The sequence below is a fragment of the Cololabis saira genome, chromosome 14, assembly GCF_033807715.1.
Source record: "Cololabis saira isolate AMF1-May2022 chromosome 14, fColSai1.1, whole genome shotgun sequence".
Classification (NCBI taxonomy): domain Eukaryota; kingdom Metazoa; phylum Chordata; class Actinopteri; order Beloniformes; family Belonidae; genus Cololabis; species Cololabis saira.
Genome location: NC_084600.1, coordinates 39872702 through 39944790, shown reverse-complemented (window position 1 = coordinate 39944790; position 72089 = coordinate 39872702). Strand labels below are relative to the sequence as shown.

Below are 72089 nucleotides of genomic sequence, written 5' to 3'. Positions count from 1 at the left end.
AGTTTTGTTCTTACATCCGTTCCCTCAGATTCCTGCAACTAAACTTGGATGTACATTCCAATAAAGGTTAGGATAAATGATAACATGCCTCTGAAGTTTGACTTTTTGCACCATTACAATACTTATAGGCAACTAGTCATCATATCTCCTGCTCTCTGAAACATGTTAATGCTCAATAGTACACATATATGCTTCTTTAATATATTTGCATTATACTAAGATGCATTCATTTTCAATGGCTTTTGTCCTTAAGGGCTTTGTTCCCCCTTACATTACTTTTATACTTTAAGTAGTTTTGAAACCAGTACTTTTATACTTTTACTTGAGTTAAAAACTTGAGTTGATACTTCAACTTCTACAGGAGTATTTTTAAACTCTAGTATCTATACTTTTACCGGAGTAATGAATGTGAATACTTTTGACACCTCTGGGGAGAAACACTTACAGTACATCTTTAAAAGGCAAAGTAACTCACTTGAACCCCCCACCGAGTCCCCGTTGTGTCTGCCGCCAGCCTGCCTCCAGGAGAAATCTGTTTTTTGTCCTCTCCTTCTGAGAATGAGGGATGAGCAGCAGTAGGAGAACAGAGAGGTGAAGGTGTTGGTGACGCCGGCGTGGCTCTGTACAGACCCTGAGCTGTGCCCACCGTTCATGTTCCTTCACGGGAAAGGTGGTCGGCTCCCACCGAGAATCAGGCCGAGCACGAGGACGGCCCCACGCCAGACCCTAAGTCCTGTCGTTCAAATATCGGATGGAGGATTCAACAATTCACATCTTTGTGGTTTCCTCGCTAACCACGCAGCTGGCGGGCTGCTGAAGTCACTCTGACGTCTGAGTACACAATTTCCTCTTCTGCATCACCTGAAAGAAATATAATTAGACACTTTATCTTAATTTGCTTTCAGATTCACTGAGAAATGTTGACCTCTATTAATGTAGTTCTCATGAAAAGTTGTCAAATCAGCCATTTCCAAGCTTGAAAATTATAATTATCACATTCAGATTGGCACAAAATTGAAAAGTAATGCCATAGTCATTAAGAATATGTTTATATTACAGAGCAGGGGTGTCAAATGTGCGGCCCGTGGGCCGCATGCGGCCCTAGAGAGATTTTCATGCGGCCCGCAAGAAGTTTCCAACGCAAAAAAACGAAATTTACTAAAAAGGAAGGCATAAATAATTGCCATGAATCGCAGCATATTCGATAATATATTTCTTCTACAAATCCATCGTTATTCCACAAAGAGAGCAGTTTTCGACATTTTTTTTGTTTTCTAGAATGCGTTTGCCGATTTTATTTCTTTGTAGATGGAAATAAATACACTTAATTGTACTGGAAAAATCTCTAAATCACAAAGAAACACTCTCGGATGTAATAAGAAAGATTTTGCTTTTAATTTAATTTCCTATAAAAAAGCGAAATATAAAAAAATATACTTGTTTCTGTTTATCTTTGTAAAATGATATTAAAAGTATCTTACATAATTTGAAAAAAAACCCAAGAAATTTCAAGAAAAGATCCTGAAGAAATATATTTTACATAATTAGAGTGTAAACAAAGTGCATATTTCCTTTAAAATTAAATAAACTGATATTGGATTAGATAACAATAGTAAAAAAAAGAATTAGAAAAAAAAATCTTCGCACCGTTTTTGTTATTTTGAGCGTGCCGCCCGCGAGAAAATAATTGGTCAAATCCGGCCCGCCAAGCAAAATGAGTTTGACACCCCTGTTACAGAGTAAATGAAAAATCTTTTTTAGCATGGGCTTATGTGAGGCAAAGGGAAGGTTGAACTTGCCATCTTTCAGGCTTCTTGGTTTGTTTATTGTCTGAAGTGCTTGATACCAAGAAAAAGAACTGAAACCAGAAGCAGAGAAACCACACCTGCTACCACGGCCCTGGTCACAAAACCGAAGGTGGAACTTCCATCTACGAAATGAATTTATCACAAATTACAGATGGGAAAAGATACCTTGTCAGTCAAAGAAAGAACTATAGTCATATCATCAAACATAAAAAACAATACTGACCAATAAAATTAAATCAAATATGTAAATAAGTTCATTTTATTTGATATGAAGGACGTACCTTTACAGCCGGTGAGCTGGACGAACGTCTCTTCACTGCTGACATCGTTCTGAACCCGACACACCAGCTTTCCTACCAGTTGACCGTGTAAGATGAAGCTAACGTTTGAAACATTTAGTTTTCCTTTACTCCCTGCTCTGGTCTGCATCAGTTCGTTGTTGTCTAGAGATAAAGTGAACTTCACTCCATCTCCTTCAGCTGAACAGCTGATGTTCATCTCTTCTGGTGACAAACACGTCTGAGACACATTTGGATCTGAAACTGGTTCTGGAAGAAAAAACAAAGTTGCATGCGATCGCAGAGATGAATGCAACACTCTCTGTCTGTCAGTTGTGTTTCTTTCATGATAAATGTAACAAAAACTGTATTTTTTTTTCCAAAATCTACCAGGAATTCCACATTTTGGCAACTATAAACAATTATGCTAACAGGTATTCGACATATTTTCAAAGTAGTATCAATAGTATCAATACTCAGCTGAGAATTATTTAATAATAACATTTATTGGTATTATGTTTTTCTTTTTCAAAGTAAAATGTAACAATTTTAGTTCCTACCTATTATTTGTAGATGTATGTCGAGTGTCTGTAAACGTTCACCACGGGCAGATAAATATATTTCCAACTCGTAATCTCCAGAGTCTTCCCTTGTTGCAAAGTCAATCTTAAATGTTCCTTTCTTAAGAAATGTAAAGATATTCTTGTACTTTTCACTCACAATATTATTAGCAGAGTTTACAATTATGTCATTATTCTTTTTCAAACTTGTCTTTATAGTTGTATTAATTGGCAGGTGGAAAAAAAGTGGCTTCCCAAGTTCTCCAAAACACTGCTGGGATGCAGCAGGTCTAGTCACGTTACATTCCGAAGCTCCTGATTGGGGAAAAGAATAAAATAATAATAATTTAAACACATAACTGAAATTAAAACATATTTTATTTTATAGGCAGATAACCCTGAGATACATGATCCTTTAATGCTGGGTGTGTCATGTTTGATACATGAGTTTCTGAAATATTGCCCTCATGCTCAAAAGAAAAATAAATAAATAGATAAAATTGATTCCTAAAAATGAAAAACTAAAGAAAAAAGAAATGAATAAATATGTTGAAATACATCAAATTAACTAATTTATTCATAATATTAAATCAAATCATTATTTAGAAACGTATAAAAGCAAAATAGGGTATTTTTATTCAATGTATAAAGAACACTTCAAATTGAAAAAAAGATTGTCTCTGTATTATTTCACTTCAGTCATCATTACAGAGATATTTAGTCATTAAAGGGATATTTAGTCTTGTTTTTGACCTGCATATTTACCATATATGATCTTGTGTTGTTATTGATGTACAGTAACAGCTTTTGCTCAAACAGGAACAGATTTAATGAAATTGATAATAGTTTTACATCTAACAATTGAAATTCAAGAAAAGACTCAAAGATCAAAATAGTAAAACATTGGAGGCGCACCTTTTGTAAGAGTTGTTCCCAGAATTGTGATGATGATGATGATCAGGATCATTGTCTGTAATCAAAATATTAAGATGAAATAAAAAGGTACTTTCCTTACATTTAAACTGTATTGTATAATTTAAGATTATTACAAAAAATAGCTTTACGATTCACTCATGTGAATTCATACCACAAGTATGAAATCAGGATCACATTACAAATAAAAGCAAAATGTGAAATAATGATGAATAATGAATAAACTTTTAGATGATTAAAATGAGTCTTAATTCTTTTTCTCAATGTGTAATTTGTCTATATTTTTTTTATTTTTTATTTCTATTGTTGTTAGTTTTTTTTTTATTGTAAAAGAACTTCATCCAGTCTGTCCTTCTGCAGTTCTCTTAAGAACAATCCGGACAAGTTGCTAATGCAAAAATACAGGCCCGTCTCAAATCTTCGGTTTTAGGATGGACCACAGTACAGAGACAGCACTTTTAAATATTTTGAATGACATCAGGTGTAATTTAGATCAGTGGTTCCCAACTTTTTTCCTTGTTCCCCCCCTACTTGTGTCTAAGACCAGCCGGGCCCCCCGACCCATACGTACTAGCACCAAAAAGTGATTTGTTACAAATCTTTAATTGAAAAAATGAACATTAATTATGTTTTTGTGATACATTTCTCTATGGTTTACCCTGTATACATATGACTTTGTCTTTCTCACCTTCATTTTGTGTCACCAATGTATAAAATACGCACAAAAGGACATAAAAGGACATAAAAATATTTCTGAAAAAAGTCTCTTTTAATATGAGAGCAACATTTTTTTAACATTTTTCCTTTAACAACCTGTTGGAGTAGATTAAATGTTGAGTAATGATTACATTTTCAATTCAATTCAATTAAATGTTATTGATATAGCGTCTAATACAACAGATGTTGTCTCTAGACGCTTTCCAGAGACCCAGAACATAAACCCCCGAGCAATTATTACATAAACAATGGCAGGTAAAAACTCCCCTAGTGGGAGAAAAGCCTTAAGCCAAACATTGGCAAGAAAAAAAACACTGTTTGGTATAATAATAAGTAATGAAATAATTTGCTGTGTTTGTCACCAGTGTATAAAAAACACAAAAAATATTCAAATACATTAATAAATTATTCCTAACAATGTCTTATGAATGACACATGCGCAAATATCATTTTTACAACTGCATAATTTCAAAGCAGACAAAGATTCGCGCCCCCCCCAGAGATCTCTAGTGCCCCCCCAGGGGGGGCCCAGACCCCAGGTTGGGACACACTGATGTAAAGAACCTTGAATTGCTTTGTTGCTTAAATGCAGAGCTGGGTATAGGAGCCAAAAATTGTACTCAAGTAAAAGTACTGTTACTTCAGAATAATATGACTCAAGTACAAGTAAAAATTTGTCATCCAAATAATTACTTGAGTAAAAGTAAAAAAGTACTTGGTGAAAAAACTACTCAAGTACTGAGTAACTGTTGAGTAAAGTCTGATTTATTTTTTTAACACGACCATTCAAACAGACAAAAGTACAAAATAATCATCTTCAGGCAAATTAAATCAATAAAATAATAAAATAAATGAAAATGAATAAAAAATAGCTTAAATTAAAATAATCTTAAAGTAAATTCAAATACTTTAATAAATAATACAATAAATAAAATAATAACAGAATAAAAAATAAATTAAGCACAAGTAGCACAAAATTTCAAGCCTTTGTACTTTTCTTTTTTAACCAGAACTAGAACAACATGAACTCATAGAAACTCTGTGTGTGTTTGAGTCTGTGTAAATGTGACAAAACATGCAAAAACAAACATTTTTCCCAAAGAATCACTCAGTGATGTCATGAGATTGACGCGTACGCGGATAAAAGGGATAAAAGAAAAGTAACAGCTCAACGTAGCCTAATGTAGCGGAGTAAGAGGAACAGTTTCTCCTTCACAAATCTACTCAAGTTAAAGTAAAAAATATAGTGATTCAAAACTACTCCTAAAAGTACAAAATTTCCCAAAACTTACTCAAGTAAATGTAACAGAGTAAATGTAACTCGTTACTACCCACCTCTGCTTAAATGTGCTAATAAATAAACTTGCCTTGTCTTAAAATCACTACTTAGTTGGAACTTGGTGCAGATAATTTGCATAATTATGGTTAGCTATCAACTATGTTGTTTTTTTGGTTTGTTTGTTTAAATAATTCATGTTGATTATTACTGAAATCTTGAACTCACCTCAAGGAGATCTTCAGTTAGAGTGACTGACAGTTGTGGTTTATGTAGCAGCTCGATGTGGCTGTGAGGTGAACAGAAATCAGGAAGCAATTCAACTAGCTGTTTATCAGTGCACTGTCAGTTACAGAGCTTCATCAGGTATTTTGAGAAATTTTATGTGTTAATTTCATGTGGCGATACGATGTAATTTCACGTATTTTTGAAAATATTTGTAAATATTTTGTAAATATTATCCGTTTTTTTGGTGTTTACTATTTTTTTTCTCTCTTGTACTACTCTATTTCTACTTTTTATATTGCTCTTTTTTATTATTTAACTATTTATTGGTTATTTCTATTTAAAATTTGTTGTATAAAGCGTGTTTGTGTTTTGGCTGCTGCACGACTGAATTTCTCCTCTGGGAGATCAATAAAGTCTTCTATTCTATTCTATTCTATTCTATTTATTGATGGCAACTGAAAGCTTAGGAAATGTTATTACATAGTTCTTCAAAATGATGACAAATGTCTATACGTAAGTATGTATATACGTAGGTATGAATGTATGCAAATATATATATATATATATATATATACATATATATATATATATATATATATATATATATATATAGTAACGGCAGGCTCAAACACACGATTAAATTATAATTGACACAACAACATGCAGATGAATTCAATCGATTTTAATTGTGAATGCCACAAAGATGACAAACTAATGTCTACTGTGTAAGAATAATGAAATGTCAGGCATTAATGGATGCAGTGAGTGTTAGATACAAGAAAAAGGGTCACAAATGCTGGTGAGGGAAGAGAAAAACACATCCTGTTAAGAAACAGAAATTTCAGCATGGTGCCTACAAAAAAAAAGTCCCCCTTGGGGAGAGGTGGCCAGAATTTTAACAGCTCCACCCCATCAAGTGCAAGTGTTTCAAAGCTTGTTCTCAGCCCGTGCAACAAAATGCTGAGCCTACAAGGGTTACTGTGGGACACAGGTGGGCGTTAGATAGATAGGTAAAGCACTTTGAATCACCATTTTCTTAAATTGTGCTGTAGAAACGTTGTTTCAGTTTAAATGATAACACGAGGGACAAGGCTGTAAAAACTACTTTAATAGCTGAAACTTCAAAATGGTACCTGTTTACTGTTAAAACTCATGACATGAGCTCAGGAAAGTAATTTTTGCCATTATTGATTTGCAAAAGAAATGTCTAGGAGGTTGGAGAGGATGGTTGATTAAAGGTATGAGGAGCCTTTAGGACAAAAGGCATTTTTAACTCACACACACGTCTAAAGTCACCCATATACTACTATAATCACTTGCACATACACATAAAATCAACTCTCACATACACACACGAGCAACATCTTGCATATAAACTAGTGAAAATTGACACATACGTCCTACTAAAACCACACACACATACACACAAGACGCTCTATATGCATCTGAATCAGTATCAGCAACAGTATTGCCTGTCAGAGGGTTTACATGTGTATGTGTGAGCCGATCAGGTTATATATTTTGTCTTATACGGCCTCTCATATAAGAGCAATCAGCTGACTATTGTGCAAAATTTGAGCCTCATCCATCCACCAATTTCTGTCATTTTTCAGCTTCACCATAATTTGTGATTGGTTAAGGTTCATATATTACAAATATGTAATAAGGATTACATTATGACAAATGCATATCACAGTTTTTCTTTAAAATTTCCACCTAATTTGTTGAAAATGGTTTTCAAAGACAGGCTTTTGCATCTTGTTTAAATGAATCAGTCGTAGCTGCTTGTTTCCTGCTGTCTTGGGTGCGTGTGTAGTTTCAAGTTCAGTCCGTTCTGCTGATGTTGGTGTGAGAGATGAGGTTTGATGCCGCTTCAAAGCTAAAAAATGCTTCCTGAGTGAAAAAAAACTGTTTGTTTGCATTCATGCAAGTGTTGACCCGCTGTGGTTTTTAGATTGAGCTAAAGCAGCAACAGGACAAGCGAGCGTTATATAGTTGATGGTTGAATGTGCTGTTTTTCTTTGTTGTGTGAAACATGTTCCCCGAACCTTTTTGTTTGCCATGCTGTCTGTTGATTTCTTCATTGTAATATCAATCTTAAAATCAAAACTGTTAAATTCTCTTAGTTTTTTCTACACATCATCATTATCTTGGTTTTCATGGTTCAAAAGGTTTATTGTCATGTACACAGCAGTAACACGGGGTGATACTGAGTAGGGCTGGGCGATATGGACCAAAAGTCATATCTCGAGATTTTCTAGCTGAATGGCGATACTCGATATATATCGATATTTTTTCTGTGCCATAATTTGGGTTTCCCCCAAAGCATTATAGCATAGCATCTCTGTTAGCATCTCTCTTAGCTTCATTTTTTTCTGAGGCAAATCCTTAAAAAAACAGTCCGTTTTAATACAAAGCCTTGTGCCAAATGTCACACAGGTTCCTTTATTAACAGAGGTCTGCACAATATCAAAATGTATAAAACAAATGAAATAAAAATAAGCTGCCTGCATATATAGAATAAAAATGCTTCTTGAATAAAATAAAACAAATATCCCTTTCCTGCATAACAATTAAATTCAAATACACTGTGCAATTAATACAATGTAGACAGTAAAAGGCAGACTTTTCATCTGAGGTTGACAGTTGTGCAAATAACAAAACATTTGTGCAAATCTCAAGTAAAACATTCAAGTCAATTTGTCACAAAATAAGCTATATCAAAATCATAAAAAAAAAATATATATACCGTATTTTCGCGACCATTCGGCGCACCGTGTGGAAAGGCGCACCCTCATTTTTGTGTGTCATTTTTAGATTTAAAACATACATATGGCGCACCGACCCAAAAGGCGCAGTCTACAGAGCAGAGCTGCACACACGCGTGCCGCAAAACACGCCGGCCGGAAAACACACACACCCGCTGCAGAACGCACACACATGCAGAACGCACATACAAGCACACAAGCGCTTATTTAAAAAATAGAGCGGGAGCAAAACCTCTGTTTCTGCATTAAAGAGCTCCGCTAATTCAGCTGCGCCAGTCCGAATTTCCTCGGTGTCAGTCACTTTCTGCACAACAGTAAATAAACTTTTCATACCCCGTTGTGCGGATCCTCCACCGCGCAGAGCCCGTCTCTCCCCAGCGGGGTGGAGCAGCGCGCGTCACAGCGGCTTTAACCGGGAATGTGACCTGTTCGGACCGGCTGGGACCGAAGCCACCCACCTGTATGGGAGCAGGGGCTCCCGGGGAAAGACCAGCGGCATTTCGGCCGGATCTGCCCCGGGGATGGTGCGCCCTGGCCCGGCAAACCCGCGGCGGGAGCCTGGCGGCTCCTGAGCGCATCCTCTGCATCTTGGTTAGGCTACCAGAGATCAAACCGACAGATTTGCCTGAAAATCTCGCAGGGTGAAGTTGTTCCGACCTGGGACAGACCCCTGAATAAATAAAGGTAAGAAAATAAACGTTTCATACCCCGTTGTGATCCGGATCCCGACCGCGGCGGGATCCGCAGCACAACGGCGGAGGGACGCGGCGTCCCGCGTCCCGCGTCCCGCGTCCCGGGTCCCGCTCCGCGCTGGTCCCGGGTCCGCTCCCCGTCTGCTCCCCCGCGCTGGACCCGCTCACACACGCGCTGTCGGGGAGCCGGTACCGGGGTTTGTATCCGACAGGAGCTCCAGTCCGAATTTCCAGACCTGTCTCAGCCACCTGATCATCATCATCCCTTCATCCAGCCCCCCCTTTCCATTCGTCCTTATAATGACTCCGGCTGGAAACGTCTTATGCAAAGTTTTTCTTTTAAAAATCACCATAGGTTTCTGTCCATCAGCTGCGCCAGTCAAGCGCTACATAAATGAGAATCTATGTGTGTCGCCGCGAATACACACCCGCGCATGTCGGGGTCCGGTACCGGGTTTGTAACCGACAGATTTGGCTGCAAATTTCGGAGGGTGAAGCTGATCAGACCTGAGACAGACCCCAGAAATCTCTGCTCGCAAAGCGGCCGGGAACCAGGTCGATTGGACCGCTTGGGGAACCAGGAAGTCGGGTTGCAGCAGCGCCCATCACCGCGCTGCTCCAGCCGCTGCTTTAACCGGGGAAAGTCACCGGTTCCGACATGCAAAACACACGCGCGCTGCAGAACAAGTGTGCTTATTTAAATAGAGCGGGAGCAAAACTTAGTTTGATTGTATTTTATTTCACTTTACACATCAAGCAAATCCTTAAAAGTTTTCATCTTCTGTTTCGCATTAAACAGCTCAGTGGATGGTCTCATTCAGCTTCACCCGCCCCCTTCTCCCTTTACCGTTCTCATGGCCGGCCTTACATTACCGTAATTCAGGTAATAGACACGGCGCACCGTTTCTTAAGGCGCCCGGCACATTTAAAAAAAAAAAAAAAAAAAAAAAGTTGCGCCTTATGGTCGCGAAAATACGGTATATACATTTTTTATTTTTTTTTTAAATCGATATAAACGATATTGTCTCGTACCATATCGTGTTTGAAAATATATCGATATATTTTAAAATCTCGATATATCGCCCAGCCCTAATACTGAGCAATGAAAACAGTGTGTCAATCCATGCTTTAAATAATAGTAGCAATAGTCCTAGCAAATGAAAACCAAAAGCTCTAAAAATAGATCAATAGAAATAAATCAAATCTTTATAAATAAGGGCATTTACAACATGTCACTATCAATGCCGTGTGATAAGTGATCTCGTTCTGACGGCACACAACAAGATCGCTGACCTGTTGGAGGACATCGTACAGCTTTCTGAGGATACAATACAGGATATATGCTGAAATACTCATTTATTGAGAAACAGTTTTATATATTTAAGAAAACATTGTTGTAATTTGAGTTTAGAAATAGATATTTTGAAATTTATTAAAATAGAGATACTCTTAAATCACAATTAAATTCAAATAAAAATGACATGCGGCAGAAGTCCTTCCTCTCAAACGCTAAACTGAGGATTCATTGCAGTCGACAATCATGTCTGTGGTTTTCTTGCTAATCGTGCAGCTGACGGGCTGCTGGAGTCACTCTGAGATGTCGGTACACAGGTTCATCTTCTGCTTCATCTGAAGAAGAATCAGACAGAGACACGTTAAATTTACCTAAATTTGATTATCAGATTCACTGCAAAAAATATTGAATGAAACAGATTTTAAAATGTCAAATCAACAATTTGCCAGCTTAAAAATGGGAAAAATCATGCACTAATAAACCCAACTTTTTTATTAGAAAAGGTTATGTCATAGTTATTAAGAATATGGACAAAGCAAGGAACTGAAAAGTTGCACAAGTTTGTATCAGCTTAAGAAAATGTTTAAAAAAGAAAAGATAAGTGCCTACAAAAAAGAAGAAGGAGAAAGAGAAAAAAATAGATAGAAGAGAAGTATTTTTGTTTGTTTTCTTGTTATAAATATGTGTATAGATAGGTTGGTGTTCAATAAATCAACGTAATTGTATTAACAGAGAGGGGCAGGTATCATAAGTTTTCTTCTTCCTGCTCCTTTTCTTTCATGGTGATAATGTGTACTTCATGAAATTTTGTACAACATTATTAAGAATATATACCATGAATGGAATAAATGAAATGAAAAATATTGCTTATGTTACTTACATTACTAAATAATGAATAATTCTTATCATGGTCTTGCGTAATGCATGGGGAAACTTGCCTCCTTTCACAGTTGTGGGTTTCTTTGTTCTCCGTTTGAAGTGTTTGATACCAAGAAAAACAGCCAAAAGCGAAAGCACACAAACCAAACTTGCTTTCACAGCCACGTTCACTAGACTGAGGAGGGAACCTGCCCCTACAAAACAGAAACATCATCACAAAGTAAAGATTGACAAAGATACTTTATCATGCAGTATCTATATTTTAATCAATATTTTGAGAATGAAGTACCTTTACAGCCGGTAAGCTGGATGAACGTCTGTTCACTGCTGACATCGTTCTGAACCCGACACACCAGCTTTCCTACCAGTTGACCGTGTAAGATGAAGCTAACGTTTGAAACATTTAGTTTTCCTGTACTTCCTGCTCTGGTCTGCATCAGTACGTTGTCGTCTAGAGATAATGTGAACTTTACTCCATTTCCTTCAGCTGAACAGCTGATGTTCATCTGTTCTGGTGACAAACACGTCTGAGACACATTTGGATCTGAAACTGGTTCTGGAAGAAAAAACAAAGTTGCGTGTGGTCACAGAATTGATCATTTAATTTCAATTCAATTCAGCCTTTTTAACAAATCATGACAAATATCATCTCAATGCACTTCAACAATACAGTTCAACTCCTTTCCAGAGGTGTCAAAAGTATTCACATTCATTACTCAGGTAGAAGTATAGATACTAGAGTTTAAAAATACTCCTATAGAAGTTGAAGTATCAACTCAAGTTTTTTACTCAAGTAAAAGTATAAAAGTACTGGTTTCAAAACTACTTAAAGTATAAAAGTAAAAGTAATGTAAGGGGGAAAAAGCCATTAAGGACAAAAGCCATTGTAAATGAATGTATCTTAGTATAATGTAAATATATTAAAGAACCATATATGTGTACTATTGAGCATTAACATGTGTTTCAGAGAGCAGCAGATATGATGACTAGTTGTCTATAAGTATTGTAATGGTGCAAAAAGTCAAACTTCAGAGGCATGTTATCATTTATCCTAACCTTTATTGGAATGTACATCCAAGTTTAGTTGCAGGAATCTGAGGGAACGGATGTAAGAACAAAACTGGACAAGAACATCTGAAACAACCACAAACAAATTCACTCTATCCGGATGGAGCAATTTAACTGGATAGTTTTTTTTTAAAGGCCGAAATGAAATAGAGTAACGAGGCTGTTTTTAAAATGTAAGGAGTAAAAAGTACAGATAATTGTGTGAAAATGTAAGGAGTAAAAGTAAAAAGTCGTCTGAAAAAGAATTACTCCAGTGAAGTATAGATAACCAAAATTTCTACTTAAGTAAGGTAACAAAGTATTTGTACTTTGTTAATTGACACATCTGCTCCTTTCTAAATTAATCCAATGAATATAGTAAAATAATAAATATTACGCTTCACTAAGGAAACCAACAGATGCATCAAAACTTTTCTCCCGTCCTGAGCAAGTACCAGACGACTGTGGAGAGAAAAAACTCGCCTTTAACAGGAACAAACCTCTGACAGAACCGGACTCAGGAAATCTCTGACAGTATGTATTCATAAGCTCTTTAAGATATCAACGAGCTTGGTCACTAAGTACGACGGAGTATTAGGGCCAAACTAAGACAAACAAAATTGGAAATTACGAGAATAAAGTCATAATGTTGCGAGAATAAAGTCGTAATAGAATAAAGTCGTAATATTATGAGAATTAAGTCGTAATATTACGAGAATAAAATCGTAATATTACGAGAATAAAGTCGTAACATTACGAGAATAAAGTCGTAATATTACGAGAATAAAGTCGTAATATTACGAGAATAAAGTTGTAATAATTTGAGAATAAAGTCGTAATTTATGAGAATAAAGTTGTAATATTACGAGAATAAAGTCGTAACATTACGAGAATAAAGCCGTAATTTATGAGAATAAAGTCATAACATTACGAGAATAAAGTCGTAACATTACGAGAATAAAGTCGTAATACTATGAGAATATAATTTATTAGAACTCTAACAGGAAAAGCATCTTCTCCCTGTGTTAAAATGAGGAATATTGAGCATCTTGTGAAGTTATATTTATATATTTATAATATATTTAATATTGCAACTTAATTCTCGTAATATTACGACTTTATTCTCAAAATATTACGACTTTATTCTCGTAATATTATGACTTTATTCTCGTAATATTATGACTTTATTCTCGTAATATTATGACTTTATTCTCATATTATTATGACTTTATTCTCGTAATTTCCATTTTTTTTGTCTTAGTTTGGCTCTAATACTCCGTCGTATCTAAGAGCTTTATATGTGAGGAGAATAATTTTAAATTGTGTTTACTTTTTGATAAGTATGATTTAAAAAAACATTCTTTTTAAGAAACCTTGGATTTCAATTTTTTTTCAAAGCTGCTAAAGATAGTTTACCAACATGTTTGCAATATTTACTCTGTACAAGGGTCAATCTTTGAAATTATTTTGATTTTAATTTGTATGCTTGATTCAATTCAACGTTGTTTATAGCGTCTATTACAACACAAATTGATGTGTACCATTAACATTTTTAGTTCCTACCTATTATCTTTAGATGTACGTTGACTCTCTGTTTATGTTCACCACTGACAGTTGAAAATATTTCCAACTCGTAATCTCCAGCGTCGTCCCTTGTCACACAGTTAATCTTAAATGTTCCATTCTTCAGGAGCGTGGAGATATTTCTGTAGTCAGTCACTTCACGTTTGTTATCATTGAGCGTTAAAATTGAGGTTTTATTCTTCAACAGAGTCATCTGTAAAGTTGTATTCGTTGGCAGGTTAAAAATAAGTGGCTTCCCGACTGCTCCAAAACACTGGTGAAATGCAACAGGTCCAGTTAAGTCACATTCCATTGCTCCTGATTGGAGTAAGAAGAAAAAGTAAATGAAAAATTATTAAAATGTTTATTTTTGTAACAGGTATGCAAAACTTACAGCCCTACAATGGATATTCATCATATTTGATAGATTAAATTCTAAGACCTCTGACCCATCCTCAAGCTTACAAAAAATACAGTTGATGTATAAAGTAAAGAATTAAAACAAAAACAACAAATCAACAATATAAAAAAATACATAAAAATAACTGATGTTATTGTAATGATAAAAATACATTTATTATTTACAAACTGTTAAACATATAAAAAAAAAAATCTATTTTAACATCAAAATATAAAATAAATTTTCTGTATATTATTCATTTTTAAGCATTAAAATAATATTTAGTCGAGGTTTGTTTTTCACCTATGGCGTACTGATGTACAGTAACGTCTCATGCCCAAACAGGAACATGTCGGTTCATACGTATTCCTTTTCTTTTTAATTACAATTTTCCAAAAAAACAATTACAATGATAAAATAAAATTACATCTATCAATGGAAATTCAACAAGAAGATAAAATGACAAGTGTAGTTTCTGATGTAACATCTCGGGACGTGTGTATGTATAAATACACAACTATGAATGATTTAAAACTTTAATCATATAAAATTTAAAACAGTACCTTTTGTGAGAGCTGTTGTTCCCAGAATTGTGATGATGATCAGGATCATTGTCTGTAATCAAATTATCATGAAGGTGAAAAATGAATATTCCTTACCTTAAAACTCCATTGTATAAATTCCAGTTGTAATAAAAAATGCTTTTTTAGATTCACTCGTGAATTTGTAAAGTAAGGAATCACCAGCGTACTGCAGAGAAAAACCAATAACGTCAACTTTTAAGTCTATTATTATCTATTATTATTATTATCTAGTATTTTGTTTTTTGTTTTTAAAGAGAAAACTGAATTATGCATGTTTTTTCTTTAATAATGTTGAACACACTCACCTCTAACAGGAGCTCTTCAGTCAGAGTGCATGGCTGGTGAACTTTCCTCTGACAGTTGTGCTGGTGTACGAGCTCTGTGTGGCTGTGGTGTGAACAGCAATCAGGAAACAGTTCAGCAGAAAACTACAGACACATATTTATCATCAACTAAATGCTAAATGGCTAACACTTTTATAGCGCTTTCCAGGTGTACTCCTACAGCCCCAAAGCGCTTTACACCATAGACAAATACGTATATATATGTCTATGCTTTACACTGTAGATGTTCACACACACACACACACACACACACACACACACACACACATTCACACACCGGTTGTCTGCGCAGCATTGGTGTGAGGGAGGAATCTCTGAAATGCTTTTTAGTTTGAGGGATGTGGCTATGACTTTCAAAATAGAATATGTAGATAAGAAACAGTATTGTTACTGCCACTATACTGTTTTACATGTACATGAATGGCCCCATCTTGTGGCCCAAAACTGTCACACTCTTGCAGGTATTTCTTCTCCTCATTGACCGCAGTAAAACTCTGCATCCTTCAGATGTCCCTCACATGTAAAATCATGAATCCCAACCGCAACAAACCAGAGCTGAATATAAAGGCCAGTATAGAGCGTTTCATTCTGCCTAAACATTTTTTTTTTTTAACATGGTTCTTTATTGGGTAGTCCATGTAGATTATATTACACAATAAACAGGACACAAAACTTAACATAACAAACACCCCAAAACACACACATTGCAAAATACGTAATTATAAACAGGTCCCAAAGTAAGTACCAATTACCAATCAAACTCTGACTGAAGAAAATAATAATAGGAAAAATAAAATAATAAAATAAAATACAGGACACTCAAAACAACAACAACAACAACAAAAAACAAAAATAATTTAAAAAAAGAAATAAGATAAATAAATAAAAATTTAAAATAAACAGACATAAGAGGAACCCTAAAAAAATTAGACATGGTTAGCAATATCATACTTCCCTGTAATTAAATTAAATCAGATGAAATTAATCTTCCAAGGATGCCAAAGAATTGACAAAAGAAAGAATAGTTTCCCAAATATAAGAAAACTTATCAGAGCAACCCCTAATACCGTATTTAATTTTCTCTAAATATAAAAATTACATCAGGTTTTTCAACCAAGAATTGGGAGATGGAGGTTTTTGGTCCTTCCATTGAAGTAGAATACGTCTACGAGCTACAAGAGAGGAAAAAGCTATTATATTAATCTCCTTCTTAGTAAAATTTCATTAAAATGAAATTTTCAAAAGTTTCATTCTGCCTAAAATTTAGAAGAAATTGTCTTGTGTTTCCCTCACTTTTACATCCATGTAGATAATTCAACCAACCTCAACACATATGCCCTCCCAGTTAGAGATAGAAGCCACTGATATCAAGACAATGAAGCTCCTCAGAATGGATAGAGAATTTCATCCCAAGTCAAACAACGTAAGACTCTACACGAGATGAAAAGAGGGAGGTCGTTGATTAGTGAGCGTCAAAGCCACCATCCAGGATGAAACACCAAGGACAAGCTGCTATGTGGATGTCTCAGACAGCAGAAAGTGGCATTTAGAAATCCTACCAGTGGCTGGAAAAGCCTGGACTCAAAGACAGCACAGAGGCATTAATCGTTGTAGCAAGAACAGGCCTTGAGGACGAGAGCGATAGAGGACCGAGTCTCTCACACCAGACAAGACCCCAGCTGCAGACTCTGCAAAGATGCCCCAGAAACAATCCAGCACATAATAACATAATAACAATGGCTGGTAAAGGCAAGGCAAGGTAGGTTAATTTCTATAGCACAAAGTGCTTTACAGAGGCATTAAAACATCACATAGTAGAAATAAAAAAGCATGATTTAAAATTTTAACAAAAAAGAAAGAAATGTGAATAATACATACAATAAGTTGTTAAAATGTAATTAGATATTAGATATAAAGTAGGTGTGTCTTAAACCTGGACTTAAATACACTGACTGTTTCAGCTGATCTGAGGCTTCTCCATGTCTGTTTCTGACCCTGGGAACTGATAAAAAAAACAGCTCTGGATGACCTTAGTCAAGAGTTCACTGGTGTATTTTGGTCTTAGACCGGGGGTCAGCAACCCGCATGCGCCCTAGTGGTTCCTGGAGCTTTTTCAAAAATGTTTGACCTTTTTTTTCCTTTTTTTCCCCTTTTTTCTTCTTTTTTTTCTCTTTTTCTTTTTTTTCTTTCCTGAGGGGAGTTGAGGGGAGATGGCATCCCCCCCTGAAATGAAAATGGTCAAAATCATCCCCCCTGTAAAACTGCCATCCCCCCTTTCCATCCCTTATGTCATTTCATCAATGAATGTGGTTTTACTGCTATTTCAACATTTAGAGTCATCACCAGAAAAATAACACCAGAAAAATTACTTATTTGACAATTTTCACCTGTTTCAAGTAAATTTTCACTTGAAATAAGTAGAAAAATCTGTGAGACAAGATTTATCTTCTCATTACAAGCAAAAAAAATCTTGTTCCACTGGCAGATTTTTCTACTTATTTTAAGTGAAAATCTACTTGAAACAGGTGAAAATTGTTGTTTTTTCCAGTGATGAGTCTTGTTTTAAGTGTAATGAGATTTTTTTACTAAAATGAGACATTTTAACTAGAAATAATACAAATATTCTTGTTAAGATTTTGAGTTTTTGCAGTGATCCATGTTACTTATCCTGTGAAGGACAGAGTCATATTGATACGTTCAGAAAAGTGTTTTTTATTGTTGTGTTTTGATGTATTTGATGTAAGCCCAGTGGATATTTAAAGCTTACAGAAGGCTGCATTTAACTGCTGCTATGTCATTCCTGCAGTATTTCTGCAGGTGTTTTGGTCACTGCTATTATTTGTAATATATTATATTATTTGTAATCAGCACAAATTATCTGTCCCCATATGATAAAATCCACCATCCCCCCTGATTTTTTTTTACAACTCGAGTACTGGGTACAGTGTGTGTGTTGATGGTCTGATCAGCCATTGTGTGTAGCCTCTTGTGTGTAGGGAGTCAGGTCCATTTATTTTTGTTGTTGGTGTGGTCAGTTGTGCTTATTTGTTATATGATAAAAAGCCTAAGTTCAGTTTGATTTAGTTGACCTCTTTTATGGGCCCATTTATTCTAATTTGTTTATATGAAATTTCCTGTTATTCCTTTTTTCCGGCCTGCTCGGTCCCTCACATGCTCACACAGAAGCAGCGGACATCCACATTTTGGTTCCAGCCTTGACTAAACGTTTGAGATGTAAACCCACCATTTCTGTTAACAAATTGGAGAAATGATGCGAAAAGAAACTAACAATAATAATCTTCAGATAGATCTAAATAACCATGTTAGCATAATTATGATATATAAAACCTGAATCCAGTGATTCACTGATTTAGGAATTTCTAGTCTTACCTCCCTAAAGTCAGGTTTGTTCCTTCAAACTAACTTTTAAATTCAAGAATCCTCTCATTATGTGCATTCAAGTGCTATTTGAGGTTGCAGATGTGTGCTGGGCAGCAAAATAACACCCGGGACTATGCACTATAAAGAGATTTTCAAGGATAATAAAGGATGGCATCAATAATGAAAGGATCTCCTTGATTTTCTTCAAAGGTAAAACTCAAACTCAGCTGAACTGAATTCAACAACATAAAAGGCTCAGATAAAGAGCAGTGTGCATGTTGAATGGGCTCAGTTAAACTCCCACCCTGCTGGCTGCTGGCCTGTTTTGGCCCAGGAGAGACATCTGGCATAATGGGACCATTTTCCACTTGCATTCACACACAAATAGATTAAATAGTGATTTCTCTGCTCACATGCTTTATAAGGTTTGGCATCTGACCAGTTTCTCATGTTTTTTAATAAAAAAACGATAGTCAAACACATGAAAAATTTTGTAATAAGAGTATTTATTATAAAAAGATTCAACAGCGCTTTTTTTGTCAGTTATGTTAGGCTTAAAGAATTAGCAAGCATCTTTTACTTTGAGATTAAAGCAGCACAATGTAACTTTCATCTTTTGTTGAGTTTGGCGGCTCCTTTGGACAAAAGCGGTAGTGCTTTACCAGAAAGAACACTACATTTCCCATGAGCACCAGCGCGTACTGCTGGAAAACTCCTGTCCCCGTCGCGTGCATTTGTTTTGAGAGAAGACGGGACGGACTTTCAAAACTACTTTTCTGTTTCACCAAGTGAACAGACTGAACGCAAAAAAAAAGATGTTAAACTGCTGGAAAGGAACTGGAATTTACCGGGATACCTTAAACAAGGAAGCCAGGGAGCGGTATATGGAGAAAATAATGATTATTAACGGTTTGGGTTCATACTAAATCCCTACTAAAGAGTGGAGCTCCGATGAGGATTTACTGCCGCAGTTCTGCAGAACCACCGTCTTACTACCTTGTTTAGGAGTGTTTGGCAGCTGCTTTGGTAAATGTTTGACTCGCCATGTGTTTCAAGAAATTAGTATAATAGTACAACAGTACATGTTTTGTATTACTCACTTCTCTTTTCTTTTCTTTTTTGACTGCTATATTATGCTGAAGAGACTCCGAGGCGTGAGCAATATTTTTGTTTTCCTCGTGAGATTATTTTTTTCCTCTGCAGCTACAAATAGAGTTAATATTTTTTCCTCAACAAACTAGTTTTATCTGTATTTAATTGTAACCCGATCATTCAAAACTCCTTAAAGGTTTGGTCTCAATTACTTTCATTTGTGAAAGCCCCTAAAATGTATTTACACACGCCCATATGCGGCAACCACGCCTTTAAACCGGGTTTGACTGACTCTGTGTTCAGAACATGGAGAGACAAGGGCATCGACTCGTTAGATAATCTTTATATCAAGGATCAGTTTGTTTCCTTTCAACAGCTTAGTGAAATGTACCAGCTGCCGATCACGCATCATTTCAGGTTCTTTCAGATCAGAGACTTTTTTAGATCCCATCTTGATAATTTTGAACAGAAAACACGTCATCCTGTTTTAGACTGCCTTATGGATATCCTACCCTTTAGTGAGGGTGCGGTCTCCCGAGTTTATGATACCCTGCAGAATATCTCTAGCCCATCATCATCTCACCTCCAGCAGCTGTGGCAAGCAGACTTAGGTGTAGACATTCCGGAAGATATGTGGGAAGAATGCATTGACAATGTTCATAGGAGCTCCATTAACATCAGGCATTCTTTAATCCAATTTAAAATAATCCACAGGCTACACTTCTCTCCGGTTAAATTGCACAAAATTCACAATGGTTCTATGTGCTGCAAGTGTATCACTGAGGAAGGCACTTTGGCTCACTTATTTATTCACTGTCGTAAATTACAAGCCTTCTGGAGTGGCATTTTTGATTTCATGTCTAAAGCATTTCGGAGAGATTTCCCCCCTGAACCGCTGACGGCGCTGTTTGGCGTTGTGGAACGGGTCTGGGCACGGAACAAGTTTGAACGCCAGGCAGTTAAGCTTGCTACTCTAGTGGCCAGGAAGTTAATACTCCAATTCTGGAAATCGGAGAGCCCTCCCACTGTTGAAATGTGGATAAAGGAGCTAGGGAATGTTATTCATCTAGAAAGTATCAGATTTGTTCTCTCCGACAGGGTGCCACAGTTTGAGAAAATATGGGCCCCTTTACTTTCTATGATCGCAGGTTTGAAATAGTGTATCTCTCTACTCTTCTCCGCTGGATCGGCTGTTATATGATTTGACTTGTACAATTGTGGGCTGCGTCCGCTCCTGGTGCCGTCCGTCTGACCTAGGCGGGTACATGCTCCCTCCAGCCAGTTGTCTATGTTTTTGTCTCTGTCTTCGGCTTTGTCCTTGTCTTCGTCTTTGTCAATATCTTCGTCTTTGTCTCTGTCTTTGTCTTTGTCTCTGTCCTGGTCTGATTGTGGTCTAACGTGTATGTATGTTAGGTGTGTTTCTTTCTTTTGCTTTCTTTTATTTTAATCTGTTTGAATACCACTACTGTAACCACTCCTGAACGTTTCTCTTTTATTGTTGACATATGACTTGTATTTTCCACTTTTTCAATTGCAAAAATTTTTGAAAAATGTAATAAACAGACTTTTAAAAAAAAACAACTACTTTTATCTGAAGATTGGGTTTAATCGCACCGCAGAGAGCTGGCCAGCAACTGCGTTTAGCTGGCGAAGTGGGGAATAAAACCCGTGTTTTGATCCGACCCTGGTCTGTGTGCGTGTTTGTTTGTGATACTGTGTGGAAGGTTATGTTTGGTCGTTACAGCCGCGATGCAAGCAAGCCGACGATTCTTTTACTCTTTTACTCTGTTATCTCAGATACTCGGCCTTGGTGGTTCTGCCTCCGGGTAGGAAAGCGGTGAAAAGTTAAACCCTTAGGATCTTTTCCCCACGTCTGTTATGTGGAGCTGCTGCAGCCACAACACAGCAACGGGTTACCAGCTTCTGCGGAGCTGCGCACCACGCCCCGCCCAGCTTTGTCTCGACTACGAATCGGGAAGGAGGGGGAAGTGACGTATGCCGTAAAGCAGTCAAAGCCGTAAAAATGTGTAGTTTTTTAGTGTGGCAGGGTTCCTACCATGCTCCTCAAAGTTACATAGTGCCAGTGAAGGCGATACAGACCCCTCAGATCATGAAAGAGGTTCATTAAACCTGTTGGAAGTTGATGTACCATCACAATGACTCTGGAAATATTAGATTAAGGTGGAAAAGTTACATAGTGCTGCTTTAAACCGAGTTCAGGACTGAACATCTTTTGAGAAGCCCCTGATCTGTAATCAGAGTTCAGAGCACCACGGCTCGCTCCAGATAACCGTGCAGAACTGTGCTCGCTCCGGCGGAGCTCCAGTAATTCTTATTTTGGTTCCGTCCATCCCTGTTTCACGTGTTGCTATAAGAATGACATCTGGAAAGAAAACTGATGGACAGATTAAACCAGAATGATTGTAAAGTAGCTTCAGTAGGTTAGCATGAGCATAAATAACTAGTTTGTGGTAATCTAGGTGAGGTGGGCGTGTTCCAGCCAACTGACGGATTTTTTTAGGTGGACAAGTAAAATGGGCTTCAAAACAGCTCTACAGAAACCTGTGTGTGACATCACAGAGGGTTCGTCCAGTTCTTTTTAAACCGTCTGTGGTCCGTCAAGCAGACCTAAGTGATTCCCTTGAAACTTGATTGATGATTAAAGATAAATAAAACACATCAATTGATAAAAGATTTGTGTAGGAGCAATCTGAACATCTTAGCTCATTATTTTTATCATGTTCATGTTCAAACTCTTTCCCCCCCTGCCGCCCCTCCCACCCACCAGCCCCACAAACCAAAATAGCTCCGACACAGACACAATGTAGGAGCATTATTCACCGCTACTAGACCTTTCAGGACCTTTCAAAACAAAGCATGGGTCAGCAGTTATTGTGGCTGATGCCCAGCGGTGCCCAGGGCGCCCGAACTCTGTTTTCACCTCCGCCCATGCCATCCTCCACCGCCTGTAAGAGATTCTTAGGAGCCTCCCCGGCCTTGGGATTTGACCTGAAGGAGCTTCTGAAGCCGGTTTAAACCAAACAGAGTCATTTGTCCACGTGTGAAGATCAGCCGGTCAGGGAAACGTTGTTCTGGACAGAACTACAAAGGTGCTGATGATGAGATCAGTGAAGCCCTCAGCAGCCCTCAGAATTATGTTTGGTGTCTTTGTGACGAGGAGCTTTTTGCAATCTCTCTCTCAATACTTCGGAACATTTAAATGGTTTCTGTCGTGATTTGAGTTAAAATGAGGCTAAAGTGAAATCTGATTTGATTTGTCTCTGTCAGAGCGAAGATGTCGTTAAAGCGACGGCTGGTGTCTATGTTGTTGTGCTGCGTTTACTGCGTGGCCTCGCTCTTCTGCTTACATCCAGACCGGAACAACTGCTTCTCAGCGGGAACTCGGTGAGTTTATACATGTAATCAGTACTCGAGTTGTAAAGAAAGAATCAGGGGGGATGGTGGATTTTATCATATGGGGACAGATAATTAGTGCTGATTACAAATAATATAATATATTACAAATAATAGCACTGACCAAAACACCTGCAGAAATACTGCAGGAATGACATAGCAGCAGTTAAATGCAGCCTTCTGTAAGCTTTAAATATCCACTGGGCTTACATCAAATACATCAAAACACTACAATAAAAAACACTTTTCTGAACTTATCAATATGATTCTGTCCTTCACAGGATAAGTAAAATGGATCACTGCAAAAACGCAAAATCTTAACAAGAATATTTGTCTTATTTCTAGTTAAAATGTCTCATTTTAGTAAAAAAAATCTCATTACACTTAAAACAAAACTCCTCACTGGAAAAAACAATTTTCACCTGTTTCAAGTAGATTTTCACTTAAAATAAGTAAAAAAATCTGCCAGTGGAACAAGATTTTTTTGCTTGTAATGAGAAGATAAATCTTGTCCCACTGGCAGATTTTCTTACTTATTTCAAGTGAAAATTTACTTGAAACAGGTGAAAATTGTCAAATAAGTTATTTTTCTGGTGATGACTCTAAATGTTGAAATAGCAGTAAAACCACATTCATTGATGAAATGACATAAGGGATGGAAAGGGGGGATGGAAGTTTTACAGGGGGATGATTTGGACCGTTTTTATTTCAGGGGGGATGCCACCCCCCCTCATCCCCCCCTCAACTCGAGTACTGCATGTAATCGTGTGCACTGTCACACTTTGCAGATATGTTAACAGACCATTTAAGAAGAATCTATATTATTATAGTTATGCAACTCTCTGGCAGATAAAAAAAAAATGAAATTTGACAGTAAAAGATAGTCGCTAGTACAAGTGGAACAACATTTGATCATATATCTTGTAAAGTCTAAAAAGAATAGACAATATTTTCAGATTTTCTCAGCAATAACATGCAAAGTGAGAGTTATTTCTGATAGAAAAACACATGAAAACTGTGTGAGGGAGTGTCAATTAAACTGTCATGCATAGATGAGCTGGGGTTGGGATTAGGGAACTAGTCTGGTCCGTCGTACACATTCACTGTGTGGAAATTGTCTCTTGTGAAATGCGTCTGATACCCTTCCCATGCACAGCCATTTCCACTGGTACAGAACGTACCGACCCAAGCTTTATGCACGCCTCACACAGCAGGGTCCAAGAGCCTTATTCTTTATCAAAGTTAACCATTACTTTTGGAATGATCTGATCCAGGGCTGAAAACAAATCCAGTCGTCTATTTTCAATTAAAAAAAGGCATTTTGAAACAAACTTTGACTTCATAACAGCTGATACAGAGGACAAAAGTGTCTACGTGCAGTGACAATATACAGGACTGTCTCAGAAAATTAGAATATTGTGATAAAGTTCTTTATTTTCTGTAATGCAATTAAAAAAACAAAAATGTCATACATTCTGGATTCATTACAAATCAACTGAAATATTGCAAGCCTTTTATTATTTTAATATTGCTGATTAAGGCTTACAGTTTAAGATTAAGATTCCCAGAATTTTTTGAGACAGGATATTTTAGTTTTCTTAAGCTGTAAACCATGATCAGCAATATTAAAATAATAAAAGGCTTGCAATATTTCAGTTGATTTGTAATGAATCCAGAATGTATGACATTTTTATTTTTGTAATTGCATTACAGAAAATCACAATATTCTAATTTTATGAGACAGTCCTGTATTTAAGGTACTAACTAGAGAAAAGCAGTGGTCAATAACTCTTGCAGCACAGTCTAAATATCAGTAAAGAAAGATCTACTAACATTTTGGCTCGTTGTTGACTAGATGCTTACTTAGCAAGCACATTAAAGCAGCACAAAGGAAAGTTTGAAATTTGTGGCTCAGAGGTTTCCCTTATGGGTCTTGTTATTCTATCACTGCTGATGTGTGACAAAGTGCCATGAAGCAATATGCAGTTGCTGTAAGAGACGAATGAGAGTTGAGTTTTTTTTAAGTGATTATTTGTCCCAAAAGTAAGAACAGGAAGCTCTGACTCAAATTAATTTTCAAATGACACTGACATGGATGTTTTAACATTGCTTTAATGCAACAGAAAATGCCAAGGCTCATACATAAACTGGCTGTGGTGGAGAAATGTTAAACTTCCTGAAATATCATGTCCACCAAACAGAGCAATACAATTTCATTACCGTATTGTCCCGAATATAAGACGGTGTTTTTTGCATTGAAATAAGACTGAAAAAGTGGGCGTCGTCTTACATTCGGGGTCTAGACATTATACCCATTGACACCGCTAGATGGCGCCAGATATCTTTAAAGCCAATGCTGAAATTAACTCCCCAGGCCAAAGCAAACCCCTGTCACCAAGAAGAAAAATAAAAATAGCAGTAGCATGAATAAGAAAAATAAAAAATAGCGGTAAGAAAGAAAAGAGAAGAAAATAACAGAAGAGATAACAGAAAAGGAGAAAAGTAGCGACAATCTGGAGAAAAGTGGGTCGAAGAAGTTATGATGCAAACTTCAAGATCATGATTTGAATGAGGCAAAATAACATGCTTTTTCTCTCGAATATATTGTTATAATCATTTGTTTCAGATGTACTGTAATTATTTTCTGTATAAAAATTTAATTTGGTGTTTAAAAAGTCTTTTTTCAAATTTGAGTCTTGAAAAAGGTGGTCGTTTTACAATCAGGGTCGTCTTATATTCGGGCCAATATGGTAATATCTGGAATGGAAAGAAAATGGTTTCTGATTAACATTTCTCTCTCCCTCTCACTCCCCCGCCCCTTTCTTCCAGGAATCTGGTGTCTGTTTTCCAACAACTTTACCAGCGTGTCATTCGGTTGCTGAGAACAACACTCTGATTCCAGACTGCTTCCTGTGTTTGAGCCAGTAACCCTGGATCAAACATGCAAGTATGGGTGTCAACTGCAAAGCCTCTGAGAAAGAAAGTAAAACGAAGGAAATAGAAACAATGAGAGAGAAACTATGTGTAACAAACAATCTTGGACTGCTCAGTTTGCTCTAAATCATTCCTTAACGAACCGTTCTTTCTCTCTGCTGCTGCTGATCCCTGGCTGATAAAGAAAATCTATTTTTCTACTGACAATCTTAATATTGTGAATGTGTGCCGTGTAACATTCAAGTAGCTGGAAAAGACACCAACAATCCTCTTTTAGGTACATTACTCCTCTGCAAAAAGCAATGAAACCAGAAAGGTATGGGTTCTAGTCTGTAATGTATGAAGATGCAGGGGTCACTCCAGTAATAACTACGAGGTTCCAAGTTAGCTTTGAGTGACTGGAAAAACTGAATCTGAATGTTGCTAAGAGGAAACCATGACAGGTTGGTTGATGAAGTTATAAAACAAAAAGGAAATAATAAAAGGCCTAGGACAGAAAGTAGGAATGTAAGAAAAAAGAAAATGTGTCAGGAAGAATATGCTAAAGAGAAAGGAAGGACGTACTAAAAATCAAAGGAAAGATGTACGACAGTCTGTCAGAAACAGTAGCTGTTTAAGAGGAACTGAGCAAACCCCATGTGATGTTTTCTGAAGAGTGATTGTGTAGCCTCTTTTGCTCGTTACGGCACCCTGGCGCAAATGGGTGGAACATACCGGCCACACCCACCTAATGTCCATCACAGTTAGTTATTTTAGCTTTGGATGACTTAGTTTATATTAACCTATGATGCCAATTAATATAATTACACACTCATTCTTATCAAATATTTCCAAACATCCTAATTTCAAGTGCTGCTACCGAAACAGAGTCTAAAAGAGATGCTGCCAGAGGTGAAACAAATACTAGCAGAACTGAGCTGAGACCCCTGGTTCACAACCTGCTGCTACCGGCGTTGAGGGTTGATTGGCCGCAGTTTCGTACCTAACCCTGCGTTCACACTGAAAGCGTCATAGGTGTCCGGCTGCCATTCATTGTCTATGAAAACGCGCGTCGAGAAGCGGCGGGAGCAGCCGGAGCGTCGCGTCAATTTGAAGTTGAAAAATCTGAACTTTATGCAAATAAGCAGCGGCGACGCCGAGGCGGCGTCCAATCCCAGACCGGGATTCCCGAAGCGAGAAGCCTCAATGCTGATTGTACATTCATGTACTCACAAACGTACACTCATTCACATGCACACATGAGAGGAGCTGTGCACTAACAAACTTATTTTATCAGGAATTAATATATTTCATCCAGCAAAATGACATTTTTGCTGAATTGACTGTCATTTTACCTGAACTGATCACGTGAAACACGTATCTGATGGTTGAGGAGCTGGATGGTCCCAACGATTTTATTTGCTACATTGATCCAACAAAAAATAATTAAAAACCGTGCTTATTAATCACAAAACACAGGTTAATAAATCATCATGACCAAATCCACTCCGACCCGGTGTGTAGTAATCAGCGCAGACAGACTGCAGCTTCGCCTGAATTATGGTTCCGCATTAAATCGACAGCGTAGCCGACGGCGTAGTACGGTGTGCGTCGCCGCGTACCCTACGCCGTTGGGTCTGCGTTGGTGTGACGCGGAACCATAAATCAGCCTAGGCGGATTTATGGTTCACCAGGAGTGGGCTCTGTCGGTTGATGTTGATCCACGGACCAAACTTGTTAAGGAGCATCAAACTCACTCCTATCTACGCGGAAATAACGCTAAAATATAAAGAAGGCGTCCCAAAGTGTGATTTATGGTGAAATAGGAAACTGAAGATGTGCACAGTGTTGCCAACTCCTCAGTAAGGAAAGTAGCTATTGGCTGTCCCGAAAGTCGCTAGAAGTCGCTAAATGACGTCATCGCCTAATCTGCATAATTGGCTATTTGCATATAACTGTAATGGACGCTGTAGGAGAGAGGAATAACGTTGTGGGAGAGACAAAAGTGAGTAAAAAACACCCTAAATATGTTTAGAACTACAAATGTACAAAAATAATTTCAACATTAACAACATTTAATGATTTTAATGCTTTGTCTAGATCCACATTACACACATCAGGTTTGTCCTGTATTGTTAAATGTTATAACAGCAAATTTAATCAAAAGATTGTTATGTAGGGTGAAATTGCTAGCTCTACAACCAACCCTCCTCCTTTATCCGGGCTTGGGACCAGCAAAGTGACCCAAAAGAATAAAGAAACGTTTACATTTACATCCCGCTCTGCAAGCCAGCGGCGGCTTTGCGCAAGCGCATTTCATTTGCAGTCTGGACGTGGAGTGGTGAGGGTCTCGTCTCTGCTCTGCTCTGCCCACCAGATAAGTCTCCAATAACACCAGAAAAAGTCGCTAGATTTGTCGCTAGTCGCTTTTTTGAAAAAAAAGTCGCTATAGGGGTCTGAAAAGTCACTAAATCTAGCGACAAAGTCACTAAGTTGGCAACACTGGATGTGCAGCTATATGAGTAGGCTCTTCCCACTGTTCCCTTGAGTTCTGCAGCGAGGCTTTAGCCCGGCCCACTGCAGGCGTCCACAGTACATGCCGCTTTCAGTGTGAACGCTCCAAACAGCGAGATGCTGGCGTCAGGAGATTTTTGACGCTTTCAGTGTGAACGCAGGATTACAGGTTAAGTCTTTATTCACTACTCAAAGCTATGCTCAGAATTCAGTACGGTGCTAAGTTGCAGAAGTGACGACAGCTAGCCCTAGTCTGTACCAGCTGCCAGTAAAATAGAGATCAGTGTGGACTGACTCACTTTTGGAGCCATCCCCTAAAGGTCAGATGAGGAAGTGCCATTTTTCCTACTTCGTGTTTGGCCTCAACTCAGAAGTAAGAATGCTGGTGGTTGGTCAGAAATGTTGTGGTTGGTGGAGGACTCCAATGCAGTCTCACAGGAAGATTGAGGGGAATATTGAAATCAAGTCATTTGCAAAAAGTGTAATATGTCACACACTGAAAGTGCTGCAGTGGCACAGCCTAGAAATCTAGATGCACCGCTAGCAAATTTCAATTTTGCTCTGCAGGTACATCTTTCAGGATGTGGGTCTGATCTATCAGGCGAGCAGTGCCATGTGATTGAAAAAATAAATAAATAAAATAAAAAATTATCTCATTTTTTTGTGAAGCTGTTTAAAGGATGACAGGTGCAATAAAAATGTTGGGTCATATGAGGTTGTTAAAATGCTTAAAATCTAACTCTGAATGTGTGTTGTAAAAGTGAGGGAGGTAGGTGAATGAGTAGAAGTCGATTGATTAAATATCACATATATATGACATGTATAAGGTAAGTTTTCTTTTGGTGCAGATATGAACCCATTACAACTGATCCTGTTAGAAGCTGGAATTTATGTAATATGCTCTGTTGAAGATTTTGAGTGAAAGTAGTGACCACAAATATGCTTTTGTTCGTAATATTAAATAATTCAGCCTCCATTGTCTGTGCTGCCTGAAAAGTTTTAGTACAATCTCCACTGGACAAGTTTTATTTTTAAAACTTTTGTATGAAACAGAGTATTACATGCTCCAAAATTAAGTTTCAATAGAATTGTGCTTTTTTTGTTTGTTTGTTTTAACAGGTTGTTTTGTTTCTACTTATTCAAGACATGAAAAATGTGAATGCTCTAGTTCAGGGGTCGGCAACCCGCGGCTCTAGAGCCGCATGCTCTTTAGCGCCGCCCTAGTGGCTCCTGGAGCTTTTAAAAAAATGTTTGACCTTTTTTCCCTTTTTTTCCCCTTTTTTCTTCTTTTTTTTCTCTTTTTTCCTTTTCTTTCTTCTTTTTTCTTACTTTTTCCTTTCCTTTTTAATCTCGATATTTCGACTTTTTTCTCAAAATTTCGACTTTTTTCTCAATATTTAGATTTCTTTCTCGACATTTTGACATTTTCTCTCGACATTTTGAGTTTTTTCTCAACATTTCAACTTTTTTCTCGACATTTCGACTTTTGTCTCAAGATTGTACTTCAACATTAATCTTGACATTTCTACTTTTTTCTCGAAATTTCGACTTTTTTCTCAATATTTCGACTTTTTTCTCGACATTTCAACTTTTTTCTCGACATTTTCACTTTTCTCTCAACATTTCGACTTTTTTCTCAACATTTCGACTTTTGTCTCAAGATTGTACTTCAACATTAATCTTGACATTTCGACTTTTTTCTCGAAATTTCGACTTTTTTCTCGACATTTCGACTTTTTTCTCGAAGTGCATAATGAAAAAAAAACTTCCCCCAGTTATAACTAATATAGAAACATGCAGCATGTGTTGCCTTCATTCTAAGGCTTATACAAGGCTTATACTAAGGCTCCAGACATATTTGTTTTTTGTGTTTTTGGTCCAATACGGCTCTAAAACATTTTGGGTTTGCCGACCCCTACTCTAGTTATTACAGTGACAATTTTCAAGCAGTTGAGCGTTAGGTTATAAGAGTAATGACTGTGCCAGGCTTTTTATCTGGGCAGTAAAGGGCGACAGTAACTCCAATGGTAGTGGGGAACTTACAGCTGTGACATCCAACCTTCCAGCAGATCCCGGGAGCAACAACAGAGATCTCAGACCAGAAGTGCACAGCCTTGGGAACAGCAAAAACATTGAACTTTCCCACAACCTTCAAGCTCCAAGGTCTCTGGTAGAGAACGCAAGCTTGAGGATGGCTACTTTAAAGCCGCTGTACTGTATGTAGCAGTGCAACGTCTGACTACATGGGGGCGAAGAGATCTGCCGTGTTGACGAAATAACCACAAACACTACTGTTCCAATGAGGGAGGGAGATGTCACAGCACATCTTAATCATCTTACTTTGTCTAACTGTATGCACTTTGTTGTGTCTTGTCTGCCTGGGAATGTCACGTTCACTTTCTTGCAAGATTCTTCCCCCAAGAGTGGCTTTAACAGCAGCTGTAAAGGTGTACTTTCAAAATAAAGTATATATATACTTATAAACAGATAATAAAAATAAAGACAAGACAACTGGAGCACAAGTTTATTGTGTTTATTCTATCTATCTATCTATCTATCTATCTATCTATCTATCTATCTATCTATCTATCTATCTATCTATCTATCTATCTATCTATCTATCTATCTATCTATCTATCTATCTATCTATCTATCTATCTATCTATCTATCTATCTATCTATCTATCTATCTATCTATCTATCTATCCATCCATCCATCCATCCATCCATCTATCATTCATCCATCATCCATCCATCCATCCATCATTCATCCATCATCCATCCATCCATTCATCCATCCATCCATCCATCATTCATCCATCATCCATCCATCCATCCATCCATTCATCCATCCATCCATCCATCATTCATCCATCATCCATCATCCATCCATCATTCATCCATCATCCATCCATCATTCATCCATCATCCATCCATCATCCATCCATCCATCATCCATCCATCCATCATTCATCCATCATCCATCCATCCATCCATCATTCATCCATCCATCATTCATCCATCATCCATCCATCATCCATCCATCATTCATCCATCATCCATCCATCATCCATCCATCCATCATCCATCCATCCATCATTCATCCATCCATCATCCATCCATCCATCCATCCATCCATCCATCCATCCATCATCCATCCATCCATCATTCATCCATCCATCATCCATCCATCCATCCATCCATCCATCCATCCATCCATCATCCATCCATCCATCATTCATCCATCATCCATCCATCATCCATCCATCCATCCATCCATCCATCCATCCATCCATCATCCATCCATCCATCATCCATCCATCCATCCATCCATCCATCCATCCATCCATCATCCATCCATCATCCATCCATCCATCATTCATCATCATTCATCCATCATCCATCCATCCATCCATCCATTCATCCATCCATCCATCCATCATTCATCCATCATCCATCATCCATCCATCCATCATCCATCCATCTACCCATCCATCATCCATCCATCATCTATCCATCCATCCATCCCTCCATCATCCATCCATCATCCATCCATCCATCCATCCATCCATCATTCATCCATCCATCCATCATCCATCCATCTACCCATCCATCATCCATCCATCATCTATCCATCCATCCATCCCTCCATCATCCATCCATCATCCATCCATCATCTATCCATCATCCATCCATCCATCCATCCACCCATCCATCCACCATCCATCCATCCATCCATCCATCCATCCATCATCCATCCATCATCTATCCATCATCCACCCATCCATCCATCCATCCATCATCCATCCATCCATCCATCCATCCATCCATCCATCCATCCATCCATCCATCATCCATCCATCCATCCATCCATCCATCCATCCATCCATCATTCATCCATCCATCCATCATCCATCCATCTACCCATCCATCATCCATCCATCATCTATCCATCCATCCATCCCTCCATCATCCATCCATCATCTATCCATCATCCATCCATCCATCCATCCACCCATCCATCCACCATCCATCCATCCATCCATCCATCCATCCATCATCCATCCATCATCTATCCATCATCCACCCATCCATCCATCCATCCATCATCCATCCATCCATCCATCCATCCATCCATCCATCCATCCATCCATCCATCCATCCATCCATCCATCCATCATCCATCCATCAATCTAATATGAATTATTTCCACTGTATTTGCTACTTCCAGTGAAAAAAAGACAGTGTTAGATATTTTTCCACATTAAATCATTTATTTATTCAACAATAATGACCGATATGACCTTGTTTACCGACAGTTAATGAAAATGGGCGTTTTATTTTGAAGGCGTAACCGGAAGTCGTGTAGTTGTAGTTTCTCTTGACGGAAGTTAATGAGAGCTGAAATGGGAAGCTAACAACGACCAGAAGTTTCCGGCTCAAAGTTTATCAAAGCAAATGCATGATAATGCACCGAGTCAACGCAAGATAAAATAGCCGGTCCCAGCTTTTCTTTTACACCCCAGGTATGTCTACTTTCCTGCTAAATGTGACAATAATTAAATAATTGCCGGCGCTGATAGTTGAGTAGTTAGCCATGCGGCGCCATCTGCTTCCTCTTGAAGGACGGATATTTCTACGATAAAGGCACTATAACACGCATGCTTTTCGTTTAATTAGACTATAATTGAAAAGTGCATTGATACTCATTTTGTTTATAAAGCTGACTTTTTTTTCTTGTTTAAATCGCCGGCATTACTGATAAATAACTTATCCCGTGATACTGTTGCTATTACCGAGGCCCCGCCCACCGTCTGCCCTCTTAGCCAATGAACGCGCTCAGACGTTTGATTGACACACCGATTGCCCGCCCCCCGTTTTCTCTCTCAGCCAATGAGCGCGCTCCAACGTTTGATTGACACACCGAGCGCCCGCCCACCGTCTGCCCTCTCAGCCAATGAGCGCGCTCAGACGTTTGATTGACACACCCGGCGGCCAATAGAAACCCGTCAACGCATTTGACGCCTCGCCTCTCAGTGTTCAGCTGGAGACGGCGTCTCTTTCCGGCGCAGTACTGCTGGGATGCTGATGCTGAGGGCGCCTGGCCGATCTGTAGCATCATTAGAATCTCAATGGCTGTCGACATGCGGTATTGTCAGAGGCTGCAGAACTGCGTTGACCTGTGTCTTGGTCTGATCCTGTTTCTAGCGGGGCTGCAGCTGGTAGAGGCTGCGGCTGCAGAGGAGGAGATGGCCAGCCTGAACTGGAAACCGTTCATCTACGGAGGGATGGCCTCGATTGTCGCAGAATTCGGTACGTGATGCACCAGATCGCACTGACTGGCTTGCATATTACTGAAGCATGTTGTGTGCTGAAATATCTTTATTATGCAAAAACTGTAATGTCAGTGTCAGAAATGTGCAGCTATATGAAAAAATGCAGCATTATTGTCTGGTGAGTGGTGGTGGCCACTTTGGAGGAAACTGATCCATGCATCTAATTAGAAATCTAAGGTACATTAATTTAATTTAATTACAGGACTGTCTCAGAAAATTAGAATATTGTGATTTTCTGTAATGCAATTACAAAAACAAAAATGTCATACATTCTGGATTCATTACAAAGATACTTTGTTATTTGACTGTCAATCTTTAGTGTCACAGAATTTGAACTGAAGAAACAGTAAAGTAAAAGTGTTAATTTCTGAAATTAACATGTTTTTCGTGCATAACATACAGGACTGTATCAGAAAATTAGAATATTGTGATAAAGTTCTTTATTTTCTGTAATGCAAAAATGTCATACATTCTGGATTCATTACAAATCAACTGAAATATTGCAAGCCTTTTATTATTTTAATATTGCTGATCATGGCTTACAGCTTAAGAAAACTCAAATATCCTATCTCAAAAAATTAGAATATTCTGGGAATCTTAATCTTAAACTGTAAACCATAATCAGCAATATTAAAATAATAAAAGGCTTGCAATATTTCAGTTGATTTGTAATGAATCCAGAATGTATGACATTTTTGTTTTTTTAACTTCATTACAGAAAATAAAGAACTTTATCACAATATTCTAATTTTCTGAGACAGTCCTGTATAGGGAAGTATGATATTGCTAACCATTTCTATTTTATTTTTTTATTTAGGGTTCCTCTTATGTCTGTTTATTTTATTTTTTATTATTTTCTATTTATTTCATTTCATTTTATTTTATTATTTTTGTTGTTGTTTTGTGTGTCCTGTATTTTATTTTATTACTTTATTTTTCCTATTATTGTCTTCAGTCAGAGTTTGATTGGTAATTGGTACTTACTTTGGGACGTGTTTATAATTATGTATTTTATAGTGTGTGTGTTTTGGGGGGTTTGTTAAGTTTTGTGTCTTTATTTACTTTTGTGTGTGTGTGTGTGTGTGTGTGTGTGTGTGTGTGTGTGTGTGTGTGTGTGTGTGTGTGTGTGTGTGTGTGTGTGTGTGTGTGTGTGTGTGTGTGAATATAAAACGGGGTAATTTGTCAAATCCTTTTAAAAATGTTTATTGTGTACCATGCATTACATCGACTAGAAAGAAAAACTAAAAAGAAAAAAAAAGAAACCTAAGGTGTTTGATGCTAAAATTCATGAATTATTCTGCAAATTTAGGTGAGCACACCTCACTAAGTCAGAATTGAATCTGCTTTTTTTTGGTAGATAATGTCGTGTGGCAGTTGGGCACAGTTTGCATCTCTCTGATGTTATCAGTATGTTTCTGAGTCACAGTGGAAGGTTTCAGATTTCAACTCTGTATCGGAAATATATCCTCACATTGGCTAAGTTCAGTTGTTTTAAAATAAAATAAATAAATAGATAAACTTCAAAATGAAGGAGTTTTATTTGTTTTTCTCTATTTCTCTATATACTAAGTTGGTATTTCTTACAAAATGTCATTTTTGTGTTATAAATCTCATCTTCATTTGAATGGCTTTTTTTTGTGAGTGTCACAACATTCAGTACGCCTGGAAAATTTGTCACCGTTAGTGCTAGCATTTCTGTGGACTGTAAACCGATTATTTTTCATCTCCAGGCACATTTCCTATAGACCTGACAAAGACCCGGCTGCAGGTCCAGGGTCAGTCCCAGTACACAGAGGTACGCTACAGAGGCATGTTCCACGCCCTCTTTAAGATCGGCAAAGAGGAGGGTATTAAGGCGCTTTATTCTGGGTATGAAAATGTCTTTATCACATTCTGCATCTATAACAGAGATTTGCTCACATTCATTCTTGTTTTTTCTTGTTCGTTTGTTTTTTTTGTCAAATCAGACAAAGTTTGTGTTGCTCATTAGTTTATCTTGTTTAAAATTGGGTTGACCTCTTAAGTTGGGAAAATAATTTACCGGTATCTGAAATTTGAGTGCTACAGGCCTTTTAATTTAGTTCAAAACAGTCCAAGCTGTCCACGCCTCTTTTGGGCTCGAAAGATTTGCATTTATTATGTTCTGTTAAACAAATCCTTTGATTACATGGTACCACACTCTTGTGATATGCTCTATGTAAAAAAGGAATACACAGATTGACACCAGTTCCAATATCGACAAAATGCATTGATTGTTTGTTGGAAAATTAAACATATCCATGAGCTGGCTGATTTTAATGACGTTTCATAAATGTTGTTACCGTGTATGTTTAGTTTCAAGTTGGACTATCCATCCCTGATACTAAATACGGATCATCCAGTCAATACAACCAGCGCTTTCTGCACTGCATCGAATTAAAATCCTGACTGAATTTATGTGAATGGAAACTTGTCTGCAGAGCTTTTATTGTGAAAATGCACATTTTGTGCATATTTTACAGCAAACGAGACTGATTCAACTGATTTATCATTCCACCATTGTAGGATTATAATGTTACTCTGACAAATGCTTCCAAAAAGAAAAAACTGAATGATTAAGTCATTAACATATTTGAATAAAACATTGTTTAAAATAAAACATGTTCTTACCTGGCAAGCACAGCAAATAAAATCATATTCCTTGCCTCCTCTTTTCAATTATAAGAGGTCACCTTCATTTCTTTGTATCCACATTGCACCCAGCCATTAAAACAGGCCCAGCCTTTATTTGAAGTAATGTATTACCGGTAAATATGTTAAAATGTTCTCTTTTCAGTAATTTTCTTATTTGACTTGTCTGAACAGGATTTCCCCCGCTTTACTGAGACAAGCATCTTATGGGACAATCAAGATAGGAACATACAATTCTCTGAAGAGGTTCTTTGTCACTCACCCAGAAGGCGAGTATCACTGTTAACCTGATATTCTGCCCTCTGCTTCTCTCCCTAAGTCTTTTATCAAAGTGGTTCCTATTCTGTACAGAAGGAGACGAGCCGTTTTAGATTCACAGGTTTCAAATAGGTACTGTGTGAAAACCAGAGGTGGGTAGTAGCGAGTTACATTTACTCCGTTACATTTACTTGAGTAAGTTTTGGGAAATTTTGTACTTTTAGGAGTAGTTTTGAATCACTGTACTTTTTACTTTTACTTGAGTAGATTTGTGAAGGAGAAACTATTTCTCTTACTCTGCTACATTAGGCTACGTTGAGCTGTTACTTTTCTTTTATCCACGTACGCGTCAATCTCATGACATCACTGAGTGATTCTTTGGGAAAAATGTTTGTTTTTGCATGTTTTGTCACATTTACACAGACTCAAACACACACAGAGTTTCTATGAGTTCATGTTTGTTCTAGTTCTGCCTGGTTAAAAAAGAAAAGTACAAAAGCTTGAAATCTTGTGCTACTTGTGCTTAATTTATTTTTTTATTCTGTTATTTTATTTATTAAAGTACTTGAATTTACTTTAAGATTATTTTAATTTAAGCAATGTTTTATTAATTTTAATTTATTTTATTATTTTATTGATTTAATTTGCCTGAAGATGATTATTTTGAACTTTTGTCTGTTTGAATGGTTGCGTTAAAAAGAAAATCTGATCTTACTCAACAGTTACTCAGTACTTGAGTAGTTTTTCACCAAGTACTTTTTTACTTTTACTCAAGTAATTATTTGGATGACTACTTTTTACTTCTACTTGAGTCATATTATTCTGAAGGAACAGTACTTTTACTTGAGTACAATTTTTGGCTACTCTACCCAGTTCTGGTGAAAACTAAAAATTCAAGAAGGTAATGGTTTGACAACAGAAAGCCGACATCTTGAAAACATTTTCTACTAAAACAAGTAAGTCTGGAAAACATAAAGTGTTCCCAGAGAACCAGTAATTTTTGGCTCTGATTGGTTTTATCTGATTCAGTCACCTGCAACGTGCAGTTGAGATGTAAATTATGCGAAGCCAAAGTCCTCGTTAACCTACCGGAGCCGCTTTCACACTGTTGAGCCAAATCTGAGCGTGTTGAGGCCGAGTCAGCTCATTTCCTTTACCATTGTCAATTCCAGTTCCTAACAGAGTCGCTCCAGTGTAGCCCGGCTGCAAATATCTGGCCTGACCTTTCTGTGCAGCCAAGTAGGAATGAGGCCGTTCCAAGGTAGAGGGAGGCTTTTACAGTTCAGCATCAGGGCTCTATCTTTGTCCAGGATTGGGTGGATTCAGTTTCCTTGTACATGACTGTCTCAGAAAATTAGAATTAGGGCTGTGTGATTAATCGATTTTAAATCTAAATCGGATTTATTAATCAAGACTATGTTTAAAAAAAGGAAAATTGGAAAATCGATTTTCCTTTTTTGCAGCTGGCTGCATTACAGACAGAGCTCGTCTAGTCATCTTTGTTTGGTCAAGAAAATTGTAAATGTTGTCACTTTACTAAACTCAAGGAGGATTTACAGTATCTTTCAATTGCACTTCATTCCCAATAGGGAAATGTGTTTGCTATTTTTCTTTAAAAATAAAGATAAAAAATTTGAAACAATTTATTCCATTGTCTTTTGTAGTTTTACCAAAAAAATCGAAATTAGAATATTGTGATTTTCTGTAATGCAATTACAAAAACAAAAATGTCATACATTCTGGATTCATTACAAATCAACTGAAATATTGCAAGCCTTTTATTATTTTAATATTGCTGATCATAGCTTACAGCTTAAGAAAACTAAAATATCCTATCTCAAAAAATTAGAATATTCTGGGAATCTTAATCTTAAACTGTAAGCCATAATCAGCAATAATAAAAGGCATGTAATATTTAAGTTGATTTGTAATGAATCCAGAACGTATGACACTTCTTTTTTTTTTTTTTTTTTTTAATTGCATTACAGAAAATAAAGAACTTTATCACAATATTCTAATTTTCTGAGACGGTCCTGTACATCGTCTCACCACTTTCTTGCTCGCTTCCATCGTGCTGCTTCTGCTTTTATAGCCCTCTCTCATCATGCTTGTCTCTAGTTCGTGGCTCTTATTCATTGTGTTTTCAGTAGTTTTCTCCCAGGGTCTTGGTGAACCTTCCCTTCCTTCTCCAACTGACCTCCTTCAACTTAAACACAACTTGGCAGCTGACTGGGCTCGTGATTCTCAGCATCCACCAGCGCCGTCGCTTTGACAAACGCAGCAGATCACTGATAAAAAATCTGCACATTTTAGAAGTAGGGCTGGGGATCGATTCAAATGTCAAGAATCGTTTCGATTCCGATTCTTAAGATTCAGAATCGATTATCAAGATTTGATCCGATTCGATTCTGATATTGATTTGGGTTAGTGTTATTAAAACAGTTTTTTGAGCTGTTGCATGAATTATATGACTGTAGTTATGCAAAATATTACTACTAGTATTATATTGAGATTAAACAGCAAGTATTGGCAGTTAATGATGCTGTAAGGACCAATCAGCTCCCAGAATGCTGATAGAACTGCTTTCAGAAACATCATGTGGGACAGAATTACCAAACAGATCCAGGGAGGAAACAGAGACGGATGAAATCGGTTTTATTTTTTCCCACATTCCGTTTTTATTTGTTCCATTTTCAGTCTATTTTGGTTTTTTAATTTTTGAGCATTTGGTTTTTAGCATTTTTTGCAAATGTAACCCCAAGACAGTATATAAAGTAATGAAATATAGACAATTTATGCAATTATAACCTAAAACTTTAATGTTTTCATACCTTTAAACATATTTAAAGGCAAAAACATGGCACCAGTTATTCTCGTGTCCAACAAAACATTCCTTTTTTGGGGATAAACAAAAAAATAACCAAAAGTTGTAATGTAATGATGGAAAAAAAATACATAAATGAATAAAAGAAAGGGGAAAAAAAATCGATCTTTAGACATATGAATCGATTTTTAGGAATTAATATGAGAATCGATTTAGAATTGGGCAATCGATTTTTTTCAACACAGGCCTATTTAGAAGTTTCCTTGCTGATGGTTTGAGATGGGTGCTTGTTTTTAAGAATTTTTAACTGGTCTACAGTTAGGCACTGCTCTTGACTTGTTGAGCTTGGTTCAGGTAGTCTAGGCCGCTGATTATCACCTCAGACTCAGTGGTCACTGTTGGGTGTTCAAATGTTCAAATGTAGGCTATTTTAGTGCGTTTAGTGAATGAATTACTGATCATCATGCACCTGCAGCTGCACCAATGAGACTTCACTTTGTAGGATTACAGGTTAACTATGACATTTTGTGTTTATTGGTAAATCTTGTGTGACCAACTTGAGGACTAGAGGTTTTTGACTTTGTGCATGATATCATCATCCATGATGTCCCATCCTCCAACTACTGATTAAAGAAATTGTGTTTCTTGTCCACCATCATGGGTGGGGTAGAGGGGGCACCACGGTGGAAACGGGAATGATTGTTCAGCGGGGGATCAGCTAGTTCAAGCCTCTTTAGAAACGGCAACCAAAAACCTTTAAAAAGTACTGGCTCTCGCACAAATGCAACAACTCTAGAGAGCTGAATGTTCAGGGCAGAGCACTTTCTAAACACTTACCTCCAAGATATTTTCTAAACTGTACATTGTGGCCTATTGATAAATCAATAAATATATTTGGATACTGTTGAGTTTTACTACAGCACTTCAGTGTCTGCTGTAAAATGGTGACATATACAGGACTGTCTCAGAAAATTAGAATATTGTGATAAAGTTCTTTTATTTTCTGTAATGCAATTAAATATCAAATGTCATACATTCTGGATTCATTACAAATCAACTGAAATATGTCAAGCCTTTTATTTTAATATTGCTGATTAGATAAGATTCCCAGAATATTCTAATTTTTTGAGATAGGACATTTGAGTTTTCTTAAGCTGTAAGCCATGATCAGCAATATTAAAATAATAAAAGGCTTGCAATATTTCAGTTGATTTGTAATGAATCCAGAATGTATGACATTTTTGCATTACAGAAAATAAAGGACTTTATCACAATATTCTAATTTTCTGAGACAGTCCTGTATATAGTTTTTATATATATATTAATATATATATATATATAGTTTTTAATTACATGAATTAGTAATGATAGTAACTATCATAGTAGTTATGATTAAAAAGAAAAAGTCAACCTTTATGTAATCTCTATAATGATATATAAACTCTTAGTATTTGAGTAAATATTTCCCATTATATTTTTCTCACTTTGCTTTGTGTCAGGTGAAATATTGAAATGTTTACTAGTTTCACGGCCATTATTCTCATTCTGAGATTCTTTTTCAGCATATTTTTCTTCCTTCAAACAGCACAAATACCATATGGCCTCTCTTCTATATTTCTCTTGGGCTATTTCAGATGCAAATCGACTGTTTGGTGTAAGTTTCTTGTATCATGAAAAATGATATCTTACTACAGCTGAGATGAATTCGGACTATTCACCAGAGGCTTTCCGTCTAGAAATCAATAGCGTCACAGAAGCTAATTGCACTTAACTTTATGAACCATCAGAGCTCAGGTTGTCATGTCGTACCAATAGGATCACTGCAGAATAGTGCAGAATGCAGTTAAACCCTGCTGATATCCGTGCTGGAACATTTATGTTATATAGTTATTTCTGTTGAATAACCTTCCCATCAAAGAAAAGCTGGATGTTATTTATCTTTACCCTTTATCTTAAACTGCATCCTGAAGCACAATCAGCATGTTAATCTGCCTGCGATAATTTTGCTTCTGGGAACAAAGGGTTGGAGAAAAAGAGACAGAAATAGGAAAGTGGAGGAAAAATGCTCATTTTCTGCTGCTTGGGAAACTTGATAACTCTTGCTGACATCTGGCTTTGAGTGCAGTGGGATGGGTTTTTTTTAATCAGCATTTAGTCTCTAGCTGCAGTCTGCACCGATGGGATACCGAGGTAGAAGATGAGTTATTACAGTTTTACGGCAGCGGGTATGTGGCCAAAGAGCTTGAGAAATGAGAGAACAAGCTGATTTAAAATCTTTTGCAATCACCATCCTGTAGGCCTTGTTGGATCACTGTTTATAATAATCACTACTTTTAAGATAATTAGGATCGTTTACAGGACTGTCTCAGAAAATTTGAATATTGTGATAAAGTTCTTTATTTTCTGTAATGCAATTTAAAAAAAAAAAAAAAAAAAAAAAAAAGTCATACATTCTGGATTCATTACAAATCAACTGAAATATTGCAAATCTTTTATTATTTTGATATTGCTGATTATGGCCTGGCCTTTCTGTGCAGCCAAGTACAGTAGGACTGAATGAGGCCGTTCCAAGGTAGAGGGAGGCTTTTACAGTTCAGCATCAGGGCTCTATCTTTGTCCAGGATAGGGTGGATTCCTTTTCCTTGTACAGGACTGTCTCAGAAAATTTGAATATTGTGATTTTCTGTAATGCAATTACAAAAACAAAAATGTCATACATTCTGGATTCATTACAAATCAACTGAAATATTGCAAATCTTTTATTATTTTGATATTGCTGATTATGGTTTACAGTTTAAGATTAAGATTCCCAGAATATTCTAATTTTTTGAGATAGGATATTTGAGTTTTCTTAAAGGGAAAGTTCGGTTTTTTACAACCTGGACCTTATTTATGACATTTTTTATGGTTGTATACTCACCCAGAAAAGTTTGGTGTGATTTGGAGTCCTTCGGAAGATATTAGGAGTTTTTTTGCGAGCTGCTTCTCCGTGTAATGGAGCGCATGAGGGCATAGACGGACGCAGACGATGCAGCGTCTAAATAACACATGATTGCCACGAAACTCGTTCATTTCTTTTATGAATCACTAGATCTGCTTCCAGGACCTGTTGTAACATTGTGGCGCGGTCTGTGTATTAAACAAATCCGTTTGTAAACAAGACCTCTGAACTCATGACGTCATCTCTGTGCGCGCATCGCAGACGCAGCTCCGTGTACAGAAACCTCACGCTACTGTTAGTTTACTGTTAGTTATTTGAAACATGTCTGAATATTTGTCAAATTCTGAGGTTGTGGACGACGACTTTGAATATGATGGACGTCCTTACCGTTTTGAGCCGGAGTATACGGCTGAAGAGCTCACTGAACGGAGGACAGAGTGCGCACACAGAGATGACGTCATGAGTTCAGAGGTCTTGTTTACAAACAATGTTACAACAGGTCCTGGAAGCAGATCTAGTGATTCATAAAAGAAATGAAGAGTTTCGCGGCAATCATGTGTTATTTAGATGCTGCATCGTCTGCGTCCGTCTATGCCCTCATGCGCTCCATTACACGGAGAAGCAGCTCGCAAAAAAACTCCTAATATCTTCCGAAGGACTCCAAATCACACCAAACTTTTCTGGGTGAGTATACAACCATAAAAAATGTCATAAATAAGGTCCAGGTTGTAAAAAAACGAACTTTCCCTTTAAGCTGTAAGCCATGATCAGCAATATTAAAATAATAAAAGGCTTGCAATATTTCAGTTGATTTGTAATGAATCCAGAATGTATGGCATTTTTGATTTTGTAATTGCATTACAAAAAATCACAATATTCTAATTTTCTGAGACAGTCCTGTATAGTCTTTTATTGTACCTTGTGAGTCAGCAGCACATCAACACCACGCAAACACACCCACTTTAATTCAGGATTGATAGAAATTATCTGTTTTGTTGCCGTCATGTGAAACGTTACAGTCGATAAACGTTTCTGAAAAGGGAAAAAGGAGCCGTGTCTAATTTTGCTGCCACAAGTACATCAATCTTAGTGAATCTTGTGAACTGGTGTATCTTGTCGTCATTAGTATTGATCAAAGCTGAAGCTTTGCATTAAAAAGTCTGACGTCAGCTGGTGTTTTGATCGGGTAAGAAGGGATCAGGCCGTCATGGTGCAGACACAATCAATAAGCAACTTTCTTTGTACACTGAAATTCTTCCTTTGCTTTACACTTGAGTGCACAAATGAGAAAGTATGAAATTTATATTTCATGAACAAGAAGTGCAACCATAGGCATATTATTAAATAGATTTTGCATAATTTGAAACTCTGGATTCAGGAGACGTTGAATCATTCAGGCCTAAGAAAAACATTTCAAATTAAATAAGTGCAAACGTAGCCTTAACGTGTCAAGAGATGAAGGGGCTCGGCTGGTGGGTCCATGTTCAGTCTGCACATAAAGTCAGTTCAGTTGGCAGTCAAACGGGTTGGTGCTGCTTTTATCATTAAATGGCTGGTGCCAGGCTGTTTCTGGTTCCTGTTTCTCAGGAAATGTATGACCACTTTTCCTGGGCTCCCTCTTTATCTGCTTCATTTTGTGACATTTCCCTATTGACCGATTGCTTCCTTATCTGCCAACAACATTTTAGCCATCCTTAAAGGGGACCTATTATGAAAAAACACGTTTTTCTGCAGAGAATTCTGCAGAGTCTGTACAGCCGCCCGGATGATTTTGTCGCTGACGCTCGCTTGCATCACACAGTGTTATGACGCGGTGTTATGACGCGGTGTTATGACGCGGTGTTATGACGCGGTGTTATGACGCGGTGTTATGACACGGTGTTATGACACGGTGTAACTCCGCCGGCCAGAGCTTCCACCATTTTTTCGTAGCGGTGTATCGCGTCATTCAGGCAGCCAATCAGCACAGAGCCTCATTATCATAGCCCCGCCCACTCAGAATCCTGCATAGATAATGATGTTATAGAATGGGAAGATAAAGACATGGTTTAGAGGCTGAATTTCCAATTTATTTAGCAAAAACAATTAAAAGCTTGTTTTTAAGACATTCAAGGCCTGTTTAAAATAGGTATTAGATGCCATAATAGGTCCGCTTTAAGTGTGTCTCGTCACTATGCCTCACTATAGTGGTGGTTGTAGTAAAGTAAAATTGTTGTTTCATCAACATTTACAGTACTATTGACCTGGAAAAACTAAACTCATGGAGAATCAGGATTAACTAAGAGTCAACTGTTGTTAACCCGTTTTAAGTATAATAATTGAACTTGCTGTATGGGGAACTTCCAACAAGCACTCCTTTGCAACTGGACACAATGATGGGTTGAACACAGGAAAAATCTGTCTATACATTTCATCATGAGTCCCCCTAAAAATTGATAGAAACTTTTTTAAATATCAAACTCCTAGAAAAGTTGAAATATATTTTACATGTTTTTAAGCTCTCTTCTAAAGGGTTGGGAACGATATGCTTTAAAAAGCTTCAATCAAGAGCCACCGTTCAATATATGTTATGCACGAAAAACATGTTAATTTCAGAAATTAACACTTTTACTTTACTGTTTCTTCAATTCCAATTACACTAAAGATTGACAGCCAAATAACGAAGCATCTTTAAATGGATCAGAACCAATGAATCACTGTAAATTAAAAAAATATATATATTTTTTTAAATTTACTATATACCTAATGGTTCAGAATCTGAAGAGTTTTTACATTTTAGTTTTTCCACCTTTTATAATATCTTCCAAATACAAAGCACTTTTTCTCTGGTTCCTGTTGATTGATTTCCTTTCCTGTTGCCTCGTGCCACGATTGTGCCGCTGTGTTTTAAATGCTTGTTTTGATCCAGGCTTGGGTTTGCCCTGTGGTTGTGGTGCGATCGAACGCCTGTTCCCCTGCAGATAAAATGAGCGGCGCGAGGACCGCCACACTAACTGTTGGTCAGATTGATCAAGGATTGCTGTAACTATTGTTTCTAAACTCTATCTTCCTAACTTTCCTTCCCCCTTCTTTTTTTTTCTCCATTTTAGACACAATTCTTGGTTGCTACTAATGAGATAACACTGACAAACTCTGCTGAGTGGTTGCTAATTACAGTAATTACAGACAATTTACAGTTGCTCTGCTTCGGTTCCAGTTTCCAGTTTCCAATAACTCTAATGTTCATTTTTGATCTGCTCGGTGAGCCAGGGGGGTGGAGTTATTGACTGTTGAAAAGTCCTTTAACTCCACCCATGTAGGTCACTGCTGATGTGAGCATTCATGTGCAAAAAAAAAATCTAATTTTTGTTTTTAATTATTTCAATTGCTTAGAATATTTGACTATTTGTAAGTTGTTTTTTTTATTTTATCGTCTGGCTCTTTTTGCAGAACCGTATGCTCAGAAATCATAGTTCTGGCAAATTTTATTAGCATACTTTTATAAAAATATCTCTTTGATAGTTTAAGATAAAAAGATTTGGGTACAAAGACCGACCGTGATGCATTTGTTAATTAAACTAAACGTTAGGGCTGCACTATTATGGACAAAATGAGAATCCCAATTTTTTTTGCTTAAAATTGAGATTGCAATTCTCTGGCATGATTTTAGTTTTTTTGTCACAAACTAAAGCGTTTATTGTAATGTCACAATAATAATGTCAAAGCTCCACCCCTAATCCTTTATGTGGACTAGAGGCCAGAGCAGTGAATAATAATTATACTGTAGTAATTAGAATAATATGTCAATAATCTCCTGTTCTAAATGAATTTCTGCTTATATTTACTATCATAGTGATGATGTCCATGTAACTCTTGATTATAAGGAACTTCATTGCGTATTTAATAATTATTTTTTATTATTTGAAATGTAAAACACGTGTCTCTTGAAAATGACTTTTTAGTATATAAAAAAAAAAACATTTTAGTATAAATAAATGAATAAATCATTGTTATTCAATAGTGCTGGACCAGCATCATAGACTTAAAAACAAGGCCAGTTCAGGATTTGCTTGCGGTCTGAACACCTCCAGGTTTGGTTCTGCTCGCTGCATGAGAGAGCTATAAACGTATAGTTAAAGTAGATTAAAACAAGTTTGTAGCATGTGGCTCTTTTGTCACTGTGGCAGATCATTATGCCCCCAACTGGTCAGATGTGGTATTGCTACATAAAGTCCTTTAATGCCTCTGCATGAACATTAAGGTATCTAGAAATTAAAATTTATATTATTTCCTTTCCTTCTTTTGTTAAATCTTGAATGAATAAACTTCATATCTTACAGTATTTGAGAACCATTTTAACAAAATACAGCCCTATTCGGATGCATGTAGGGCTGCAACTAACGACTATTCTGATTAGTCATTGACTAATCTCAGCAGAGATGGGAAGGAAGGCTGATGACCCGCTCTGTTTTTTGTTTTGTTTCCCTCTTTTCTTTTTTTTTTTGCTGAAAATGGTCAACAATTTACTCCATTGACGACTACTTATATTATAAATTTTTGTCGACAACATCGACTAATCGCTGCACCCCTTATGTAAACAGTGAATATGATATAATCTGCATACAATGCTCAACAATGTATGAGCATTTCAAAGCTCTTTTATTTGTATTTCTGGCTTTGAATGTTAAGAAGACATGTTTGTTTCTTTTTAATTTAGGGAAATATAGTTTAACAGAGTCATTATGCCAGATAATTAGAAAAAATGTTTTGTCCCAAACAAGATCAACCAGTCTGTTAAAAATAAACTAGGCAATTTCTGTCTCTTAATCGGAGCTTCACTATTAGACTCTTGGCTAATCTTTGTTTCTGTGTGCCGTTGGTTGTTTCTGGCTGCCTTTCTATTAATGCTATTTTGTGTCCCTTTCTTCCTCTGACAGATGAGACCATGGTCATCAATGTCTTCTGTGGAGTTGTGTCTGGAGTGCTGTCTTCGTCTCTTGCCAACCCCACGGACGTCCTCAAGGTGACTGCTGAAGGCTGAGCTCAGACTCTCAGATCTGCATTTTTGTGCCAGATCCCATGACTGGACACTAATACAAGTTTGCAAAAAAATGTTCATTTCGTATGCAGATTGTTGTTTTTTTTCCTGTTTGACTACTAACTTGCCAAGAATAGTAGTTTTAATTACTTTCTGGCCAACTATTCAGTCCAAATCCTTGATTTTACATGTTAGAACACATCAACTCATTTTGGTTTACCAGATAACAGGACTTATCACACTTGATTGACAGAAGTAAACATTGCTAAGTCAACTAAGGCTCCTTTTAGTACTCAGTGGCTCAACGATACCATGTTTTTTCTGAAGCTGGAAAAGATTAGATATTGACTGAAGGGTAGTTGTAACAAATTTTATAATAAGTGGCTTCCCTTTCTTACATTCTTCCACTCTGTCCAGTCCCTGCCTCCTGATTGATGGATCCCCCCTCCTTCTCTTCTCTCATTTCTCTCTTTCTTCCTCCTTTTTATTTATTTATTTACTTTTCCTATGTTTTTTTTTTTTTTTTTTTTTTTTTTGCTTTGGGTTTTTTTCTGTTTTTTTTTTCTCCCGTTTTAATCTATTTTTTTATTTATACTGTGTAGCTTTAATACTTAATTACTTAAAAACTTAAAATAATTTTCATTTATTTGTCATTATTTTCGTTGAAATGTCTAATGTTCTGTTCTTGAATCAAAAAAACAAAACAAAAAACATCCTAGGAGGTAGACTGTATATCTTTTTTTTATTCCTGTTCTACTGTGCCTTACCCCCTAATAAAAATATTAAAACAAAGAAGTAAACATTGCTTCCAGGGTGAAAATTCACCCTTGGAAGAAAAACAATACACCTACATGGCTGTCAAGTTGAAGTAGCATAGATTTCAGGCAGCGGTGTAATGATTGTTCATTGAAAATGGAGCTACAGCTTCTGAAAAGGTCAATGCCGATACCAATCGACGCTAACCATCAGGACAGAGTAGGTTTGGAAACAGTCCAGTGGCTTCACAGCAGATTGTGTCATGTTTTTTATATTTGTATGTCTTTGTTTGTTGCAGATCAGAATGCAGGCGCAGGGCAGCCTGCTGCAGGGAAGCATGTTGTCCAACTTCGTCAACATCTACCAGACGGAGGGCACCAAGGGGCTGTGGAGAGTGAGTTCAGGAAGTTGGGACTAGCTGCGTGAAAGTGTCTGTAATTGATTTTCTATAACCAGTCCATCAAGTTCAGAGTTATGGAAAGCTGCAGGCTCAGCCAGTTGTTGGAGGGTGGAGTCACCAGTTCATCGCATGGAAAATGCAAAAGATAAAACACTAGGGGTGTAACGATACACTAATCTCACGATACGGTACGATACGCGATATTGAGGTCACGATAACGATACGATATTATAGCAGTATTTTTTTAACAACCTTGAATGAGGAACATATGACTGGAAAAAAATGTCTTTTATTTGAAAGACACAAAATACAAAACAATGCTGTGCATTTGCCCTATTGTTACAGTTTGTAATGCTTTATAACTGTTTAAGTTTTAAAGAGAAAGCCAGGCCAACCATTTTCCACAAACTGAACTAAAAGTAAATGTCAGGTTTGCATTTTGCATCTTCAGTTTCATACAAGTACAAATATTTAGCCACAAACTGAATAGTTTCTCTCATGTATGATTTGACTTTTTTCTTTTCCAGAAATTTAACAACTAAAAGTAAATAAATGCATACAATTTTACATCATAAAAAAGATTGATTCATGCTCACCTTATAAGTGTAAGAGGAGATTTATTTTTGTTAAGAAGTTTATTTTGGTAATTCAGGGTTCATTATTTTATAAATATATTCTTTATATTCTGATGTAAATCAGGGACTATAATGACACTAGTCAGTTTATCTGTAGTGATTACGGTAGTCTGTTTTAGATTGGGCGGAGTGATACGCCACAGTACGGCACTAGGTGCTGTGTTGATGTTCTAAAATCCTACACTGTTGAGGGACATTAAAGTACACTGGAACTCAGCAGAAGTTTCCCCGTGTTTATCCTGCTCACGACCCCAAAAAGGTTTAATTTAATAAGGTAAGGCTTAACTCTACACCAGACTTACATAAGTAAAAGTTCAGAGCTCAAAACCCCCAAGAGTCCCGTGATCGCGACCGCAAAACGGTACTAGTTTCTTCTGAGAGGAGTAAGATTTTGGTCCGCGGGTCGAGGCGCGGTCGGCACACGTGGTCGGATGCGCGATTAATATTAATAACCCAATATCGCGATACAGTTTGTCACCTCCACGACACGTATCGTGACGTTTTTGTATCGCGAAATTTCATGGCACGATATATTGTTACACCCCTATTGAAGGGTGGACTCACCAGTTCATCGCATGGAAAATGCAAAAGATAAAACGCAGAGAAATTCAGAGTCACTAATTCATTCATCAGAATATAAAGAATATATTTATAAAATAATGAACCCTGAATTACCAAAATAACCTTCTTAACAAATATAAATCTCCTCTTACAATTATAAGGGGAGCATGAACTAATCTTTTTTATGATGTAAAATTGTATGTATTTATTTATTTAAGTTTAGTTGTTAAATTTCTGGAAAAGAAAAAAGTCAAATCGTACATGAGAGAAACTATTCAGTTTGTGGCAAAATATTTGTACTTGTATGAAACTGAAGATGCATAATGCAAACCTGACATTTACTTTTAGTTCAGTTTGTGGAAAATGGTTGGCCTGGCTTTTCTCTTTAAAACTTAAACAGTTATAAAGCATTACAAACTGGAACAATAGGGCAAATGTACAGTATTGTTTTGTATTTTGTGTCTTTCAAATAAAAGACCATGTGTTCCTCATTCAAGGTTGTTAAAAAAATACTGCTATAATATCGTATCGTTATCGTGACCTCTATCGTGTACCGTATCGTGAGATTAGTGTATTGTTACCCCCCTACTAATTCATAACTAAAAGTCATCCTCCTCTTCCTCAGGGCGTCATCCCGACGGCACAACGGGCAGCCATCGTAGTCGGGGTGGAACTTCCAGTCTATGACATCACCAAGAAGCACCTCCTTCGCTCTGGCGTCATGGGCGACACCATCCTGACCCATTTCATGTAAGTTCGGTTCTTTTCTTACCAGGAGAGAGCGGCATCTGCTTCTCTGTACTGACCACAGCTTTTATCTGCACGCAGCTCCAGTTTTACGTGCGGCCTGGCGGGCGCGCTGGCGTCAAACCCCGTGGACGTGGTCAGGACGCGGATGATGAACCAGCGGGTTTTGTCTGGGAGCCCCATGTACAAAGGCACCCTGGATGGGCTGATGAAGACGTGGAAGAACGAGGGATTCTTCGCCCTCTATAAGGGATTCTGGCCCAACTGGCTGCGACTGGGACCTTGGAACATCATCGTATCCTTTGAATACACACAAGCTTGTTTTCTGAGGGACAATAGAATAGAAGAGAAGACTTTATTGATCTCCCAGAGGAGAAATTCAGTCGTGCAGCAGCCAAACACACACACGCTCAACGGAATATACAAAAAATGTAAATAGAAATAACTGATAAATAGCTAAATAATAAAGAAAAGAGCAATATAAAATGTAGAAAAATTAGCAATGTACAAGAGAAAAAATAGTAAACACAAAAAAACGGATAATATTTACATGTGCAAAAATACGTAAGGTATTTAGCGGGCAAAGGTTATTGCACTCTGGGTCACCGGGTGTCACATTTTCTTTACAGGAATGTATAAAAATCTGCAACAAGTCAATCATTATTTTAGTTGAATTAGTTCGCTGCTTTGATTAGTAAACCTTTATTTGCACTTAAAATGTGAAATGTCTGAGTTTTACCCAAATATGATTAAAGCTGCTTGTTTGAGAGTTTTACGTCAGGCTACCGAGCAGCTTAGTTTAGTTTATTTATTTAGCAATATAAGACAAATTGAACAATAAATGTAAAAACATTGAAATAACATGCAAGGAAAGGAAGAAGCCTGGTGGCTTATATAGAAACCTTTTCATATATGAATAAAAAAAAAAAAAAACTACACAATGGGGAGTAAAAACACAAAAGATTAAATAATAAACACTACAAAGATGAAACAATAAGAAAGTTCTTTAAATGTTTTTTGAATATTGGCAAGGATTGTGATGATTTAAGAGATTTATTGAGTGAATTCCACAAGTGGGGGCGTCTGAAAGTGATGAAAGATTGATGTTTACATGTTCTACAAAACGGTAAATTAAAATCATCTTTGTCCCTTGTGGCATAAGAATGAGTAACGGAATTAACACAAAAGAAATTATGAAAAGAAGAAGGAAGATCTTGTATATAATTTTTAAATTTGAACATAAATAAACATGTTTGAAAAATGTTAATTTTATTGATGGGTAATAATTAATATTTAATGAAAAGGGAGCAGATATCTGTTTGCATGTGATATCATTCTGAGAAACCTTTTTTGAATCAATAATTTATTAATATATTTTGAATGTGTCGAAGCCCAAACAATGTTGTAGTAATTAAGATGAGGGAAGATTAAGCTATGACCTCAGGGGAACAGCAATGTTTGACACAACAGCAATAAGAACAAATACAAAGGGCAGATGTTTATCCCATTTAGGAGTAAAACTGTGGAACTCATTAGATAACGACCTTAAACTAGCAAACTCAATAAAAGCATACAAGATATTACTCAAAGCAAAGGTAATGGACACATATATATATATATATATATATAGGGGCACAATAAGCAAACAAAGAAGAATGCACACATGCATGAGATGAAATGACAACTTAAATTGGTTTTGTCGTTTTCCTTAGCATCTTTTCACTTTCTGCTTTCAGAGCTATTATTATTATCATTATAATTACTATTACTATTATTACAGTTATTTAAGCTATTATTATTATTATTATTATTATTATTACTATTATTATTATCATCATCGTCATTATTGTTATTATTACTATTATTATTATTATTATTATTATTATTATTATTATTATTAGTATTAGTATTATTTTGTGTAGACTTATGATACTTCATTTGTTCAAAGCCCAGACCTTTTCGATCAAAATAATCACAATGTTGACCAGGGAAAAACCTGTGTTATCTTGTTTGTTGATTTTTACGTTTCTGATTGACCGAAATAAATATTATCTAACTAACTAAAAAAGATTAAGCTATAATAGAGAGTTAAATTAGAGCAAGGAAGAACAAAAGGACAAACTTTTCTCAAAAGCTTCTGATTGTATCTTTTTTTTTTTTTTTTAACTTCTCTTTATTGAGGTTCTGACAGCATTACAAGTATTTCTCTTCAGCACTTTTATAGAACCATTTTTTTTTTTCCTCCCCAAAATGGAACATATTAATAAGAGAACAAAACTCAGCAGGACACACTAAACAGACATAATACCCCAGTAAGAAAAAAACACACAACACAAAACAAAACAAAAAGTAGTAGTGGGGCAGAGTAAGACAAATACGGAAATAATAAAAACTAGACAAAACAAAACACACACCATCAGACTGGCATAATGATGTCCGAATTGCTAGGGCATGCTGTAGTTATTTCACATCATGTTAGCTAGGTAAACCAAGGTTCACTCCAAGGGGGTCCACTTTGTCCAGAACGGGCTGCCATATCTTGATAAATCCCTCGACATTGTCGTGTTCTGATCGTATCTTATTGTGATCTAAATCAAAAGGTTTTTCTCAACGTCCTCCTCAGTTCTTCATCACCTTCGAGCAGCTGAAGAAGCTGCCGTTCTAACGGGAGCCGAGCGCGGGACCGCACTCGCCGCTGAGACTGAATCGGAGACGAGAGGAGCGTGAGCACAGCAGCTTTGTTTGTTACCGCCACACTCACACCCCCCTCAAATCAACGGGAACGACGCATCGTACGGATCACGTGGCCAGATTCAGATCTTCTTTTGTAGGGTTTTATTTATCGTCCGTTTCTGTTTTTGACAACGTTTGTATGACTGTTGCGTTTGAAGTCCCACCTTTGACACTCCTCAGGCACCTAAGTGTGTGCTTGTAGCAGAGGAAAGAACGTTGACAGATTTCTTACTCTGTGCTCGGGATTCCCACTGGAGTCTCGAGTATTTATTGATAAAATATCTGTTCAGATTTCTTTTTAATAATGATGTTGGAAAGATAATTGAACTGTTGAATGTTACAGATTAATGTAAAAGAGCAGAAGAATTGACAGGTTGACCACCACAGGTGGTTGATGTAAAAAAGAGAGGAAATAACAGCTCTCTGAAAAAGTTAAGGTCCGTCCACGGCAAGAGGAAAGGTTTTATCCACATTTCTGTACGAGCCGAAGTCGGTTTTTTGTTAATATCAGGATAAACTCCATTAGTATGGAGCCAAATCAAGGCCAAAAGTTTTGCTAATTTGAAAATAAAATTGTAATTGGAAAAACTAAGATTTGAACCTGAAAATTCAAGTTTTGATCATGAACTTATTTTTTTACAGTTTCAATTTTTTTTTTTTTTAGTATCAGATCTTTTTTTCAGTTTCAGATCTTTTTATTTCAGTTCAGTTTCATGATTCCACGCCCCCTACGCCAGATCAGGGCCAAAAGTCTGAAACTGGAAAAAAACCTGAAAAAAGATCTGATACTGAAAAAAAAAAATTGAAAATAAGTTCATGATCAAAACTTGAATTTTCAGGTTCAAATCTTAGTTTTTCAATTACAATTTTATTTTCAAATTAGCAAAACTTTTGGCCTTGATTTGGCTCCATAATTAGCACCAAAGATCGCGCGGCAGGGTATCGTTGGTAAATCTAGACCCTTTTTTTTGTGTAATTTGTGACCAAATACAATATAAATTGAACCTGTACTTACCAGTCACCTGTTTTTTCTGACTTAAGGCAGAGTTCCTACCTACAGCATCAATTTCCAGAATCCATAAACTCGGCATTAAATTATTCTCAAAATAAATAATATGAATAATGAGAAGAAAGTGATTTGATGGAAGTTTCTCTGTCTTGTTCTTCTGTTCTTGGTGTGGACGGTCCTTTAGGCTCCCCCGGCTGTGACGCCACAAAAAAAAGGTCATTTCAAAGGGCCCAGTTTTACAACAACACATCTATTACATCTATTTATTCTTTTTTATAATTTTTAATATTGTCGTTGATGATGGAAAAGACATTAGAACACCAACGATCTTAAAAGCCTTTCATGTTTAAACATCACAATTCTGAGCCAAAGCCTCAAATGAGGGGAAAAAAGAGAGACACTTGCTTTTTTTGAATTAAAATATTTATGCCTATATTATTTTATTTTTTTTAAACAAAACTTGAGTAATTTCACAGGAATCGGTAGATTCTTGTGAGATTGTTCCCTCTGGACGCGGTGAGACGGCGGGCAAGACTTCTGTAAATGTCTGTACAGACGCACTCACGCGTAGACGTGGGTGTATTATATTTAAAGCACATGTACATACGGTACAATGCTGCTTCTGTCACGCTCTCCTTTGTGCCAAACTGTGTTTCTAGCAGACGTTTCTCTGTAAAAAGCTGCTGCTGTTGGATCAGAAAATGAGCTGTGAGCTGCATTCTCTGAACTCAACATGAGTCCAAAAACCCCCACTGTAAACATGGTGAGTTGGAAGGTAATTCCTGCAAAGAGTGCAGCTTCCACGGCCTGTACATTTTTATTTTTATTTTTTTAAGTTTTAATATTACTTTTGATGACGCTTGAAGTCTGCTCCGAACCTGCATGTCCAGACGTCTTTTTCCTGCTCTGCCCCGCTGTTGTCAATCCCATTCACACACCTCGTCGTCCTTATTTTTATTCACTCACAAACTTAAATTTGGATTTAAAGGGTAAGCAATTTTAAATTATTTCTAACCCCAATTTTTTTTTACAACAATCTTTATACAACCCTGAATCCGTAAAAGGGAAAAGAACAGTCTGCCCCCGATCTGCATGTTCATCTCATCGAAAAATGGCTTACCCTGCCTTTAATCGAGCTGCTTCCCCGGCTTTTAATGAAAATAATTTATTAAAGGAGGGCATAAAATTAGGATAATGTCTTCCAACCTGATCTTATGAGAGTCTCCAGAACAGCGTAACATGTATTTTGATACGATATTGGTTTGTTTTCAAACAGAGCAGCTGCGTCAGCGCGTTTCACTGGGGGACATTTGGAGCCAGTTCGACCTGAATCTTCAGGTTACGGGTAGTTTTTCTAGTTTAAAAGGCCAATTTTACTTTTAATTGTATTGGAAAAGGTGTTTTGAATAGATTTATGGACTCATCCGAGTATTACAGCCTCATTTCTTTTATTTATTTATTTATTTATTCTACATCAGTCTGTGTGAACATTTCTTTCCACTGCCCTTTCTAGTCTGTTGTTACCGAACTGAGTTGTCAGTTTCTTTGTCCTCAGACTGTTCTGGCAGTCGTGTTATTATTAATGTCATTACATTCAGTTTAGCCTTGGATCTCTGAAATGAAACTTTACTGAGCCTTTTAAGCATTTGATTTAAAGGTTATTTTTAAAAACTGAATTGTGGCAAAGTGCTGCTTTCTTGTGAACTGATGTGTTGAGGCTTTTTGGTTAGTTCTCTGTAGTTTTACCAGCTGACGGACGATCTGCTGCGATCTGAGTGTAGAAACCTGGGAAGAGGCCAGCGTGAAGTGGAGGGGTGCAGGCGACGCGAGAACTGCTTTCATTTGAATAAAGGCGTTTTAAAAATGTTGAAGTTTCTCACGTGTGTTCAGGCTAGTGCTGCTTTTTCAGTTAAAACTACAGCATGAAACTTTACATGTGTTCACGGTTTGCTTTGCAGTTTAGTCACCAACAGGTGCCTGGTGCTGGAATCAGAACTCTACTGTGAACGGGATTCAGGTTAGACGTGGATGTTGTGGTTGCCGTGGATACGTCTGAGAATCAAAGCAGAGGGGGAGGAAAAAAAATGAATGAAAATGGCTTTTATCTCTGATTTCAAAATAGATTTGTCCAAAATTCAAATTCAAAGTTTCTTTTTTTTTTTTTTTTTTAGATTTGCTGAAAGTTCAAATGTGTTTACTTCAAATTTTTGGTCTCGCTTTAAAAACTATAAATCAAAAAGACTTAAGAGATTATGATATTTTACTTCTAGTAACACCAGCACTGTGGGTTGTGTCTTTGCTGCATGAGAATAAACATTTCTATTTGATGGGTTTTTTGTTTTCATACCCTTTTTCATGAGTAGCTAAAGAGATAAAACATTTAAGTTTCACAGCAGAATGTGGTGAATTTGAAAGCGTTTTCATATCAGTCTTCTGGATTCAGAACGATGTGCTGATTCATGTGCACAAATGTTAAAACTGTGAGTCACAATGTTTCTTTTTGTTTGCTTTATTTTAAGTTTATTTGCACAGTGTTGTAAATGTGAATGTTGTTTTGATACCTGACGGAATTATACGGCTTCTGTCACGTTTCTATTTATGAAAACATTCTCTTATCGCAAAGTCATCTCAGCCAATATTTACTTGATGTGACTAACTGATGTTTAAGGCATTTATGATTAAAAATGGACATGTTTCTACTCTCAACTGTCACATGAAAGCAGGGTTAGAACTGTCCAGCCTTTGAAACGGCCAAAGGTTTTATGATTGTGTTGTAATTGTTTTTCGTTTTAGGAGTTCTGCTGTTTACCGGGATCAGATTTACCCACAGACGCATCCGTCTGTTTACCTGCCTGCAGTTTTATCTGATTAGTTTTTCATGTGCACTGGTAGCAGGATACAAGTTCCACACATCTGGATTTCACTTCCTGTCTCATAGCGACCAATGTTAAAACATCGTAGCGCCAAGTTCCCCTTCCTCCAATTAACAGGTCCAACTTCCTGCGATGCCTAAATTTATTTCCCCTCCATCCGATGGTAAAATATTTTGGGTGGAGCTTATATCTCGTATATTCCTGTGTGGCATCTGCTCGGCTTGTATTATCGCTCTCCTTCTCCTTCTTGCTCCTTTACTTGATGAATGTCAACGGTGGAGGTTTTATGTTGTTTTTTTTTTCTTTCACATAATGACTTGGCTTTATAATGAATTACTGTTCACTCCAATAAAATATACAGAGTGGGTTTTTTTCTCCTGTTTTTCTTTGTATCCAGTGAGTTGAGGTGGGACGTGGAAGTAGAGATTATCTGATCTGTTCATGTTCCACATGAAAGTGTGAGATCTTGGAGTATACTACGGTCCGTGTATCTTTTGGTCATTGGATTTTTCCGTCATGAGTGGGAATCAAAAAACAAAAAACGATTGGTTTATTTGATTTTCCTTTTAAAACAAAAAACAAATATTGAATTACACTGCATTTTTTCTTTTTCTGTGTTAATATGACTTAACAAAGATTCAAAATACGCTTTTATTTTCGTTTTCTATTTCATATAAGAAAAATGAAATTACTAGTCAACAGGAAGGAAAAAACGAACCAAAAACAACCGTTTATTCATATTCGTGCACCGGAAGCTGGCATTTACAACCGAGTGAACTTAGTTCTGGATATTTGACAGGCATTCCTGTGACAATTCTCTCCAGGGGAAGTTTGATTTTAATATTTAATTGATCGGGTTTACGTGACTCGGAAATGGCTCTGTACGCGGCAGTTGGGTAACCATGGTTACCATGGCGGCGCTGAAACAACAGATTAATGATTATTTTTTAAAGATTGATTAAGGACTTGTTCCACAGCGGTTTGACGCACAATGACATTTCCTGCACGTTGCAGCAGATGGGTCTCCTGCAAGGCTCAGAAATGAGCGTCAGAAGATTCTGTGCTCGGCATGATCTGAGGAGAAAAAGACGCAGAGCTGGAGAGCGCTTTGATTCAATCTATTTATGAGGTTTTTATTCAGATGTCCACAGTATATTGTAAATATACACACTGCATGCGACGCGAGCGAGAGTCAGCGTCAAAAACAGTTCCATTGCTTTATTTTTATTGCACTGTCTACACTGGTTGCGAGCGACGCAGCGTCGTTTTAGCTGGACTTTTGTCGCACGCCCTGCTTCTATTTTCTTCCCGTCGGTCGCTTTGAAAGCCGGTTGAAAGTTGAAAAAAAAGTTGAAAGCGCTGTAGGAAACAGTCATTCCAATACAAGAACCTCAATAAAGTGTCAGCTGCTGGAGGGAGATCGCCAGGCTGGAAGGTTCTGATAAGATAATAAGATATAATAAGAATCTTATCTTAGGGCTTAATTTGTGCCGGATCCTGCCGGATTTCTCGTGTCCTCTGCTTTTTCCCCACATCCCAGTAATAATCTGACATGCTGACATGTTTGCTGCATTTAACACGCCGCTCACTCACGCTGTTCGCTGTTTCATTGCGTCACCGTTCGGTTTTTTCCCCACTTATTCCACCGAATAATAAGCTTGTTTTCTGTTTAGAAAGTACAAACGTAGGAAGATTACAAGTAATCACCATTTTTTTACTTGTCCCTTTACTCTTTCAGGAGTAATTTTAGGAGTTTCTTTCAGGAGCGCATAATTCAGGAGTGAATAAAGGCTGATTTATGGTTCCGCGTAAAAACGACGGCGTAGGGTACGCGGCGACGCGCACCGTTCGGTGACTGGGCCGCGTAACCTACGCCGTAAGGTCTGCGTTGGTGTAACGCGGTACCATAAATCAGCCTTTTAAAAGGCGAGTCTCAGCTGTCAATCAAAAGAACGTGGTAGAACGTGGGGCCGATGACGCGTTCAGTGTTTCAGGACAGAGCGGGTCCGATGCCACGCAGTGTGACGCGACGGTCGGACGCTCGCATGCAGTTAGGACAGGCTTTTAGGGAGCCGTAGCCTAATTTTTGTTGACCGCTTTGATCACTGATCACCCCGATCACGTTTGCAGTGTACACGTTTAAAACCCATTAAGCATGTCGGAAGGCCGTTGTGGCTGAGTTTTGTCATTAAACGCCATAAAACTTCTCTCGGACTCAGCGTGCTTCTCTGTCAGCAGCGCGTCATGCAAATATACAGGACCTAACAATAAACTCTCAAGCGGCTCTTTAAGGAAAGCCGCAATACCGGCTATCTGTGTTCACTGGGGGTGCATGCTGAAGAAGGTCGGGTTGGAAGAACCCTGAGAGAGCTCCATCAGCCATGAATTCCGGCGTCAGGTAAAGTTTGTGCTGCAGTGCAATTTATACATATAATGGTAATCACGTGGATACTTCACGCGTGGGACTAAATTAATTCTTCCAACCCGACCTTCTCCAGCATGCACCCCCAGTGACACAGATAGCCGGTCATTCGGCCATGATGAATCAAAGCGCTCTCCAGCTCTGCGTCTTTTTCTCCTCAGATGATGCCGAGCACAGAATCTTCTGACGCTCATTTCTGAGCCTTGCAGGAGACACATCTGCTGCAACGTGCAGGAAATGTGTTTGTGCGCCAAACCGCTGTGGAACAAGTCCTTAATCAATCTTTAAAAAATAATCCTAATTATAATATATATATATATATATATATATATATATATATATATATATATATATATATATATATATATATATATATATATATATATATATATAATATATAATATATAATATATATATAATATAAATAATCTGTTGTTTCAGCGCCGCCATGGTAACCATGGTTACCCAACTGCCGCGTACAGAGCCATTTCCGAGTCACGTAAACCCGATCAATTAAATATTAAAATCAAACTTCCCCTGGAGAGAATTGTCACAGGAATGCCTGTCAAATATCCAGAACTAAGTTCACTCGGTTGTAAATGCCAGCTTCCGGTGCACGAATATGAATAAACGGTTGTTTTTGGTTCGTTTTTTCCTTCCTGTTGACTAGTAATTTCATTTTTCTTATATGAAATAGAAAACGAAAATAAAAGCGTATTTTGAATCTTTGTTAAATCATATTAACACAGAAAAAGAAAAAATGCAGTGTAATTCAATATTTGTTTTTTGTTTTAAAAGGAAAATCAAATAAACCAATCGTTTTTTGTTTTTGATTCCCACTCATGACGGAAAAATCCAATGACCAAAAGATACACGGACCATACTACGGTCCGTGTACTTCACGGCCAATGGTTTTTTGTTTTGAAATTACAAAATAAAAATATAGAAATAATCCATTCCCCATCTTTTGTTTTGATAATAAAAAACGGAAAACGGATCGTTTTCCGTTATCCGATTTCATTGATGCGTTTGAAAATCGAAATTGGGAATTAAAACAGCGAGTGGAAAACGGTCCGTGTATCTTTTGGTCATTGGATTTTTCCATCATGAGTGGGAATCAAAAAACAAAAAACGATTGGTTTATTTGATTTTCCTTTTAAAACAAAAAACAAATATTGAATTACACTGCATTTTTTCTTTTTCTGTGTTAATATGATTTAACAAAGATTCAAAATACGCTTTTATTTTCGTTTTCTATTTCATATAAGAAAAATGAAATTACTAGTCAACAGGAACGAAAAAACGAACCAAAAACAACCGTTTATTCATATTCAGTGCAGTGTTTGGCGGGTGTGCTTGTGAGAACTGGGGTCCCTGGAGGTCCTGGAGAGCACAAGTCCCCGTACCGGGAGCTGTCCCCGGTCCTGGCCGGGATCAGTGCAGTGTTTGGCCGGTATGCTTGTGAGAACTGGGGTCCCTGGAGCAGGAGGCAAAGGGAAAGCCCAAGTAGCCTACCCCCCGTACCGGGACGTGGTCCCGGTCTTGGCCGGGTGCAGTGCAGCGTTTGGCGGGCTGGGTGTGAGTGTCTGGGGTCTCTGGGTGCCTGGGTCGGGTCCCGGGACTCGTGGGTCCCTGGGTCCTGGTCCCGGGACTCGTGGGTCCCTGGGTCCTGGTCCCGGGACTCGTGGGTCCCTGGGTCGGGTCCCAGGACTCGTGGGTCCCTGGGTCGGGTCCCAGGACTCACGGGTCCCTGGGTCCTAGTCCCGGGACTCGTGGGTCCCTGGGTCCTGGCCACTTTCGCCCCATTTTCAGACACTTTGGCCGGCTTTCGGCTTCCTTCGGGCCCGCCTCTGCGGCGCTGCTCCCCCCGACCACCGGGGGGTTCGCAGCGCCTCCCTCTCGGTAGCGAGACCGAGTCGACCCGTCCGCCCCAGGTGTCCCCCCACGGAGCCCCGCCGCCGCCGGGCAGGCCGACCTCCGACGTCGGCTGCCGCTCTGCCGGTGGTGGCGGTCCTCCGGGAAAAACAATGTTTCTCAAACCCTACCACGCCGCAGACGGCTGAACCGGGCCCTGGATTGCCGGTCACCCCCAGCCCGAGCGGACCCACCCGCCCGCCCAGAAAACGGTGCGTCGAGGCGGGGCGAGGTTCCGGCCGCTCCCGAGGTCTCCCCGCACGGGGCTGCCGAGACCCGAGTCCCGTTGCTGGTGGATCGGAGGTCGGCCTGCCCGGCGGCGGCGGGGCTCCGTGGGGGGACACCTGGGGCGGACGGGTCGACTCGGTCTCGCTACCGAGAGGGAGGCGCTGCGAAGCCCCCGGCGGTCGGGGGGAGCAGCGCCGCAGAGGCGGGCCCGAAGGAAGCCGAAAGCCGGCCAAAGTGTCTGAAAATCGGGCGAAAGTGGCCAGGACCCAGGGACCCACGAGTCCCGGGACCCGACCCAGGGACCCACGAGTCCCGGGACCCGACCCAGGGACCCACGAGTCCCGGGACCAGGACCCAGGCACCCAGAGACCCCAGACACTCACACCCAGCCCGCCAAACGCTGCACTGCACCCCGCCAAGACCGGGACCACGTCCCGGTACGGGGGATAGGCTACTTGGGCTTTCCCTTTGCCTCCTGCTCCAGGGACCCCAGTTCTCACAAGCACACCGGCCAAACACTGCACTGATCCCGGCCAGGACCGGGGACAGCTCCCGGTACGGGGACTTGTGCTCTCCAGGACCTCCAGGGACCCCAGGACACTCACAGACAGCCCGCCAAACACTGCAGCTCGCCGGGGACACCTCGCGCTACGGGGACATTGGCTCTCCAGGACCTCCAGGGACCCCAGTTCTCACAAGCACACCCGCCAAACAATGCACTGAATATGAATAAACGGTTGTTTTTGGTTCGTTTTTTCGTTCCTGTTGGGTCCGTGTATCTTTTGGTCATTGGATTTTTCCGTCATGAGTGGGAATCAAAAAACAAAAAACGATTGGTTTATTTGATTTTCCTTTTAAAACAAAAAACAAATATTGAATTACACTGCATTTTTTCTTTTTCTGTGTTAATATAATTTAACAAAGATTCAAAATACGCTTTTATTTTCGTTTTCTATTTCATATAAGAAAAATGAAATTACTAGTCAACAGGAACGAAAAAACGAACCAAAAACAACAGTTTATTCATATTCGTGCACCGGAAGCTGGCATTTACAACCGAGTGAACTTAGTTCTGGATATTTGACAGGCATTCCTGTGACAATTCTCTCCAGGGGAAGTTTGATTTTAATATTTTATTGGTCGGGTTTACATGACTCGGAAATGGCTCTGTATGCGGCAGTTCGGGTAACCATGGTTACCATGGCGGCGCTGGAACAACAGATCGAGGATTATTTTTTAAAGATTGATTAAGGACTTGTTCCACAGCGGTTTGACGCACAATGACATTTCCTGCACGTTGCAGCAGATGTGTCTCCTGCAATGCTCAGAAATGAGCGTCAGAAGATTCTGTGCTCGGCATGATCTGAGGAGAAAAAGACGCAGAGCTGGAGAGCGTTTTGATTCAATCTATTTATGAGGTTTTTATTCAGATGTCCACAGTATATTGCAAATCTACACACTGCATGCGACGCGAGCGAGAGTCAGCGTCAAAAACAGTTCCATTTCTTTATTATTTATTGTACTGTCTACACTGGTTGCGAGCGACGCAGCGTCGTTTTGAGCTGGACTTTTGTCGCACGCCCTGCTTCTATTTTCTTCCCGTCGGTCGCGTTGAAAGCCGGTTGAAAGTTGAAAAAAAAGTTGAAAACGCTGTAGGAAACAGTCATTTCAATACAAGAACCTCAATAAAGTGGCAGCTGCTGGAGATCGCCAGGCTGGAAGATTCTGATAAAATAATAAGATATAATAAGAATCTTATCTTAATCTTATTAGGGCTTAATTTGTCCCGGATCCTGCCGGATTTCTCATGTCCTCTGCTTTTCCCCCACATCCCAGTAATGATCTGACATGCTGACATGTTTTTGCTGCATTTAACACCACGAACACGCTGGTCACTCCAGCTGTTCGCTGTTTGATTGCGTCACCACACGCCGTTATTAATTGTTCGGTTTTTTCCCCACTTATTCCACCGAATAATAAGCTTGTTTTCTGTTTAGAAAGTACAAACTTAGGGAGATTACAAGTAATCACCCATCTTTTACTTGTCCCTTTACTCTTTTAGGAGTTATTTTAGGAGTTTCTTTCAGGAGCGCACGGGCGGGTGAATAAAAGGCGAGTCTCCGCTGTCAATCAAAAGAACGCGGTAGAACTTGGGGCCGATAACGGGTTCAGAGCGGGTCCGATGCCACGCAGTGCGGCGCGACAGGCGGACGCTCGCGTGCAGTTAGGACAGGCTGTTAGGGAGCCGTAGCCTAATTTTTGTTGACCGCTTTGTACTGATCACTGATCACCCCGATCACGTTTGCAGTGTACACGTTTAAAACCCATTAAGCATGTCGGAAGGCCGTTGTGGCTGAGTTTTGTCATTAAACGCCATAAAACTTCTGTCGGACTCAGCGTGCTTCTCTGTCAGCAGCGCGTCATGCAAATATACAGGACCTAACAATAAACTCTCAAGCGGCTCTAAAAGTACAGGAAAGCCGCAATACCGGCTATCTGTGTTCACTGGGGGTGCATGCTGGAGAAGGTCGGGTTGGAAGAACCCTGAGAGAGCTCCATCAGCCATACCATGAATTCCGGCGTCAGGTAAAGTTTGTGCTGCAGTGCAATTTATACATATAATGGTAATCACGTGGATACCTCACGCGTGGGACTAAATTAATTCTTCCAACCCGACCTTCTCCAGCATGCACCCCCAGTGAACACAGATAGCCGGTCATTCGGCCATGATGAATCAAAGCGCTCTCCAGCTCTGCGTCTTTTTCTCCTCAGATCATGCCGAGCACAGAATCTTCTGACGATCATTTCTGAGCATTGCAGGAGACACATCTGCTGCAACGTGCAGAAAATGTGTTTGTGCGTCAAACCGCTGTGGAACAAGTCCTTAATCAATCTTTAAAAAATAATCCTCGATCTGTTGTTCCAGCGCCGCCATGGTAACCGTGGTTACCCGAACTGCCGCATACAGAGCCATTTCCGAGTCACGTAAACCCGACCAATAAAATATTAAAATCAAACTTCCCCTGGAGAGAATTGTCACAGGAATGCCTGTCAAATATCCAGAACTAAGTTCACTCGGTTAAATGCCAGCTTCCGGTGCACGAATATGAATAAACGGTTGTTTTTGGTTCGTTTTTTCGTTCTGTTGACTTCATTTTTCTTATATGAAATAGAAAACGAAAATAAAAGCGTAGGCCTATTTTGAATCTTTGTTAAATTATATTAACACAGAAAAAGAAAAAATGCAGTGTAATTCAATATTTGTTTTTTGTTTTAAAGGGAAAATCAAATAAACCAATCGTTTTTTGTTTTTTGATTCCCACTCATGATGGAAAAATCCAATGACCAAAAGATACACGGACCCTGTTGACTAGTAATTTCATTTTTCTTATATGAAATAGAAAACGAAAATAAAAGCGTATTTTGAATCTTTGTTAAATCATATTAACACAGAAAAAGAAAAAATGCAGCGTAATTCAATATTTGTTTTTTGTTTTAAAAGGAAAATCAAATAAACCAATCGTTTTTTGTTTTTTGATTCCCACTCATGATGGAAAAATCCAATGACCAAAAGATACACGGACCGAAAACTCTCTTCTCTATTTCCTATTAGTTTCCAAGGATACTGAAAACAAGGATTGGACAAATGGGGGGATTGCACATGCGCAGTAATAAATGAAGAAAGTTGTTTCTGCTTCTTTTGTTCATCAGATTGAAAATTAACAGTTTAGATTTTTTTTTAATGTTGAAACAGAAAATAAATCAAATATGAAACCTGGGAGTGAAACATGAGTTTAATCTGTAATCTGTCTTCACTCCATCATGAAACTGCAGTGATGTTTCCGTTTTCCGTTTTTTATTATCAAAACAAAAGATGGGAAACAGATTATTTTCGATTATTTCTCTATTTTTATTTTGTCATTTCAAAACAAAAAACGGATGGCCGTGAAGTACACGGATCATACTACCCCCAAAAGAAAAACAAATGTCATCTCCTGGACTCTGGAGGAAGTTCGACCAGGAGATACCAGGACCTTTGTTGGATGAAGCTCCAATGAAACTTAAAAGTGAGGATTATTTATTTCCCAGCGGTTGAGGTTTCATGTCAGGTAAATGACATGGAGAGCAGATAACCTAATATGACTGCAGTAAATCTATACGTGGACATTTGGACACTTTGTAAACCATCGATCAAAAGTAGCGCTGGTCATAAAGTCATTTTTAAGAAAATTTGTCGTCTTACCCACGCCCGCCGATAGGGGGGGACAAACGGGTCTGTTGTCCCGGGCCCAGGGTAGGAAGGGCCCAGAACTGAAAACAAAAAATTATTTATTTTTTTTCCTCATTAAATTATGGAATCATTTTTCAAAATGCTTCAAAATATGCCTATTTGTGGAAAAATATGTAGTATTTGAGTTACATAAAAGCTTGTTATTTGTTTTCTTCCTAATTGTCCTTGTGGTCAAGAACCTCCAACACAAAAATGGTTTGGCCGCTGATCAAAATTTGATGTTATCATTTAATTCAACCATTAGAATGGTCAAAATGTCCGGTCAGCACAAGTCCGGTGCTCAGAAAAGAAGAGAAGAGAGAAGAAGAGAAGAAGAAAATAGAGGCCTCATAGATTTTCTACACAAATATTTTAAAAAGGGTGGTGACGGTGAAGCTGGAATGGAGTGTGTTCTCTCAAGAACTAATAGAGAGAGAAATCTCTTAGCCTGCCTTTAAAGCTGGTATTTACCGCCAGGTTTCTGCAGTCGATATTCATCACATCTCAACTGGATCTGTTTGATCTTGGAGAAGGCGCCCCGAAAGATGTGCACAGACATTACCGTGATGACCTGCCTGTGTCGCATGTATCAGTGTTGCCAGTTACCCAGAATCAAATTATGGTAGGCCTACAAACAGCCCGAAGCTATCGTATTTCTGCTAAATTATTCATACGTTACAACAACGGTGGTGAATCTTAAAACACCAGATAAATAACAAACAACTGAATTTGCTGAACAGATAAGTGAGTGGAAATCCTCGTGGTTACAGATGTGAACTGCTCTGGGTGCAGGTGTCCACCAGAGTTATTATAGTTTTGTATTTTTCCATTAGTTTCAGTATTAGTTTTAGTTTATTATAATATATTTATTTTTGCCTCATCACACTTGTGTCGACAAATTTGACCAAATTGACAAAGACTAAAATGTTTTCTGTATATTTTTTTATTTTATTTGTTAGTTTCATAAGGACAAGATATTATTTCAGTTTTCATTTTTTCTAAACTCTAGTTTTTATTTTTATTTCAGTTAAGCAAAATTTTTTATCACACCTAGTTTTATTTTTTAGTTTAGTTTTAGTTAACTATACAGGACTGTCTCAGAAAATTAGAATATTGTGATAAAGTTCTTTATTTTCTGCAATGCAATTTAAAAAAACAAAAATGTCATACATTCTGGATTCATTACAAATCAACTGAAATATTGCAAGCCTTTTATTATTTTAATATTGCAAGCCATGATCAGCAATATTAAAATAATAAAAGGCTTGCAATATTTCAGTTGATTTGTAATGAATCCAGAATGTATGACATTTTTGTTTTTGTAATTGCATTACAGAAAATCACAATATTCTAATTTTCTGAGACAGTCCTGTATATAATAACCTTGGTGTCCACTGCCTGGTCTAATTTGTTAAAAGCAGTCCCAACAGACAACCTTGTGGGATGAATAAAGGTTAATAAAAAAAAAAAAAAGCTGCATTTCAGAATGTGATCCCAGACGATTGTGGACAAGAGTCCAACTTTGGATGCTACTTTTGCAAAAGGTTGTAATGTAGTATGTGTGCTACAACTACAACTCCACCAAATTTGATTATTTTTCAAAGTCGCATAAAGTTAAGATTTCTTTCACAATAAGAAATTGGTGCTGGGTTGGGTCCACTGTGCTACTCTTCCAGAGAAATACACTTTTCAGCAACACAGGTTGGTTGACAATCAAATCCAACCGAAATCAGAGTTAAATCAGCCACAGATAATTAATTTGGGAATGTATTGTAACCAGTACTGGAGTTGAGGGGGGATGAGGGGGGATGGCATCCCCCCTGAAATAAAAACGGTCCAAATCATCCCCCCTTTCCATCTCTTATGTCATTTCATCAATGAATGTGGTTTTACTGCTATTTCAACATTTAGAGTCATCACCAGAAAAATAACACCAGAAAAATAACTTATTTGACAATTTTCACCTGTTTCAAGTAAATTTTCACTTTAAATAAGTAGGAAAATCTGCCAGTGTGACAAGATTTATCTTCTTATTACAAGCACAAAAATCTTGTTCCACTGGCAGATTTTTCTACTTATTTCAAATGAAAATCTACTTGAAACAGGTGAAAATGGTTGTTTTTTCCAGATGAGTCTTGTTTTAAGTGTAATAAGATTTTTTTACTAAAATGAGACATTTTAACTAGAAATAAGACAAATATTCTTGTTAAGATTTTGAGTTTTTGCAGTGATCCATTTTACTTATCCTGTGAAGGACAGAATCATATTGATAAGTTCAGAAAACAGTTTTTTATTGTTGTGTTTTGATGTATTTGATGTAAGCCCAGTGGATATTTAAAGCTTACAGAAGGCTGCATTTAACTGCTGCTATGTCATTCCTGCAGTATTTCTGCAGGTGTTTTGGTCACTGCTATTATTTGTAATATATTATATTATTTGTAATCAGCACAAATTATCTGTCCCCATATGATAAAATCCACCACCCCCCTGATTTTTTTTTACAACTCGAGTACTGATCGTAAATGTGTTTTTGCTTCACATTAATCCAGGTGCAGCGGGGCCTGCAGGAGTTCAGAGGTGATTAAGGGAACCGGGTTCAGGTGTGCAGGTTTCTCACACAGCTGAGCTGCAGATCTAAACCAAAGTTGGGAGGAATCTGAGCGATATTCCACTACTGAATAAGCTTGTAGCTCCATGCATGGATCTCTGTGACGTTATGTCTGTTTTTCTCCAAGTAGGATAACAAATCAAAGCTGATTTCAGAGTGGAGCTTTAGTAGCAAATGTTTTTGCTTGAGGTGTCTTTCTGGTTTCCAGTTGGTTTTACTTGTTAAGTGTTTGTTTCAGCCAGAGTAGGATCACCCTACGTGTCTTTTAAGCTTTTGAGTACGTTTTTAGTGCAACAGGACTGAGATTTCTTTTGAGAATTTACCTGGAGGTCAGAGGTGTGTGAGGACATGAAAGAGGAGATTGCTGCCGCCGTGTTCTTCATGGCTCGCCTGGTCAAGCGATACGGCTGTCTGAATAATGACAGCAGGGAGCGTTTCGCCACCGCACTAACTTCTGTTTTGTTCGAGAACTACAAGAACCACTGGCATCCCAGCGCGCCCACCAGAGGACAGGCCTACAGGTCAGTGGTGTGTCAGTTTGGACCCAGTTTGCTTAACTCTGGATCACTGGGATTCTTCTGCTTCTGCTTCAAAAATAACTTATTTATAGCAGTTATTAGTTTTGGCAGTGAAACCCATTTCAGTTCCATTACATACAGGACTGTCTCAGAAAATTAGAATATTGTGATAAAGTTCTTTTATTTTCTGTAATGCAATTTAAAAAAAAAAAAAAAAAAAAAAAAAAAAAGTTTTCTGTATATTTTTATTTTATTTCAGTTAGTTTCATAAGGACAAGATATTTCAGTTTTCATTTTTTCTAAACTTTAGTTTTTATTTTTATTTCAGTTAAGCAACATTTTTTATCACACCTAGTTTTATTTTTTATTTTAGTTAACTATACAGGACTGTCTCAGAAAGTTTGAATATTGTGATAAAGTTCTTTATTTTCTGTAATGCAATTTAAAAAAACAAATGTCATACATTCTGGATTCATTACAAATCAACTGAAATATTGCAAGCCTTTTATTTTAATATTGCTGATTATGGTTTACATTTTAAGATTCCCAGAATATTCTAATTTTTTGAAATAGGATATTTGAGTTTTCTTAAGCTGTAAGCCATGCTCAGCAATATTAAAATAACAAAAGGCTTGCAATATTTCAGTTGATTTGTAATGATCCAGAATGTATGACATTTTTGCATTACAGAAAATAAAGGACTTTATCACAATATTCTAATTTTCTGAGACAGTCCTGTATAGGGACACCATAACTTGCACTATTGGTTTATGCAGACAGATTTAAGAGCTAAAAGTTTCCTGTCCTGGACTATTGCTGCATCTTCTGGACTGGACCATTTATTTTTGTGGTATTAAAAAGTAACATGTTTTTTGTTCAAGAGCTTACTGATAAATTGATGGAAGGTCAAATGTCTAAAAGACTGAAAGAAACTGCTGATTTGATTCAAGCCTTCGAGGGTTTGGTGTAGCACCACTTCTGACCACACGGGGGCAGCATTTCACAGTTCCAACAGGCGCTTTCATAATGACAGAAGCTCCAGTAAACTTCACCTCATCAGAGGTGTTTGCTTTCAAAGTGAACAACTTAAAAATCTGGATCCAGCTTAATAAAGTGTGGGACAGACATTTTTGTGTCAAGTAATCCCTCCCAGATTAGTCGATTTGAACTGGTTTGCATTTTTGTGTGGATGGATACATGTTCCCTTCAAGCATCCTGGGTGCAGGTTGCTTAACCAGAGCTGTGTTTTGAGCTGGCCTGCCTTGTTGCTTAACCAGAGCTGTGTTTTGTGCTGGCCTGCCTTGTTGCTTAACCAGAGCTGTGTTTTGTGCTGGCCTGCCTTGTTGCTTAACCAGAGCTGTGTTTTGTGCTGGCCTGCCTTGTTCCAGGTGTCTGCGTATGAACAGGGTTCGGCAGCAGGACCCGGTGCTGCAGCAGGCGTGTGACCGGAGCTTGGTGCGGTATGAGGACCTGGGCCTTCCCCAGGAGCTGACGGTGTGGGTCGACCCTGGAGAGGTTTCCTGCAGGTTGGTTCTTGTTCACTGCAGCCACGTGGCCCCATGTGGTGGTTCATCATGCCTACTACACTAATATACTCTAGCCAGTGATGCACCAATTGGAAACATTGTTTTCTCGTAATTCAGGGGTCGGCAACCCGCAGCTCTAAAGCTGCCCTATTGGCTCCCTGGAGCTTTTTCAATAATGTTTGACCTTTTTTTTCCTTTTTTTTTCTTTTTTTCTCTTTATTTTTTCTTTTTTTTTTTTTTAAATCTCGACATTTTGACTTTTCTCGACATTTTGACTTTTTTTTCTCGACATTTTGACTTTTTTTTTCCTCGACATTTTGACTTTTTTTTTCTCTACATTTTGACTTTTTTTTTCTCTACATTTTGACTTTTTTTTTCTCTACATTTTGACTTTTTTTTTCTCTACATTTTGACTTTTTTTTTCTCGACATTTTGACTTTTTTTTTCTCGACATTTTGACTTTTTTTTTCTCGACATTTTGACTTTTTTTTTCTCGACATTTTGACTTTTTTTTTCTCGACATTTTGACTTTTTTTTTCTCGACATTTTGACTTTTTTTTTCTCGACATTTTGACTTTTTTTTCTCCGACATTTTGACTTTTTTTTCTCCGACATTTTGACTTTTTTTTCTCCGACATTTTGACTTTTTTTTCTCCGACATTTTGACTTTTTTTTCTCCGACATTTTGACTTTTTTTTCTCCGACATTTTGACTTTTTTTTCTCCGACATTTTGACTTTTTTTTCTCGACATTTCGCCTTTCACCATTTGCCTTCATTCTAAGGCTGATACAAGACTTAATTTTTTGCGGCTCCAGACATATTTGTTTTTTGTGTTTTTGGTCCAATATGGCTCTTTCAACATTTTGGGTTGCCGACCCCTGCCCTGATTGGTAATTCTTACCAATTGGGAGATAAATACCAGTTGATTTTTAGCTTTATGTTGGGATTATTGTTATTATATTAACTGATACTGTTCCACTGGCCCCAGTTTCATTTATGGTGATGGATTAGGGAATACTTTGTTAATAGTCTCCTAATGATGAAGTAAACCTCATCTCATGTTTTCAGTTTACGCATCCTCAATTCCTTTTTCATGTTTAATTCACATAGGGCTAATAGTTGCCAGACAGGTTTCCACATGGATAAAGCAACATGCC

General features: G+C 37.9%; 3 protein-coding genes and 1 long non-coding RNA gene across 6 annotated transcripts in view; 3 read left to right on the top strand and 1 right to left on the bottom strand.

Moving 5' to 3' along the window:
* Window positions 1-10104: 10104 nt before the first annotated feature.
* Window positions 10105-15639, bottom strand: LOC133459310 (uncharacterized). 2 transcript variants are annotated; one of them, XM_061739191.1, is made up of 6 exons: window positions 15333-15639; window positions 15007-15058; window positions 14044-14361; window positions 11723-11989; window positions 11493-11627; window positions 10105-10889 (listed from the first exon to the last, which is right to left on the bottom strand). In XM_061739191.1, the coding sequence occupies exons 2-6, from the start codon at window positions 15053-15055 to the stop codon at window positions 10819-10821; spliced, it is 840 nt and encodes a 279-aa protein (XP_061595175.1). In that variant the 5' UTR covers window positions 15056-15058; window positions 15333-15639; the 3' UTR covers window positions 10105-10818. The 2 variants fall into 2 exon arrangements, with proteins under 2 accessions (XP_061595175.1, XP_061595176.1); XM_061739192.1 differs by lacking the exons at window positions 15007-15058; window positions 15333-15639 and adding an exon at window positions 15103-15165.
* Window positions 15640-22736: 7097 nt separating this feature from the next.
* On the top strand, window positions 22737-30140 carry LOC133460084 (uncharacterized). The gene is made up of 3 exons (XR_009784084.1): window positions 22737-22954; window positions 23133-23249; window positions 26088-30140. It is a non-coding gene; the product is annotated as an uncharacterized LOC133460084 (long non-coding RNA).
* A 2936-nt stretch (window positions 30141-33076) lies between these two features.
* LOC133460083 (brain mitochondrial carrier protein 1-like) lies at window positions 33077-57806 on the top strand. 2 transcript variants are annotated; one of them, XM_061740605.1, is made up of 9 exons: window positions 33077-33211; window positions 33894-33998; window positions 35752-35890; window positions 36866-36960; window positions 47631-47716; window positions 48786-48881; window positions 50709-50833; window positions 50912-51125; window positions 53454-57806. In XM_061740605.1, the coding sequence occupies exons 2-9, from the start codon at window positions 33935-33937 to the stop codon at window positions 53493-53495; spliced, it is 861 nt and encodes a 286-aa protein (XP_061596589.1). In that variant the 5' UTR covers window positions 33077-33211; window positions 33894-33934; the 3' UTR covers window positions 53496-57806. The 2 variants fall into 2 exon arrangements, with proteins under 2 accessions (XP_061596589.1, XP_061596588.1); XM_061740604.1 differs by lacking the exon at window positions 33077-33211 and having other exon boundaries at window positions 33818-33998.
* Window positions 57807-69235: 11429 nt separating this feature from the next.
* Window positions 69236-72089, top strand: part of LOC133459309 (maternal B9.10 protein-like) — an 8084-nt gene continuing 5230 nt past the window's right edge. Inside the window, exons 1-2 of the mRNA XM_061739190.1 lie at window positions 69236-69408; window positions 70794-70931. Coding sequence (XP_061595174.1) covers window positions 69236-69408; window positions 70794-70931 — 311 coding nt within the window. The remainder of the gene's footprint in view (window positions 69409-70793; window positions 70932-72089) is intronic.

Excerpts from the sequence above, each read along its gene's own strand:
- LOC133460083 (XM_061740604.1), top strand. The coding sequence starts at position 33,818 with ATGGCTGTCGACATGCGGTATTGTCAGAGGCTGCAGAACTGCGTTGAC. Across the intron at positions 35,891-36,865 it reads ATTAAGGCGCTTTATTCTGG|GATTTCCCCCGCTTTACTGA; the intron begins GTATGAAAATGT and ends TTGTCTGAACAG. Across the intron at positions 51,126-53,453 it reads TGGGACCTTGGAACATCATC|TTCTTCATCACCTTCGAGCA; the intron begins GTATCCTTTGAA and ends CGTCCTCCTCAG.
- LOC133459310 (XM_061739191.1), bottom strand. The coding sequence starts at position 15,055 with ATGATCCTGATCATCATCACAATTCTGGGAACAACAGCTCTCACAAAA. Across the intron at positions 14,362-15,006 it reads AACAACAGCTCTCACAAAAG|GAGCAATGGAATGTGACTTA; the intron begins GTACTGTTTTAA and ends TACTCCAATCAG. Across the intron at positions 11,990-14,043 it reads CGTACATCTAAAGATAATAG|AACCAGTTTCAGATCCAAAT; the intron begins GTAGGAACTAAA and ends TTTTTCTTCCAG.